This window comes from Henckelia pumila, chromosome 1 (assembly GCF_033568475.1).
Source record: "Henckelia pumila isolate YLH828 chromosome 1, ASM3356847v2, whole genome shotgun sequence".
NCBI classification, from domain to species: Eukaryota; Viridiplantae; Streptophyta; class Magnoliopsida; order Lamiales; family Gesneriaceae; genus Henckelia; species Henckelia pumila.
The window spans coordinates 146632374-146704462 of record NC_133120.1 but is presented as its reverse complement, the minus strand read 5'-3'; the positions used below and the strand labels follow the sequence as shown (position 1 = coordinate 146704462).

The 72089-nt window shown below is 37.0% G+C and overlaps 1 protein-coding gene and 1 non-coding gene across 2 annotated transcripts in view; both read left to right on the top strand.

The window, feature by feature from the left end:
- Positions 1-23718: 23718 nt before the first annotated feature.
- LOC140876831 (small nucleolar RNA R71) lies at positions 23719-23829 on the top strand. Its single transcript, XR_012149063.1, has one exon. It is a non-coding gene; the product is annotated as a small nucleolar RNA R71 (small nucleolar RNA).
- Positions 23830-66234: 42405 nt separating this feature from the next.
- LOC140881346 (uncharacterized) overlaps positions 66235-72089 on the top strand; it is a 6049-nt gene continuing 194 nt past the window's right edge. Inside the window, exons 1-10 of the mRNA XM_073286626.1 lie at positions 66235-66603; positions 67319-67404; positions 67866-67932; positions 68433-68575; positions 68728-68776; positions 70946-71083; positions 71220-71300; positions 71394-71570; positions 71754-71840; positions 71922-72089. The exon at positions 71922-72089 is cut by the window's right edge and continues 194 nt beyond it. Coding sequence (XP_073142727.1) covers positions 66292-66603; positions 67319-67404; positions 67866-67932; positions 68433-68575; positions 68728-68776; positions 70946-71083; positions 71220-71300; positions 71394-71570; positions 71754-71840; positions 71922-71984 — 1203 coding nt within the window. The 5' untranslated portion in view covers positions 66235-66291 and the 3' untranslated portion in view covers positions 71985-72089. The remainder of the gene's footprint in view (positions 66604-67318; positions 67405-67865; positions 67933-68432; positions 68576-68727; positions 68777-70945; positions 71084-71219; positions 71301-71393; positions 71571-71753; positions 71841-71921) is intronic.

Sequence of the window (72089 nt, the reverse complement as noted above, 5' to 3'; positions counted from 1 at the left end):
TGTGACACTTGCAATGAATTTTCATAGGTCGCTAAGCATTCTTAGGATAGATTCTTTTGAAGTTGCACGAAACTGGAATGACATGGCACACACACACGTTTACGTTAAACTGACAGTGTATTGTAGACAATCATAAGTATTTGTGATTTTTAGTTGCTGAAGTTGGAACTTATCTGAGGCTATGTTTGTTTTCATATTGTTTTTGCATGTCTTGCACGAAGGCGAGCAAGAGTTAGGTATGGGGGTGTTGATGAGTGTATTTTGTATGCATTATTTCGTGATATTTTTATGTCTATTTTGCGTGCAATCATATTTTTTTATGTTTTTATGTGTTTTAGTGCATGTGTGTGTATTTCACTCTCCGAGTTAATTTTGTAGGAAAATGGATTTTTTAAGAATAAATTACGAAGCAGCCTTGGTCAAAAATTCATTTTTCATTTTAGAGATATCCAAATCCGATCTCCACTGTTCAAAATGAATATCCAGATGTTTTAAATTGTTTTCCAAATTTCAGCTTGATCCGACGGCTAGAACTTGAGATATGATTTTTTCAAGAAACCTGCGCACTGGAAAGGACCCAGGCACGAAAACAAGCACGGACCCGGCACGGGGGTCCGTGCACATCGCGAAATTTTCAGAATTTTGACAGAAAGCTGCTCGCTCGAGGGCAACTTGAGCCCGCTCGAGTGAGAATTATGGACAGGAAAAAAATAATACAGAAGATCTCTCGCTCGAGCGCACCTTGAGCCCGCTCGAGCAAGACGGCATGCAGACTTTTTATTTTTGGAAACTCTTATTCGAGAAGGATGCAATATTTTGAAGATTTGGGGTGTATAAATAGTATTTTTATCATCAGATTAAGGGTTCCAGAACGCGGACAACAGAGGAGGTGACTACTACAACTTGGGAGAGAAGATTTCTCTTAAAATTCTTCTTTTATTATTTTTATTTTTAGTTCATGATTAAAAACATTGTTTGAATCATGATTTCGTTTATGGAGTAGTTCTTTCTTTTTGATCAAGGCCACGTGATTGGGCCAGACAAATTTATGTAGAAAACTTGGATATTTATTTGGGATTTTACAGACTTGATTTTATTTTATTGATTATCAGATTTATATTTGTCTTGTGAATAGCCTGAACTGTTTGCTTTCATGTTAATCGATTCCAAGTCGACAGAGGAGGTATTGATTTTGATAACTTTGATAATCGACACATGGTAAAATCGACTAGAAATAGAATTCGGTTTCAGTGTGCGGTTTAGGTGAAAACTGAATTTTCACAAATATTTAATGCATTCAAATTTGATTGAAATTACGAAAGATTAATCCGTCAATATTTGAATAGGTTTGATTGTTCTAGAAATAGACCTTTGAACAAGTTAGGAGAATTCCCGTAATTTAAGATTAAAATCTGAGTCTTGAATCGACTACTTGTTACATAATTTTTCTGGTACCTACGTGTGTCCTTGATCGAGCTTTTCCCATATTTGAAGTTAATCCAAAATTTCTGCTGCGTTTTTAATTAAATTTTATTTGCAATTTAATTTCTTAGTTGAAATATGAAAATTCATCACTTTTACTGATTAGTCTAGATTAAGTAGGAATAATAATCTTCTGGTACTCATACTTATACAGTCTATGTGGGTTCGACATCTGGACCTTTGTCCACTTTACTATTACTTGACCTGATGCGCTTGTCAGTAGATTTTTAATCAAAGCGATTTTAGCGGTCACATTCCTAGAGATTTCAATTATACCCAAATCGTCAACTGCTTTGAGACTGTACCAAGTTCCAATCTCCTAAGCACAATGCGTCAAAATACCATCCCAAGTACCTCTCGATTCAATACACCCAAACCATCACTTGGTTGGACTTACTCGTCGACCACGTCGATCTACTGCTGCTCACACTTGGCATGTTAGTGATAATCAAGTCAGACAACCACTGATTATTGAAACCTACATGGCTCTATCAGCAACCTTGACCCAGTTGCCACAAGTTTACTATTCCCAAACACTTGGAATAATGATAATCGCGCTGGATTCAACATACCAATCCTTTATAGCATCAATCAATAGCTAAGAGTAGTTACTGACACTCATTTTGTGCCATTAAAGAACTACTAACCGCTATCTCGTTCACTCAAAGCGAACATCAAGGCGAACTAAACCCAAGAAACTTTCTACGATCTATCAACCTATATCATTTCCATCCCATGGAAAATCCTGCGCTTAATCTATGAAAACATCAGACGACACTCCGCGCCAACAGTGGTAGAAATCCGGGTACCTACTAGATCCACTAGTCTGGAAATATTTCATAGGTCAAACCTATCTGCTCAAAGCACTCACTCATCCAGGAAATCCCTCCAAGACTGGTTCTAACAAAAGAAAAAACCAAACCAATATATCTGACAAAATCCAGACGATAACTAAAGTACTAATACCAAACTGGGTATCTATCCACACCAAGGTCATACCCTGTCGTGACTGTTACCAAATCCCTAGACTGAGTAGCCTTCCCACTGTCACCTCCTGAAGCACAATGTAGCACCTAGGATTTCATAATTTAAATTTCATGCCTAAAATTCTTTTTTTAATAATTATGATGTTTAATTGCTTGGAATTAATTGCTTAAGTTTTCTTTAAAGTTTAAGTGCTCAAATATTTTAAGTTATTTATTATTGAAATTTTTGAGACAGTGACTTCCGGTTCCGGCGTTTGGCAATGGTGGATTTCGGCGGTAAATTCCAAGATTTGTTATTTTAAAAGTTTAGTAGGGAGGTAGGAGGAAATTATATGAGAGTTTGAAAGTTAGAAGTTTCCGGGTATCAAAAATCATTTTTCTTATTATTGCAATATTAGGCTTATTCTCTAACTTTTTCAAAAGTTAGAATTTTCATAAACCCGGATTAGTAAAACCTAATTTAATATTTTTAATTTGGGAATTTTAAACTTAGGAATTTTATTAGTATAAGTTAGTAGGCAAAAGTTGTACTTTAAAGTTGTACTTTTAAAGCAACACTCACACCTACTTTTAATTACTTACACCTATGCTTACACACACATGTACACACTACACACTCAACTTTTAAAACACTTAAATCATTTTATTTCAAACCCTATCCACCCAAAACCCTTAGTAGCCGCCCCACTCTCCTCTTTTCTCCCCTCCCCTTCGGTCGTCCCCTTCTCCAAGCTCTAGCCGCCGCCTCCCGCCGCTGCCGTTGCCGGAAGGTCACCTAGAGAAGTTCTTCTAGGTGTTATTCCAAGATTTCCAGCCCCTTTCCTCTCTTTCATTTCGATTTTTTTGGGTAAAGCTAGATAAGGCAAGTATATGCATTTCCTTGGGCATTCAAGCAAGCTACCTATGAATATTTCCATGTTTCTTGATATATTTCGTATGGCTCATGATTTTGCAAGCTAGGGTTTCGAATTTATGATATTTTGCAGCTATGGTTATGTTTAAATTTCGAAAATTGCATGTGAGTTGATGTTTATAGATTGAATGATGTGTGGAGGTATGAAATATGAGGACTTTTGATGCATATTGATGTCTTTGAAAATTTCAGAAGTTAAGCATGCCTAATTTTCGAATTTTATATGGTGATTGGTCTGTTTTTAAAGCATGTGAAGTGTATTTTAATGTTTGAAAATTGGTTACATTGATTGCTCAAGAATTCAAGGCATTTTGGTGCATAAAAATTGATGTTTTTGAGTTGTGGAGTGGAGGCGTAGTTGAGGGCTGCCAAGGTACTTGTGATAAGTCTTAAGAGATGGTATGGAGTGTGTTTATTGGTTTGGAAGTAGGTGGGGGTAAGGATATACGGCTTGGTGGTGATTCCTCATAGTAGAAGTGTTGTAGGATGGCATTTGCAATGAGCAGGGCTTACTGATTTTGGGGCAGGGGAGTTGTCAAATGAGGTGTGGACGTGGTTAGGGCTTGTCCTAGGTCTAGGTTATGATGTTTTGGTCGCGTCGGTATAAAATGGGCTCGTTAAGTATTCAATGATTTATGGGTCTTTGAAGTTGAGGTGTCGGTGCAGAATTTTTGGAAGAAGTAAGGGGCTGTCCAAAGTTGGGTTGTGTATGCATTGCTTGGGCTGTCATATGAGGATACAATCTGGTCCTAGGGGTTGTTTGTAGTGTCTGGAGAGTGTTGGTTTGAGCGGGGTCGAATTTGGTTAAGGTAAGATCGAGTTAAAGGCATTTTGGTTTGATTACTCGGGTTATGCCTTGGTTGCGAAAAATAGAGTTAAGGTTGGGAATTAGCACCTAGGGGCAGCCACTCTCACACTTAACACCCACAATTTTTGAGTTGAGTTTCATTCCCTAAAGTTGCATATTCTTGTGCGTGAGTCTCGTCTTCGATCCGAGTAAAGGTTTACAAAGGAAGTCTTTTCCATACATGCATATCTAGTATTTTTGAGTCGAGTCAAAGAAGGAAAAGAAAAATATTTTTTTCGAAGGAAGTGAATTGATTGTGACGAGAGGGGAAATGTTAGGTCGGGGGATGCCTCGGCTTACTTGCCAAATCAGAGGTTTTGGGAGGGGCCAGGAGACATCTTGTTTTCTCCTACCCATAGAAGGGCAATGTAGGGCCGGGAGAAATTTCGGTGTCCTTGCCAAGAAGGGCAATGTGGGGCCGGGAGAAATTTTGGTGTCCTTTCCATAAAGGGGCAACGTCAGTCGGGAGAAATCTCGGCATCTTGCCGGCATAGTGCACTGCAGCCATTGATCGATCAAAATAGAGGGCCACAATTCAAGGATCTAAGTTCTCAGTTTCAGTTTAAATATCAGTTGACTCGTCTTATTTCATTCAGTTTTCAGTCATGCATGAGTTTCAGTTAAGTTAAGAAAGTTCAAGAGTTTCATAGCGTGAGTTGGCGTGTGTTCATCATTTACATGTTGTCTCATTCTCTTGTAGCATGCGCATTTTTACAGCTTAAGTATCAAGTATATTATGTACAGTATTTTGAGTATTACTGCAGTTATTTTAAACCCTTGTTATTACACTGTTTATACTTGCTGAGTCATTAGACTCACTATGCTTGTTTGATTGTCAGGTGAGGAGGAGTATCTAGAGACTAAGGGGCAGGATCCTCGGGGTTGAGGCCGCTGGCGGTGCAAGGTCCTATGACCGTCGCTACTTTTTAAGTTCCGTATAAGACTATGATTGTAATATAGAATTTTAGTTTGAGTACTTTTAGTTTAGACAGGATTGTTCTCCCTGTGCTTAAATTTTAGTCTTTCAAATTGTTATTGCTATTATTGCAACCGTGTGAGGTTGCCTTTTTCCTTTCATGATTTATGATTATCGCAGTTAGGATTTTTACCAGTCGTTTATTTTATTTTGTTAGAATTTTTGTGTGTGACAGGGTGGCTTTGTTTACTTTCAAATAAGTAATGGAAAATTTTTTTATAAATCCATATTTTCTTTATTATTTAAATTTAAGTTTAGAGGTTAGGGTTGTTTCACACAAAGGCTCCCAGGTAATACCGGCATAGGGTCGCGCCTCCTCATGTCTAATCCTGGTCACAATCCACAACCCTTGATATTACTAGACCTGGTTACTAGACCTGGCACTTTGATGAAACCCATCATCACAAGGTCACAACCTAAAAAGGTCAACATCTCACTGCTCTAAGGAAAACAACCTAGAACAATACATGTCCCTGATGAATCACCTCATCATTGGCACTATCCCTAGTCAAACGACTAACTAGGTCATCCTAAGAAAACACCTAGACTAACCACATGGCAAGCAGTTACAATAGGATTACTCAAAACTTATGAGTTACAACAGTTGAACATTAATCAACTATACACTGGATCCAACCCAAGAAATTTCCAAAATTAATATGCATATCATTGTTTCATGTTATGTACAATTCTTATTACAATCCCAAGTAATAATCAACTAATCCCAAAGATTACATGGAAAATGTACAATTTGAAACAATAACGGATACATCAATATCTAGAATCATTAATACAGATGATTCAATACTTACAACTAAAATACTGTTTTCAAAACGCAGTATTCAAATACAATTAAATCATCGTATACATCTTGATTTTGATCATGAAGTTTCTCATCTGTCCAAACATCGATACAAGTATACTCCAACAGACGTATTTTATTCACGCTTCAAACCTAGAGATTCTCATTACTCGATCGGGTGGTGCGTCACTGCTATATGTGTAACCCCCGATGGATGAGATAAAATCTCTATGATAATCTCTCCAACTACGAGTGGAGAATCTTCAGAGGTGTGTCATAATGGCCAAACGGTATAGATGTTGTAGCGACCCTTACCGGATCCACTACCTAATCAGAGTTAAGAACATAATTAAGAATGCATTAATAAATTGTTGCGGAAAACTTAAATAAAAAAAGATCGGTAGAATACAACTGGTTAAATAAACTAATATACAATCCAATCGAATTACAAATAATCCTAAGGGTAGAAACCTACAGCTAATCTTGTTGTCTTCAAGGTCACTGGCTACTCCAAGCTCCTGGTGCTCAACCCCGAACCTACACCTGTCCCGTCGAATGGGGTGTCCAGATACACAGAAAACACTGGACGTGAGCTCCAATCTCAATACAAAATCACGGGTAAAAACATACAAATATGATGCAAGAAAATGACAGGGTGTCCATATCTAGGATAACTGTATACAAACTGCTCAGACTGGCGCCTGGGACATGAGCTCGTCACATCGGGGTCGCTAACCACTGTGCACGACCACTCACTCCCGAATCTCGGACGCGGACCATGGAGTCCTCTAGATGCTAGTACCTGGATAAGCCCGTCGGCCGCAAGGGTACTCGACATCAAAACGTCCAAACAAGGCTGAGCAACCCTAACTGGCTCATCTCAAAAGAGGTACATGCACAATATGATATGTACATGCCGTATAACAATATCCATACAATAACATGCAAACACATAAATGCAACATATAAGCATCCATACTCGTTAGAAATCTCAGTCAGTACTTACGTACCTTATTACAGGCGGTCCTAGCAGTCCCACTCTAGGTTCCAAGCCTAACATCAACTCTACAATGCAAATACCCATGCATCATTCATTATGATCTAAAAGCCTTAACTAAGCTATTGCATACTCCTAAATAATTTAAAGATACCATAGTTATACCTGCGTCCGTCTTTAGCCCACTGATGGCGACTTCCTCAAAACATAGGCACAGCTCCGCTACGACGCCGGGATCGCTCCGCTACTTCCGGATTCCCAATAGGACGCCTAGAACTCCCTAGATCTGACTAGAAAGGCTAAGAAACGAGAGAGAAGAGAGGAGAGGGGCGAGTTGCAAATGAGCCTTGGCACCCCTATTTATAGAAGGCAAATGGAACGTCCGTTCGGGGTTCGTTGTGTTTGTTAGCGAACATTGCGTCTGTTCCACCATCATTGCATCTGATTGTCACGTCATGGTCGTAAGCAATGATGTCACTTTGCTGATGTCATGGATGACATCAGCTGACCAGAACGTTGCGTCCGATCCACGAACAATGCTTCCGTTCCTGTTCACCCTTCGGGCCATTTCCGATCATTCTGAGTCCATTTCTGAAGTCTGTTAATCTATCTAAAATTTCTTTAATCATGTTTTACTTAATCTAAACATGCTCATACGATTAATTACATATTAATCGCTAAATACGGATACGGGTCACTACAGATGCAAACATCAAGTGTGTCCCAACCAATCCTCTGCCACTTCCTCTGACATCTGGTACTCGATCCAAAGCTAGGATCCACATGAGTCAAAATCTCGAAAACTCGGACATGTTCCTTCGCTTCTGCTATGCTTCTGCATCAACGCAGAAAAGTATTTGCAGTTCGACACTTCCAGCTAAAACTTGTTGGAATCCTCATAAGGAAAGTTCCTGAAGATTCTCTCGTCAATGACAATCTTTAAACATTCTACTGATGATGATAATCTTCAGGCATCCTACTTGCCACATCATCATTACTTTAAGGTCTCACCATTCCTACAAGGATAACCCAAATTCTCATTATTATATCCCAATTCTCTTTGCATGCGCTCTGATACCAATAAATGTAGCGACCCAACCCGGATCCGCCACATAATCAGAGTTTAGAACATAATTAAGCATGCAATTAAATAGATTAAATAATTCGCTGCGAAAGACATAAATAAATGCTGATCGGCAGAATACAACCAGTTAAACAAATTCGGTATACAACCCAATCGAATTGAATCTTAATAAAACCTACAGCTAAATTCGTTGTCTTCATTGGCCGCTAGCTCCTCCAAGATACTGGGCACACTACCTGCACCTGCACCTGCCCCGTAGAATGGGGTCTCCAGACGTACAAAAAATACTGTACGTAAGCGAATATGCTCAATACGGAAGCAATGATATATAAAATATATGCAGAACATAGATGACTTTAAAATAAGGGTAAATCAGTTTACTCAGGGCGACATGAATATACAGCACCGTGCCAGATAGCTAGTCCGCGGGGGTACTCGTATATTCACCTATCAACTTTAGCGTCTAATCCACCGTCGTGGTCGCTCCTAGTCAGACATGAATCCATAAGGAGTAACTCATCATCGATGGAAACTGTTATGACTCGCATCTCACGGGATGCAGTCCAGTATAAAAACATGCATGTGCTAAAGCAGTAAAACATGGTAAACACATAGCACATACACATGCAACACATATATCATATATCATGTTGGCCATCTTAGTCAGTACTTACATACCTCACTAAAGCAGTTCTAGCAGTCCCACTCTAGGTTCCAAGCCTACCATCAACAATAAAATGCAAAATACCCATGCATTATTATTTAAGCTCTAAAAGTCTTAACTAAGCTATTCTATACTCCTAAACATTTTTAGGAAACCAAAGCTATACCTTCGTTCGTCGTTATCACGATGATGGCGATTTCTTCCAAAACTTAGGCACAGCTCCGCTACTAACCCCGTAGTGCCTAGCCACTTCCGGATCTCCAATAGGACGCCTAGAAAGTCCCTAAAAGGCTAAAATACTACAATAAGAAAAAGAGAGAAGAGGAAAGGTGCACTTGAGAAATGATCTCGGCTCCCACTTTTATAGACTGAGATCGGAGCGTCCGATCCCGATCGGAGCGTCCAATCCCTGTGTCCGATCTCTCCTAGCCAACCACGTGTCTAGCTTCCAGAATATGCCTGCCGACACTAGTTTGGAGCCTCCGATCCTACCTTCGGAGCGTCCAAAGTCCCCTCAGTGATGTCATCAATGATGTAATATTTCCGACAGTTGGCCCTGCACGATCGGATCCTCCAATCTGGGTTCGGAGCCTCCAAACTCATCAGAGCTTCCGATCTTGGCTCTTGGCTCCGATGCCAGTTCGGACCTTCCGAACCTATTTCGGAGCATCCGATCCCACCGAACCTTCGGAACCTTCCCGGCCATTTTCGAGTGTTCTGGATCCATTTTTCAATTCCTTAGACCTCTTTGGAAATCCATTAATCATGTTTTATTTAATCTAAACATGATCACATGATTAATTATCAATTAATCATTAATTCCAAATACGGGTTACTAAAGTACTTATCCTGCTCGGTGATGTATAACATTCCCGAAAAAAAGACCAACTTATGGAAATGGATGGCAAACTCTTTGCCGACCCCAAAACATATTGCGACAATGTCGTTGTCCACCACCCTCTAACTTACGAAATTCGTAGGTAGTTATCTTGGAAATTACACTACGATTATACCGAACGCTTAGATGGGTTAACACCATCCTCGGAATTAGTAGTATGTATCAAATGATGTCGTATGTCTCATTACTTGAGATAACGTTTAGAATGATACTGGTTATCCTGTCATGGATAAAAAATCCTTGCCAACTTGACTTATTAACTTCAATCTAGCTAAATTCCAGATCGATCCTGATCGATTTTAACACCTCAATGGCACATCGCATCAGACACACACTTGGGAGATCAATGAAAACAATCCTGCCAGACCTTGAAAATCATAGGTCTTAGTTGTTCTCTCATCCCACAATTACAACAATTGGTGCTAACCTGCTAAGGTCCACCGAAATCCAAAATCACTTGTCGGCTCTCTTCTCAACATCCAACTTGCAGAAATACCTCTGGGAATGTTTAAGCAAGGTACTTGGCTAACAATCCCCGAAGACTGTCGTCCACTAATAATCAGGAACAACAACTTAATCATATTTACACAAATTGGGTCAACCCTTGCTAATTAGTACCAAGCAATTGCTCATATCAAAATCTGTATTTTTATAATAAGAAAGTACTATCCTGAAATGTTACTAAATTCCCATGTCTGCATTCATCACTGATAACTTCAGAAATGCTATCGGACTAAGCCTATGACCACAAGAGTCAAACTGTAACCACTTTCGTGATTACCATAAACCTAATAGTTCCATCTCTTGAATTCTTAGGGATTCTTACACGGCTTATAGAATCCTAAATGCACTTGAATCGTACCAAGGATCAACTCTTAAGCATACAAGATTATAATACCGTCCCAAGTGCCTCCTGATTCACTATATCCCAAAACGTTACAGATCATGATTAACAATCTTCTCTTCTAACATTGATCCACTGCGGCTCCAATTTAGCCAAAATGAACAATAGAGTTAGATAACCACAAACTGATTATCTGTGACGCCTAAAATCTCATCAACTAAATCGCATGCATTAATTTAATAAATATTAGGATTTTTAAGTTTAATTGATTTAAATTCTTTATCTGAATTATGTGCTATTAAAATATTTTATTATTTATTCAAATTATTTTATTGTGTCATTTAATTGTTTTAATATTTTAAAGGTTTAAGCTTGCATAATTAAATTATTTTAATTAATTTTTTAGTTTATTCTTTTAAATGATTTTAACTGTTTAGCTTATTTGTTTAAATATTTTCGAGTGTCCAACTTATTTATTTTAAATAGCCTTAGTTTAGCGGTTAGTTATTTTAAATTATTTTGAATTATTTTAAATGTTTAGATTATTTATTTAAATCCTTTTTAATTGTCCAAATCATTTTAAAGATTTTTATTTTCGCTTGTGTATTTATTTAAATTGCTTTTAAACGTTTGTCTAGTTTGTTTAAATTATTTTAAATCGCTCTACTTGATATTTAAATATTTTACTCGTTGTCGTGACATCGAAATATTTAAAGTGTTTAAATTCTTGGATTTTCAAACTTGTGTTTTATTTAGTGCAATTTAATTTATAGTCCTAGTTGCCTATTGGTGTAGCATTTTTTTCTCCAATCACTTACACACTCACAATTATATACATACACCTATACTTACACACTCAACATTATCCTTAAACTAAAATTAAACCCTAGCCCCAAATTACACTCTCATTCTCACGCCTCTCACGCACACACACATACACGATTCCCATTTTCCATTTCTTCTCCACCAAGGATCGGCTTTCATCTTCCCACCTCCTTCAAGCTCCGAGCGCTCCTCCTATCTCTTTCCCCTCCGGCGTAGCACCTTCATAGCACGAGGAGCGAGCAGTCTTTCCTTCTTTTGAGCTCGGTCCAGCTCACTTCAACTCATGGAATCGGTCAGCTCACTCGAGCAGCTCTTCTTCAATTTGTTTGTAATTAAGGCAAGGATATGGATTTCTTGCTACCCCTTTTGTAGATTAGCTCAACTTGTGTGTGTATTACATATCATTTTTGAATTATATACATATATGCCCTGTTTTTCCTTTCAAAAATTTTCAGAATCTTGCATAGCTGGGTCGGTTATTGTTGTTATGGCCTATAGAATGAGATGATGCATTTGATTGGTGTTGTCATGAAATCCTTCTGATGTTCAAAAATCTCAGATTTATTTTCTACGGGTTGGTGTTCGAATTCTTGGTTAAGAATTTACATGGATTGGTTTGAATTTTTCCAGTTTTTCCCCTTGGCTTGTGGCGTTCGAAATTTTCAGAGTTTATATATATAGCATCGTGTTCGAATTATTTCCAGATTTTTGCCTTCGTGATATGTGATTGAGTTTTCAGATTTTTGTTGGCTTTTGGTTCGATTCAAATTTCCAGATTTAGAGCTACCATGAATGATATAGAGCTCACATGGTAGCACTTAGGTGTGTTGGATATAGCTAGAAAATTGGAGGTGAAGGGCCATCGAATATTGGGTCAGTGGTTCAAGTGAGTCTAAAAGGTGGTCTTGGTCTGGTTTATAGGCTGGGATAAAGGGAGTCCAATGGTTAAGTCTTAGGAGGGAGAATGGGCTAGATTATGTGAGCAGATTTTGTAAGGGTTGGGGCTGACCAGAAATGAGTGTTAAAATAGAGATAAAAATAAGAATTTCGATAAGGGCTCGGGTAGGGAATTAGGCCAAGATGTTAAGAGTATGTCGGTGAAAGAGAAAATTAATTCGGTTAAGTTTTGGTCGAGTTCTAGATTTTTAATTGATAAGGTGCAGAAATTGTTTTTTAGCCAAAGGGGTTGCTGCCCGGAAATGGGAATTTTATAAAATGATCAATTAGGAAATAAATTCTGAGGATGATTTCTTGGCTTATTTCTAAGTGTCATAGAGTCGTGGTTTCAAGCATAATCCTTTTTGATTAATAATTGAGCAAGTTACATATTTTACGGGCAAACCGCTCCACTTTTCCTTAAGCGCTACATTATGGTTTAGTTTTTCACATCCTTTGGTTTGTTTCCTAAATCACCATCCCGACCATCCATGTGTGAGTCATATGCATGATTATTGATTAACTTTTACATGTACGTCATATCTACATATGCATGCTAAGTCCCACATTCAAGAAGGAAAGAAAATATTTTGAACGAAGTGAGATGATTGTGACTACATTTATCTATGTGTAATGTGTGGGGCTGGAGACGTTTGGCTTACCTTAACAAATATTAATGTGTAATGTGTGGGGCTGGAGACGTTTGGCTTCCCTTACCAAATATTCATGTGTAATGTGTGGGGCAAGGAGAAATCTTGGCCTCCCTTACCACCCATAGGGCAAGACGGGTTGGGAGATATCCTGACTTCCTTGCGGCATAGTGCACTGCAGCCATGATCATGATCGAAATCACAGAGTCACAATTCAAGGATCTAAGTTCACCAAAAACTTATATGTTTATGTTTCAGTATATCTATTCATTTACATTGATTATATTCGACTTAGCCATGCATACGTTATGTCATGATCTCAATATTTTCAGAAATCTTTCATTTAAATTTAAAGGCACAAAAGTACTTTTAGTATCCGATATTTTTAAGTCTGCATTGCTTGTATTTATGTAGTACTCGTTATCCTCCCATATTCTAGCTGAGTCTTTTAGACTCACTACACTTATTGTTTTCAGGTGAGGAGTATTTCATAGAGATTGAGGGGCAAGACTATCGAGCGGACTGCGATTCGGGCACGGGACATCCCTCCGACCTATGCTAGTCTTCCGCAAAAGTTTATTTTAACATTTCATAGTCTTTTATTCCGTTACTTGGATTAATGTAAACGTAAAGATTCATCGATCGTCTTTGGGCATGTAAATATCAAAGTGTTAATTATTTTGTTGGTTGAATTGTCAAATCTTCTTCTCAGGTCTTCGTTCTTTTGTCGGTCTGAATTATTTAGTATTGTCGATCGTTTTATTTTTGACTTTTGTCTGTGACAGGTGGGTTGTATTATAAACAGAGAGGTTATGCCAAAATTTTTAAGAATTTTTTTGAAAATTCATATTTTATTTAGTTTAATTTAAAATCAGAGTTAGGGTCGTTTCAGTTGGTATCAGAGCATGGTTCTGGTTTGGGTTGTGCCTATTGCCGGTTGCAAGAAACTCGAGAAGTCTCGCCCCAAAGTCTGTAAGTTTTAAAGAATTTTATATGTTAGTCATACTTGAATTAATACTTTAAATGTTTTGATGTCATCTTTTCTTTTAAATATTTTCAAAACTAGATGTTTAATTTATTTAAATGCGTAGCTCAGTGTTTATTTTGTGTAAAAATTTATTTAGTAGTTTAAAGTGTACTATTTGACTGTCTATTTTTATACCAAGTTAAACGGAGTCGGTGTACCAATATTCCTTCCAGTTTTGGACAGTACTTGGTTGTTGTTTGAGTTATTAGGTAGTGTTAGTAATTTTGATGAGATTGTAGGAGTTTGTTGGGAAACATTAAACTTGTGTATTAGGAGATATTAATTGTGTACTATTATTGTAAGTTGTTTTCTTATAACTGGATTTTAATCGGGTACAACTAAGTGAATAGTTTATTTAAGAATTTCTAGACATGTGTTTAGTCATTTAAGTTTATGAATATAACTCATGTGAAGACTTGGGATACGAACTTGGTTTTATATTATTATGGATAGTTTGAGTTTTCTTTTGTTATTTGGGCAAATGTGATTTTGGAAAATAGTGAGTCGGCTACTATGAGCCTTTCAATTATGTGAACTATTATTTTGATAATTATTTTCTTATTCTTCATTTGTGCTTGTATCTATTGCAACAAATAATTTTGAGTATCCGAAATTTCTTTGCACATCCGTTGTTCATTTATGGATTCGTATGACATCAGTCAACGTTGTATTCTGCTACTTTGACCTTGCTTAAACTTCTTAATAAAATATTGTTTATATTTCGCACTTTTTGAAATTTTTCTTTGGTTTTAGAGCCGCATGTTGATGTGAGTAAGATCCACTTTGTCTTTCTTTTTGGTGATCGACTCATGTTGTGGTTGACATCTGAATATGTCTTAGGACCGTTGTTTCCCTTAATTATTGACTTGTGTGGACTTATCTCGACCGAAGTCGCACTGATTGCTCTTAATTGTGCTTGGATTGTTTGAGCATGATTTCATTACCCATGGATGAATGATCACGATATTTGCATTTTGTTACTCATATTCATTATTCATGGAGCCTCCATTATTATTCATTCATTTCTAGAATTGAATTATGAGTGAGTTGTTTTAACTAATCTAGATTTTTATTTTCAGCTCATTTGTTTGTAATGCTTGCATTATTTCATTTCATATTCAGCAGCATTACTTGTATGTATATTTCCTTTCATGATCCATCATGATGAGGATTTGGGTGGATCATAATTTCAATTATTATTTCAAATTCTTGTGTAGAGAATTGGCTCGTAGCCGCATAGTGCTACAACTTAAATTGTAATTCACCCAAGTGTAGGTTGTCTGCAAGTAATATACTCGTGAGTACGAGATCGATCCACGGAGAGGATGTTGTAAGTTTAATTTTAGAAATAATATATTATAGATGAAAATATTATTATAAAACTTCAAATACACAAATTATAAAATTGTCAAGGTTTCAAAGGTTCATTGTTGGTTTATTTAAGATTGTTTAATAAAAATAAATAAAAGAAACTAAAATAAGAATAAACATAAAAGAACAATGAAATATTTAAACAAGTATATCATATAATATAGTTCCCACTATATTAATATCAGTCGATATTTAATACATGGTACCCATAATATATATATAAATGCATAAATATAAATTGACATAAAAGTAAATGTTAGATCAAATCACAATATTTCATTTAGAACAACCGGCAGAGCCACGCTATCGTCAAAATAAAATATATGATTTTATGTTAGATGCGATAAAGTAAATGTTAGTTGCGGAAAAGTAAATGTTATATGCGAGAAAGTAAATGTTAGTTGCGGAAAAGTAAATGTTAGTTGCGATAAAGTAAAAGTTAGATGCGAGAAAGTAAATGTTAGTTCAAATCACAATATATTATTTAGAACAACCGACAGTGTCACGCTATCGTCTAAATAATATATATGACTTTATTATAAATAGATACATATATTTATAGTATATAATTATTGTAGTATTTATTGTATCATATTTGACAACAAATCAAGGTAACCACATTCAAGGTACCAAGCATTTGATGTAAATAGATAACAACAAATCATCCAAAATTATACCTACAAATAAAGATCAATTAGTAAAAATAAAAATAGAAAAGAAAAGAATATACAAAATATAAACAATCTTACTTGACCAACAATGAAACCTTTTCACCTTGACATAAATAGATTTAGCTTTCCATTAACATGAAACTCAAGAATAAAGATAAAAGAAATTTCATACTTGAACTTGAGAAACTTGCACACTCAAACTTTTATTCTCACACACACAATATTTATTTTACAAATGAAGAATTCTCTACACTCTTGCATACTACAAAGCTTATACAACACATCTATTTATAGGCCAAATGAGAGCAAGAGTCCAAGGCTCATTAAATGTGAAATAGTAAAGTTGGTGGGTGCTTGTCTCCTTGAATGTCAATACCATGACCCAACTTTAATTGGCATGTTTGATGCCTTAGACCACCGATTCAGCCTTTCTTTTCAACATAGAACACGTAGGATATTTTGTGTAGATGTGTTTGGACAACTCATTCACCCCTTTTGGATAAAATATGAAATACTTATGATATTTTTACTCCAAGCTGGTCATAGTAAAAGTAAATCTATCTCCATTTTGATGTTTGATTATTTTGATCATCTTAATGAAGTTTTTGGAATTTCTTGTCTTCTACAAAGTTGAAGATGCCTCTTTTGTGATTCTACATGTTTTGAGGTTACTCCATTATGACCTCTGTAGCTTGAGTAATTTTATTTTTACCAAACCTGCGCAAACCGTAAAATACAACATTTTAGTAAAACATTTAAATATAAACACATAACACTAAAATAATACAACTTCATAATTTTAATTAAACTTAAATTTTAAAACACACTTTTTAACATATAAATAATTACAAATTTTAAGTTTCATCACACCCCCAAACCGGCTAATTACTAGTCCCTTAGTAATAAAATATCATAAAATATCATAAAATCACAAGTTAGATTTTTATTTCTTAATATATATATTCAAATTTGCAAACTTTGAAATTTTAAAAACACACTTGTGAGGAGATCATATGTTTATTTATAAATCTCATTATCAACCAATACATCAATATGTAATTGGATGGGCTATACATATATATTTCACACAATATCAAAATATTAAATATATATAATTTTTTTTTTTTTTTTTACATAAATATTTTCTAAAAACTTTGAGAATAATATAATTAAAAGGATAATAGAAATCATTTTCATAACATGTATATCATCAAGAATATTAATGTAAAAGTCTCAACTCCATATTCTCTCGGGTTAAAGTATTTCATATATAGCTGTTTTTCACTCATGGAGTTGGAAGAAATTATACACTCTTTGAAAATGGCTAGTAAAGCAGACAATCAAATAACCTAATATTGAAAATAAGATAGGATGATTTACAAAGAATAAACCCATTTTTTTTTTTGTTTTTTTTTTTTGTTTTTTTTGTTTTTTTTGCTTGGCTGCAAAATTGTTTTTACATAATCAAATACCTCCAATAAACTTTGAAAATGTAACATTTTTTTTTCAAAGTTTATTTATTTTTTTATTTTTTATGAGGTAAATCTATTACATTAATAATTATAGTAGAGATATTAATACTCTACATCTTTACAATCAAACTTCAAACAACTTTGCAGCCAATTTTCATTTTTTTTTTCTTTTTTTTTTTTTCAAAATGGGTTTAATCTAGTAATCAACCATTTCTTAATAATCAATAAAAGCTTATAAGTTGTTTTCTCAATTCTTACCCCTCACTCACAAAATTTATGTGAGTAACTATTGCACTTTTACAAATTAATTCCCTCAATTATACATGTTATTATTTATTCAATCAATATCACTTTAATTATATACTCATAAAAGTTTTAGAAAATATGTATTTGAAAACACACAATTATATATTATTTATAACTTATATCCCATCAATTATATATTTTTTATTAAATTGATAAAAAGAATAATAAATAAACATCTATACAAAAAGACTTCATTTTCTTAGTAGTTTGCAATTTAAATATATACGGAATATTAAAATCTAATCTATTGTGATAAAATGATAAATAAAAACTAATGCGTGTCAGGAGTTTTTGACTCCTTACTCTGCCATTGAAAAAGAAAAATAAATATTATTATAGAAATATATATATATATTTTTAAATTTTAAATTTTTTTTTTTTTTTTTTTTTAGAGATAAACCCTCGCCCAAACCTGAATATGACATTGTTTTTAATTTTTTTTTTTTTTTTACAAGAAAAATAAAGAGTACATGATGAAAGAGATATCACCTGGAATTTATTGAAGATGAGGAACAAACACAAACCATTTCGTAACATGTTGAATCAATGATGACTTCAACGTCTTCTTATGAGTTGAGGGTTGGCTTCCCATCCAATTTTCTTATAAATTGGCAAATAAGGTCTTTTTTAGTCAGATTCCCAAGACCATTACCATGACGCTGCGCTTGGAATAGTTTCCATAAACGGAGAAGTTGACCTTGTACATATCCACTAGAATGCGTCTCAAGAGTCAATGAGATATCATCCAATGACTCTTTACTCAGCCCATTCTTAATGAAATCAATTTTATCTTCTCTATTTGTGGAAACACATCCCAAAGATCTGCATCGTTTGTTACAAGTCCATCTGGCACATTTATGACAAACATCTAACCCTTTTGCCCTCCTTTTCTTCGCATAGGTGCTTTTTCCTAGTCCGGACATATTTCGAACATATAAGAATTTTGGAACTTCGCCACCTATTCGAACCTTGGCTTCAATTATAAGACGAATATCCTCCGGAATTCCTTTTTGCATAAGCATTCTCAATCTTTCACGTCTGCATTCATAAATCATTCTTCGAACTTTTTTAGAAACAGAAGAACAAATATATTTTCCATGTTCTTTGATAGCTTCTTCCATTTTGAAAATAAAGAAATATATATATTTTTTTTGATCAGTTATTGTGGGAAACCAATTTAACCGACTGTAAGAGCCACGGAGTACCGTTATCCGCCACTTAACCGGGAAGTGTCCTAATTTCTGCAAAAATAAAATAAAAATATAAGTAACAATTAAGTTGGATCATATAAAGGCATAAACTCTTCATTAAGAACTTCATTTTCTATAAACGGTTTAAGTCTTTGCCCATTAACTTTAAATACATTATTATTTTTAGGATTTTCAACATCAACAGCACCATTAGGATAGACAAATTTAACAATAAATGGTCCAGACCATCGCGATCTAAGTTTTCCTGGAAACAAATGCAAGCGAGAATTATAAAGTAAAACTTTTTGTCCGATTTCAAAAGATTTTCTCATAATATTTTTATCATGAAATGCTTTTGTTTTATCTTTATAAATCTTTGCATTTTCATATGCATCATTTCTTAATTCTTCTAGTTCATTTAATTGCAATTTTATTGATTTAGATGCATCATCTAAATTAGTATTAAACGCTTTAATTGCCCAATAAGCTTTATGTTCAATTTCAACAGGTAAATGACAATGCTTTCCAAAAACTAATCTGTATGGTGACATCCCCATTGATGTTTTAAATGCAGTTCTATATGCCCATAATGCATCACTTAATCTTAAAGACCAATCTTTTCGATTTGGATTGACTGTTTTTTCCAAAATTTGTTTTATTTTTTTATTTGCAAGTTCAACCTGACCATTCGTTTGAGGGTGATATGGAGTAGAGACTTTATGTGTAATACCATATTTTCTTAACAACGAAGAAAATGATTTATTTATAAAATGACTTCCCCCAACACTTATTATAGCTCTAGGTATTCCAAATCGACTAAAAATATTTTCTTTCAAAAATTTTATCACAACTTTATGATCATTAGTTCTACATGCAATTGCTTCAATCCATTTTGAAACATAATCGACAGCTACTAAATATAAGTGAATCCAAAAGATAATGGAAATGGACCCATAAAATCTATTCCCCAACTGTCAAATATTTCAATAATCATGATTGGATTTAAAGGCATCATGTTTCGTTTTGAAATTGAACCCATTTTCTGACAATTTTCACAAGATTTGCAAAATGAATGTGTATCTTTGAATAAAGAAGGCCAATAAAATCCACATTGAAAGATTTTTGCAGCTGTTTTCTTTGACGAAAAATGACCTCCACATGCCTCAGAATGACAAAATTTAATGACACTACTTACCTCATTGTCGGGTATGCATCGTCGAAAAATTTGATCAGGACAATACTTAAACAAATAAGGATCATCCCAATAAAATTTTTTGACCTCTTTCAAAAATTTATTTTTATCTTGTGAACTCCAATGAGAAGGATTTTATTTGTCACAAGAAAATTTACAATATTAGCAAACCAAGGCATAGTAGTAGCATAAAATAGTTGATCATCCGGAAAATTTTCATTTATTGGTATTTCATTTTGAGATGATTCAGAAATTATTCTTGATAAATGATCGGCTACTACATTTTCTTTTTCTTTTTTATCTTTTATTACAAGATCAAATTCTTGTAACAACAAAATCCATCTTATTAATCTTGGCTTAGCATCTTGTTTATTTGATAAATATTTTATGGCAGAATGATCAGTGTAAACAATAGTAGTAGAACCAATTAAATAGGATCGAAATTTATCTAATGCAAACACTACTGAAAGTAATTCTTTTTCAGTTGTTGAATAATTGATTTGAGCACTATTTAATGTTCTACTTGCATAATAGATCACATAAGGTTTACCTTCTTTTCTTTGTCCTAACACGGCTCCTACAGCATAATCACTTGCATCACACATTAATTCAAATGGTAAAGACCAATCAGGAGGTTGTAAAATAGGTGATGTAGTTAAAAGATTAATTATTTTTTTAAAAGCAGTTTCACACTCTTGAGTCCATTCAAATTGTGCATCTTTTGTTAAAAGATTTGAAATTGGTTTCGATATTATGCTAAAATTTTTTATAAATCTTCTATAAAATCCCGCATGACCCAAAAATGATCGAATTTCTTTGATCGTGTTTGGTGATGGTAGATTAGCAATAACATCAACCTTAGCTTTATCAACTTCAATTCCTTTTTCAGATATGACATGCCCTAACACAATTCCGGATTTAACCATGTAGTGACATTTTTCCCAATTTAAAACAAGATTTTTTTCTTCACATCTTTTTAAAACTTCTTCCAAATTTTTAAGACAGTTTTCAAATGAGTTTCCAAAAACAGTTATATCATCCATAAAAACTTCCACAAATTCTTCAATCATGTCACTAAAAATACTTAGCATGCATCTTTGAAAAGTAGCCGGGGCATTACATAAACCAAATGGCATTCTTTTAAAAGCAAAAGTTCCGAACGGACAAGTGAAAGTAGTTTTTTCTTGATCTTCTAATGATATTGGTATTTGATAATACCCCGAATACCCATCAAGAAAACAATAATAAGGATTACCTGCCACTTTCTCTAAAATTTGATCTAAAAATGGTAACGGAAAGTGATCTTTTCTAGTTGCATCATTTAATTTTCTATAATCAATGCACATACGCCAACTAGATGGAATCCTAGCTTGTAATAATTCTCCCTTTTCATTTTTTATAACAGTGATGCCTGATTTTTTTGGTACTACTTGTGTTGGACTTACCCATTTACTATCCGAGATTGGATAAATAATTCCGGCATCTAATAGTTTTAAAACTTCATTTTTAACAACTTCTTTCATGTGTGGATTTAATCTTCTTTGTGGTTGTTGATATGTTTTAGCATTTTCTTCCAAATGAATTCTATGTGTGCAGATTAAAGGATTTATACCTTTTATATCTTGCAAAGTCCATCCAATTGCATTTTTGTGTTTTTTAAGTAGTGTTATTAAATCTTCTTCTTGTTTTGGTAAGAGGGTAGAAGATATTACAATAGGATATGTTTGATTTTCACCAAGAAAAGCATATTTTAGTTCTATTGGCAAGGGTTTTAATTCAAGTTTTGGATGATCATTTTCTTTTACTTCTTCAAGTTCATTAATTTCTTCAAATAACTTTGATTTAAAAACATTTTTTGAATCAAAACTTTCCACTAAACAAACTTCAGATTGTTGATTTAAGTTTTTTTGGTGTATATTTTCTTCCACAATTGTTTCTATTGCATTATCATCTTCATCTTCATTAATACTTGGTTGTTTACATAAATTGAACACATTAAGTTCTAAAGTCATATTTCCAAAAGACAATTTCATTATTCCATTTCGACAATTAATTAAAGCATTTGAAGTTGCTAGAAATGGACGTCCCAATATTACTGGAATTTCGTTATGTACTTCTATTGGTTGTGTATCCAAGACAATAAAATCCACAGGATATATGAATTTATCGACTTGAACTAACACATCTTCTACGATACCTCTAGGTATTTTGATTGACCTATCGGCTAGTAAAAGAGTAACAGATGTAGGTTTTAAATCTCCCAACTTAAGCTTTTCATAAACTGAATAAGGAATTAAATTCACACTTGCTCCCAAATCTAACAAAGCTTTTTTAATTTTATTTTTTCCAATAATACATGAAATTGTTGGACAACCGGGATCTTTATATTTCAAGGTAGAATTATTTTGAATAATAGAACTTACTTGCTCCGTTAAGAATGCTTTCTTCTTTACATGCAATTGTCTTTTTACAGTACATAAATCTTTTAAAAACTTTGCATAAGAAGGCACTTGTTTAATAGCATCTAATAATGGAATATTTATTTTTACTTGTTTAAAAACTTCATAAATATCAGAATCATTTTTTTGTTTTTTATTATTTACTAATGCATGAGGAAAAGGAACATGTTTATTTATTTTATCATCAATTTTCTTATTTTTAGGACTCAAAGCATCATCTTTCTCAAAAGTATCAGGATTTGAATCCTTACTCTTTGAGTTTAATTGATCTTTGTTTTCATCACTATATGGATCATTAACTATTTTACCACTTCTAAGAGTAATAACAGATTTTACTTGATCAAATTTTTCTTGATTTTGATTTTTAGGATTAGGTTGTGGTTGAGATGGAAATTTTCCTTTTTCATGAATATTAAGTGCAGATGCAAATTTTGCAAGAGTTTCTTTCAAATCATTCATAGATTGAATGTTTTGAATATTGATAGACTCTTGCTTTTGAATGTATGCATGAATTTCATCTTCAAAATTTTTTCTTGGAGGTGGGATATAAGGAGCATAACCTTGATGATTTTGGTTATTTTGAAAAGGTTGTTGTGAAGGTTGTGCATTATTATCGTTCCTCCAACTAAAATTGGGATGATTTCTCCAACCAGGATTGTATGTTTGTGAAAAAGGATCTAATGTTGGTTTTTTAAAATTGTTAACATAATTGGCTTGTTCATGGAGACATTCTTTAAATGAAGGCAAAGTAGGACAATTTTTTGTAAGATGATCATGTGTGTCACATATATGACAAACAATTTCTTGAACACTTTTTAATTGATCACTCTTTTTCATTTCTAATGACTCGATTTTTCTTGCTAAAGATGCAAGTTTAGCTTGAATATCTACATCATCTTTAAGATGATAAATACCACCCCCATTTGTTGAATTATTGGTTTTACTTGGTGGTTCAATTGAGCCTATATTATCCCAATTTTGAGCATTTTCTGCTAATGACTCCAAATATTCCATAGCTTCATTTGGGTTTTTATCTTCAAAAGTTCCATTACACATGAATTCTATCATTTGCCTATCTTTAGGTATTAAACCTTCATAAAAGTGAGAAATTATTCTCCATATTTCAAAACCATGATGTGGGCATGTATTAAGTAACTCTTTATATCTATCCCAACATTGATAAAATGTTTCCCCTTGTTTTTGAGAAAAAATTGTAATTTGTCTTTTAAAAGAGTTTGTTCTATGGGAAGGAAAAAACTTTTTTAGAAATTGTTGTTGCATTTCTTCCCATGATCTTATTGAACTTGATCTCAAATTTTGCAACCATGTTTTAGCTTTATCTTTTAAGGAAAAAGGGAAAAGCTTTAATCGAACAGTATCCATGCTACAATTTTGATCATTATAAGTGTTGCAAACCTCCTCAAATTCTCTTAAATGCAAATATGGATTTTCAGAATCTAAGCCATGAAAATTTGGTAAAAGTTGAATGACTTGTGGCTTAAAATTGAAATTAGATGCATCAGGAGGAAAAACTAAACAAGATGGTGTACTAGTTCTTATTGGATTCATATGGTGCCTAAGTGTTCTTGGTTGTTCATGTTCTTGATGATGATTATTATTATTATTATCATCTTGATTATTAGAATTATCGTCCATGTTTAAAATATTTTCAGTTACTCGAACAAGTCTACCACTTTGTTTACGACTCCAAACAATCATACAATAAAAAACAACATACTATTTACATAATAACAAAATTAAACTTAATTTATACCTCCCCGGCAACGGCGCCAAAAACTTGCTACAACTTAAATTGTAATTCACCCAAGTGTAGGTTGTCTGCAAGTAATATACTCGTGAGTACGAGATCGATCCACGGAGAGGATGTTGTAAGTTTAATTTTAGAAATAATATATTATAGATGAAAATATTATTATAAAACTTCAAATACACAAATTATAAAATTGTCAAGGTTTCAAAGGTTCATTGTTGGTTTATTTAAGATTGTTTAATAAAAATAAATAAAAGAAACTAAAATAAGAATAAACATAAAAGAACAATGAAATATTTAAACAAGTATATCATATAATATAGTTCCCACTATATTAATATCAGTCGATATTTAATACATGGTACCCATAATATATATATAAATGCATAAATATAAATTGACATAAAAGTAAATGTTAGATCAAATCACAATATTTCATTTAGAACAACCGGCAGAGCCACGCTATCGTCAAAATAAAATATATGATTTTATGTTAGATGCGATAAAGTAAATGTTAGTTGCGGAAAAGTAAATGTTATATGCGAGAAAGTAAATGTTAGTTGCGGAAAAGTAAATGTTAGTTGCGATAAAGTAAAAGTTAGATGCGAGAAAGTAAATGTTAGTTCAAATCACAATATATTATTTAGAACAACCGACAGTGTCACGCTATCGTCTAAATAATATATATGACTTTATTATAAATAGATACATATATTTATAGTATATAATTATTGTAGTATTTATTGTATCATATTTGACAACAAATCAAGGTAACCACATTCAAGGTACCAAGCATTTGATGTAAATAGATAACAACAAATCATCCAAAATTATACCTACAAATAAAGATCAATTAGTAAAAATAAAAATAGAAAAGAAAAGAATATACAAAATATAAACAATCTTACTTGACCAACAATGAAACCTTTTCACCTTGACATAAATAGATTTAGCTTTCCATTAACATGAAACTCAAGAATAAAGATAAAAGAAATTTCATACTTGAACTTGAGAAACTTGCACACTCAAACTTTTATTCTCACACACACAATATTTATTTTACAAATGAAGAATTCTCTACACTCTTGCATACTACAAAGCTTATACAACACATCTATTTATAGGCCAAATGAGAGCAAGAGTCCAAGGCTCATTAAATGTGAAATAGTAAAGTTGGTGGGTGCTTGTCTCCTTGAATGTCAATACCATGACCCAACTTTAATTGTCATGTTTGATGCCTTAGACCACCGATTCAGCCTTTCTTTTCAACATAGAACACGTAGGATATTTTGTGTAGATGTGTTTGGACAACTCATTCACCCCTTTTGGATAAAATATGAAATACTTATGATATTTTTACTCCAAGCTGGTCATAGTAAAAGTAAATCTATCTCCATTTTGATGTTTGATTATTTTGATCATCTTAATGAAGTTTTTGGAATTTCTTGTCTTCTACAAAGTTGAAGATGCCTCTTTTGTGATTCTACAGGTTTTGAGGTTACTCCATTATGACCTCTGTAGCTTGAGTAATTTTATTTTTACCAAACCTGCGCAAACCGTAAAATACAACATTTTAGTAAAACATTTAAATATAAACACATAACACTAAAATAATACAACTTCATAATTTTAATTAAACTTAAATTTTAAAACACACTTTTTAACATATAAATAATTACAAATTTTAAGTTTCATCACATAGTAAGTGTTTAGGCCGTTTGAATTTAGTATTAGTACTAAGATAAAATCCTAAGTTATCGTTGTGTTCTGAGGAATGGCGACTGTTAATTTTATTTAGTTCTAGCGAGTAGACTGCTAGTTAGTGAATTATTTGAATGGGTTGTTTCAATTTTAAATGGGATCATTAAAAGTAAGTAAGTTGAATGGGTTAACAGTTACGAGATAGGAAATAGAGTTGTCCCTAGGCACTTTTGGGTACATTATATTAGCATTCTAAGATTTTGTGAATATCAACCGGTAAGACTAATGCATCAAATATGGGTACAGAATGACGAATAGAATATTCAGACAGTTTTCAGGATAAGCTGTAGATTTATTTACCGGTGAAATGCTAAGGTACTTGAGGAACAATGAGAAAGCATTTTCAATCGAATTACAAACTCGTCAAGGTGCCTAGTTGGGTACTAAGTTCTTGAAATATGAGTTCAGGCTGTATTATATAATAATTTGGGAATTTTTGGATTTTCCAAACTTGCTATCAAGTTGAGCTAGAGATTTGAGATATGTTTTCAGGTGATATGTTAAAATTATTTGGTACTTACAGACCGCCTAATCCAATAAGTGGATAATAACTCGTGGTATATTTTTACTTGAGGTGTAAATTATGGATTTCTTAGTCGTTGCGTAAGGGATTGAACATAAGCCCAGGACCATTAAGTGTAGCACTACTAATAAGTGGCATAGACCTTTAAAATTTCATAATGGATATTAAGTTGTTCTTGAAGGTATCATTGTTCCGTAATATTACCGATTTGGGAATATAATGAAATTTACTCGTTTTGTCGGTTCTTATACGATTGTCGAGGAGATAGGTAATTTGTTTTATATTTTGAGCAAGCGCAGAGTTGTTAGGGATGCATGATGGGTTTCATGTGTCGTTGTTGTGGAAGTACGAGTTAGAATCATCTCGTATCTAGAGGTCTAACGAGGTAGAATTGTATAGTCCCTTAGCAATCCTATTTAGAAAAGATCAGTGTTAGGTGCTAAGTATTTTGTGAACTTGTGAATTTCTTTAGAGCTTGAGATGTATATTATATGAGTTAAGTTTAGCTGGAGATTAGACATTAAGCATAGTTCGTTGTTAGGAAGCTTTTAAGTTAGAAGTAAGGGCGACATAAATTATTTATTGGTTTTACGGATATTTATTGATTTAAGTTGCGATCCAGGATTTAAGGTTATCTAACTAAGGCAGACATCAGATATTTTAGGAGTTTAGGGGGCGAATTAAAAATCTTACAGTCAAATGGGAACAGTGATTAGAAATTTCTCTTGGGCTACAATCATTTGGGGATAAATAGGAATTTGCAAATTTATTTTGCACTAAGAGTTAGTCAGATCTTTGATGATATAGATATCAATAAGCATCAGAGTGCGCAGCGAAAGCTGATTTGGGTCAACTTATGTAGGTGCAAAGTTAGAAAATTTAGTGTTGATCTGATCTAAGGTATTCGAACCTAGTTAGTAAGTCTTGAATTTCGAGGACGAAATTCCATTTAAGGGGGGAAGGTATTGTGACGCCTAAAATCCCATCTACTAAATCGCATGCATTAATTTAATAAATATTAAGATTTTTATTTTTAAGTTTAATTGATTTAAATTCTTTATCTGAATTATGTGCTATCAAAATATTTTATTATTTATTCAAATGATTTTATTGTGTCATTTAATTGTTTTAATATTTTAAAGGTTTAAGCTTGCATAATTAAATGATTTTAATTAATTGTTTAGTTTATTTTTTTAAATGATTTTAACTGTTTAGCTTATTTGTTTAAATATTTTTGAGTGTCCAACTTATTTATTTTAAATAGCCTTTGTGACGCCTAAAATCCAATCTACTAAATCACGTGCATTAAATTAAATAAATATTAGGATTATTATTTTTAAGTTTATTTGATTTAAATTCTTTATGTGAGTTATGTGTTAATAAATATTTTTATTATTTATTCAGTGATTTTATTTTACTAACTATTTGACTAATGTTTTTATTTGTTTAAAGTTTATTTGTCTAAATGATTTTTATTGTGCAACTTAATTGTGTTAGTATTTTAAAGGTTTAGGCTTGCATATTTAAATGATTTTAATTGTTTAATTTATTCTTTTAAATTATTTTAACTGTTTAGTTTATTTGTTTAAATATTTTCGAGTGTCCAACTTATTTATTTTAAATAACCTAAGTTTAGCGAATAATTATTTTAAATTATTTTAAATATCCAGCTTAGTTATTTTAAATCATTTTTAATTGTCCAAATCATTTTAAAGATTTTATTCCGTTTGTCAGTTTATTTAATTTGATTTTTAAACTATTAGTCTAGCCTGCTTAAATTATTTTAATCGCCCGGTTTATTGTTTAAAATTTTATTTATCGCTGCGACATCAAAATACTTAAAGTGTTGATTTTTAATCCCTCAGTTGCTAAGTTTGGTCTAGCATTTCTTAAAAGTGTGTGACATTTTTTCCCTATAACTCACACATTCAAACTTCTATACATACACCTATGCTTACACTTAGACATAAAATAAACCCTAGCCCAATTGTCACACACATTTCACCAAAATCAAGTCATCTTCACGCTTAAACCCACTCACTCATTCAAGACATTTCCCCTGTTCTCCCAAGCTCACCATCGACGTTTTCCATCTTTTTCTTCTTCAAGTGTCGTCGCCTCCAGCAGCCGTCTTCTTCTCTTCTCTGGCGAGACACCACGTTGGCTAGCTGATCAAGCTTTTACCTTTCTTGTGAGCCCAATTTTTAGCTCTTTCCAGCTCATGGATCGGCTTCACCTTCTTCTCCTTCAAGCTTCAACCGCCGCCAGCAGCTTTTCCTATCTTATTATTTTCTAGCGAAGTACCTTCACAGCAGGCTGAGCTAGCCGTTCCCCCACGTTCGAGCCCTGTTCCAGCTCGTACAAGCTTTGAACGGCCATGACTCTTTGAGCTGTTGATTCCTTCGTTTCCTTTCAAATTTTTTTAGGCAAGAATGTGGTTCATTTTATTACCCTGTAGATCTATTATGTTGTGTATTTGGTTTTTAGTTGCATTTCATTAATTTCAAAATTTATAGTTAGTGCCCTGCCCTTTTCGAAGCTTTTCTGTGCAGATTTTCAATATATACGTGCTTGAGGATTTGTGATATTTTGATTCTTGGTTGAGGAATGATATGGTTTATGCATTTGATTGTTGTGGCATTGATGCCCTGTTTTTTTTTTAGTATGTGGTTCGCATTTTTTTCAGAAAAATGCATACATGTGATTCAAAAATTGTTATGCTATTGTATTGATTTGGATGGTGAGTTAGGGAGATACCATGGGTGGAAATTGTAGTCCACATGGTAGTGTTTAAGATGATTTGGTGTTAGCTTGTAGATAGAGCTGAGGATCATTGGAGTCGAGTTTGGTTGGGGCTCGGTTTAGGTGATGATAGGGGCTGCCATTTTCGGGTTTTGTTAAGAGGTTTTTGTTGGAAAACCGTGTTCAGATCAATTAGAATTGATACCCGGTGCAGCGGAAGTTTAAAAATTTATTTTATTAATATTGAACGATTCCATATCTGGGTATCAAAACTTTTACGATTAAATTCACACAAGTAAAACAAATAATCAAAATTAATGTTTTACCTTAAATCTCGAAACGAGATTATGGACTCCAACAGAATTTAATCTGCTCTTCTTGTAAATCCCGGGAACTGATGGCGTCACGATCAATCACCGGAATAAGGTCCACGAACAGAAAACAGAAACCCTCTGATTGACTGCACAAGAAATCAATCAGAAGTTTGCGTAGAAAATAAACAGATATGATCTGTCAATTCAGAATTGTAATTTTTCACAAAAACACAATCCGAATTTTCTCAAAAAGGAGCAAGGAATTTTTGAAAAATCCCTTATAAAATAATATGCAGTGTTCGAAAATTTGAAGACTGAATCACACGTAATTTTTGAACCCACTATATGTATTTATAGATAATTTCTAGACTAGGTTAAGTTATAATTGTGTTAGGACTCTAACTCCTTAAAGCCCACAATCCATAACTTAAGCCCAACAAGCCAAGCCCGTTGTTCTAAAAATTAATATAAAATTCATCGTGACTCCGATTGATAAACTGATTTTACCAATGTGCACAGAAACCATTTCTGCATCTTTTAAAGTCAAGATAATTTTTCTGAATCCGAATTCAGTGATTTCCAAAAATGCCCATCTCTATGTCATTTTAGGAAATCCCACTTCCTTTAGTTAAGAAGTCCAACTTCTCTTTCATTAAATTTAACTCTTTAAATTTAACTATCTCTACGGGGTTTTAGTAATCCATTACTTGTGTAACCCTCAATGGTTCAGGAATACAGCTAGCCGTGGGCTCACAACTCCTTGTGACTCGGAACAACAATTTCCGACTTACCCATCGAATCATGGTAAGAGCGCCTAGCAACATCGCCCCATGATTCCCTAGGTATTACTGATAGTGCCTGCAAGAACTAGTAGATTTTGGTTAGCGTACAGTACGGTCCCTTCAACCAAATATCCCGATCGAATCAACAACCCTTGGTGCATCGAGAGTCGTTCGAGATTCGATAACTATGCATAACATCTTGGAGATCTATTAGTGACATCGCATGTGTTACTAGGATAACCCATTAACCTAAAACACATCATGTACTCTGGCCAGAGATTCGTCACACTAATATCTCCTCAGATCGCATAGGATATCCACACTCGCAAGTATGTGGTGAATCCTTGACAACAAAGCATCGATTCCTATATGTGTCGTAACTGTACCCAATCCCGACACCTGATGACCCCAATAGAGTCGGTAAACGAGTCAAAGTACAGTACTAGCATATAGAGTCTCAATGATGTTTCAAGTAATAAGGACTAATGGTGTACAACCAAAACCGCGGACTTTATCCACTCGATAAGTGATAACCACTTGGAAAGTCCGAATAGGGTAGTTCGATCATTCATCATATGAATATCCATTTGCATGCTTTTAACATCTCTATGTTCCATACCAATGAAACGTGGTACTCGGCATCGCAAATGCTAGTCTCAATCTCGAGCGATCCTTATCCTTATTTGCGGACGGCTCAATTGACTAGGAACTGTTTAGAATATACAGTGACTATAAGATGTGTTTCATGATAGCCATCCCCATGTGCTACCACATCTTACATACACTATAGTATATTCAAGGTCTTTATCAAAACAACAATAGTATATCATAATATAACAATATGAAGAAAGATAAAGTCAATGCCATTATAAAAGTGTAAATTATATTAAACAAAAGATTGTTTTACATAGAGTCATAAAAGCCCTTAGCCACAAGTTGGCTAATCGGGCACCCACTCTTTCAATCTCCCACTTGCCCTAAAGCCAACTAGTCATACTACGTAATCCCGATGTTTGTCAAACAATGGTCCTGGCAAGGGCTTGGTAAGCGGATCAGCGATATTGTCTGTAGAGGCCACTCTTTCGAAACTGATGTCTCCTCTTTCCACGATCTCCCGGATGATGTGGTATTTCCTCAGTACGTGTTTGGACTTCTGATGAGACCTTGGTTCCTTTGCCTGAGCAACGGCACCCGTGTTGTCACAGTACACCGGGACTGGACCAACAGCTTCAGAAATTACACCCAACTCTTGGATGAATTTCCTTATCCAAACCGCCTCTTTAGCAGCAGCTGATGCTGCAATGTATTCTGCCTCAGTGGTGGAATCCGCTGTGGTGTCCTGCTTGGAACTCTTCCAAGAGACAGCACCGCCATTGAGCACGAATACAAATCCAGAGGTTGATTTCGAGTCATCCACGTCACATTGGAAGCTAGAGTCGGTATAGCCTTCCAACTTCAATTCTCTCCCTCCATAAACCATGAACAAATTCTTAGTCCTTCGCAAGTACTTAAGAATATCCTTCACGGCTTTTCAATGCATTTGACCGGGATTGGCTTGATATCTGCTCGTGACGCTCAGAGCATAGGCCACATCCGGTCTGGTAGATATCATCCCATACATGATACTACCAATGGCTGACGCATATGGTATGTGTGTCATCTTCTCTATCTCTTCGTCAGTCTTGGGACACATAGACTTGGATAAAGAAACTCCATGACACATAGGCAGATGTCCTCTCTTGGACCCATCCATTGAAAACTTTTTCAATATGGTTTCGATGTAGGTTGATTGAGTAAGTCCTATCATTCTCTTGGATCTATCTCTATAGATCTGTATCCCAAGAATATAGGAGGCCTCACCCAAATCCTTCATCGAGAATCTACTTGATAACCATATCTTTGTTGACTGCAACATCCCTACGTCATTCCCCATGAGTAGGATGTCATCAACATAAAGTACTAAGAATGTTACCGCATTCTTAACTACTTTCTTGTACACGCATGGTTCCTCCGGGTTTTTGATGAAACCAAAATCCTTTATTGTTTCATCAAATTTCTGGTTCCAACTTCTTGATGCTTGTTTGAGACCATAGATTGATCTCTGAAGCTTGCATACCTTATGCTCGCTTCCCATGGATGTGTATCCCTCAGGCTGCGTCATATAGATCTCTTCCTTAATGTTTCCATTAAGAAATGCAGTCTTTACATCCATTTGCCATATCTCATAGTCATACCATGCTGCTATGGCAATAAGGATTCTTATGGACTTGAACATTGCGACTGGTGAAAAGGTTTCATCATAGTCAACTTCTTGTCTTTGAGTATAACCTTTTGCCACCAATCGTGCCTTGTAGGTCAATACCTTTCCATCAGGCCCAAGCTTTCTCTTGTAGATCCATTTGCACCCAATTGGAACAATTCCATCGGGAGGATCTACTAAAGACCAAACTTGGTTAGAATGCATCGAATCTATTTCCGATTGCTTAGCTTCAAGCCATAAATTTGAATCCGCATCAGAAATTGCTTCCTTGAAGTTTCTTGGATCACATCCAATGTCGGGTTCACTTTGATCCCCTTCAAGAAGAAGACCATATCTAATAGGAGGCCTAGAAGTCCTCTCGGATCTCCTAGTAGTAGGCGTGTCTTGTGATGATTCTTGAGGTGTAGGATCGCTATTTTGTATCTCGGGTTCTTCTCGAATTTCTTCGAGTTCCATCATCTTGCCTTTCTTATCCAATAAGAACTCCTTCTCCAAGAAGGTGGCATTCCTTGAAACAAACACTTTTGTTTCAGCAGGATGATAGAAATAATATCCGATTGAATTCTTCGGATACCCTACAAAATAACATAAGGTGGATCGACTATCCAACTTATCTCCCACTGTCTGCTTCACGTAAGCAGGACATCCCCAAATCCTCAAGTACGAATACTTAGGAGCTTTGCCATTCCATAACTCGTATGGTGTTTTATTTACTGCTTTAGTGTGGACGTTGTTTAACAACAATACCGCCGTTTCAAGCGCGTAGCCCCAAAACGAAGGTGGGAGCTCAGTGAAGCACATCATGGATCGAACCATGTCCAACAAAGTTCGATTACGATGCTACGAAACACCATTAAGCTGAGGTGTCATAGGAGGAGTCCACTGAGAGAGAATCCCATTCTCTTTTAGATAGTCCAAAAACTCGGTACTTAAGTATTCTCCACCTCGATCCGATCGAAGTGCCTTAATACTTTTACCTAGTTTGTTTTCTACTTCAGCCTTGAATTCTTTGAACCTTTCAAATGCTTTAGACTTATATTTCATTAAATATAAATACCCATACCTAGAATGATCATCAGTAAAGGTAATGAAGTAGGTGTTGCCACATTTAGTACCAATCCTAAATGGACCGCAAACATCTGTATGGATCAAATCCAACAGATTTTGACTACGCTCAGGTTTCCCTTTGAAAGGAGATTTAGTCATTTTTCCCTTTAGGCAGGACTCACAAGTAGGTAGAGAGTTAATATCAGACATATCAAACATGCCCTCTCCCACTAGCTTGTTCATCCTCCTTGAGGAAATATGACCTAGCCTAGCATGCCAAAGGTTTGCCGGGTTTTGACTATCGTTTTTCCTTTTAATTGTTGTCACCGGTTTATCAACATAATTAATTGGAACGTCTTTTAATTTTAAGCTATATAGATCGTTTTCAAGTTGTCCATTTCCAATCAAACATTCATTCTTGTAAATATTGCAAATCCCATTTACAAAATTGCAAGAAAAACCATCTCTATCAAGTATAGAAATAGATATAATGTTTTTGACCAAATCCGGAACATATAAAAAATCTCTCAAAAATAATTCAAAATTGTTCTGCAAAACTAAATAAATGTCTCCTATAGCTTTGGCTTCGACTCTAGAACCATTCCCGAGCCTTAGCTGGGTCTCACCCATCCTTAGCTTATTACTTCTTGTCATCATTTGCAACTCATTGTAAATGTGAGATCTATATCTGGTATCCAATACCCAAGAATTAGTATAAAGTAAAACATTTATTTCAATGTAAAACATACCCTTTGCAGTTCTCAACTGCTCGAGGTATTCCTTGCAGTTACGTTTCCAATGACCGGGTTTCTTGCAGTAATGGCAAACTTGTTTAGACTTGTCGAATTTTGCATGTAACATTTGGCCTTGAGATCATGGTCCAACCATTTCTCTAGTTCGGCCAACCTTTCGGCAGTTACATCAGCCGAGACTGTTTTCGGAGAAGCCTTTTCTAACACTTAGAAAATCTTTTCCGAACTCAGGACAATCTTAACTTATGGAACCATCCTGTATAGATTGCGCCAGAAAATTTGTTTTGTTCGAGAATTGAAACATGTGGATTACGAATTCATTGTAATGAAATACTGAGATGAAACAGACAATAATCGATGATTTGTTTAATAATTTACTAAGACATAAATATGGCGAATTTTATTTTATGAATCACACTCCCACTATTTTGATGATTTCACCACCCTCTAGTGAAAACAAAAAACATTTTCTTTAGTGGGAACATGGAGTCCAATTGACAAACTATGGTCCCGAATAATATCAGCCAACCATAATTTTCAAAAGGTAGAGCCCAATTGCTTCCAAAGCAACCTCCATGTTTTTTACCTCATGTCCAATAAGGGCCCAATAATATGACGCCGTTTATTGTGACATGTCAAGATGACCCATCAATATTAAGTTGTGATGGACGGTCGCCATGTGGATCCCCAATAATATGAGCCAATCCCATGGGAGTTCCACCCAACTTACAACATGTGTCGATCCAATGTACAGCTTTCCGACGAACGGGCCCCCCCCAATAATATGAGCCGGACCGTATCCGCGGGTAGCATCACATACATTGATCGTTGATGGAAGGTAGGAATATTTAAACAATATTTAAAATTCCCTTTTGTTTATCTTGATATCAATTTTAAATCATATTTATAATGAGGGATTTTATTTTGAAAATTTGTCTCATCACGCAATTTATGTATGCTTGCGGGATTCATACAATTTATGTCTATACATGCATACATCAATAATATCATATATTATTAAAGGATGATCGATCTCATTAACTATTCGACCCGTGGTTGCCAATCACGAGTCTAAGTCCAATCCTAGGTGATATGCAAGTATGCAATGCAATCCTATTACATTGTGCTTCCAATTTACATTTTTTCGGTCTTCATTGTCTGTTGGGCCCACCATTTCTTCAAATCTTTGTCTCCCACTAAGTCTAATAAATTTACAATAAATTTCGATGACAAATATGGGATACATTTTTAGGGGTGGAAACGGGTCATAAACCAGGCCCACTTTTATTACATATGACAATCATATTGGGCTATAAACCAAGCCCATTAATAAACACCAACAACAATAAGACAAATGTAAATAACCTAACATACACCTAAAACATTGGTCATGGCAATCGATCATCCTTTATCCATTAATTAATTCAATAATTAAATAATTGGATAAACATGCAATGGCATCATAATTTAAAAGATAAAATCATATTTTATCTTATCCATCCATAAGATCATATCTTATCATCAATTGTACCAAAATAATTAATTTTATAAAATTTAATTTAACGGATAAAATTTATAAATTTTCCAAAAATTCAAATTTATCCAAAAATCAATTTTAAAAATTTCGGACTCGAACAATTCGATCCGATGCCTCGTGATCTAATCAAAAACAATTTTCGATCGGATCAAACACAAGAATTTCAAAAATTCAAAATTTTTAAAAAATTAAAATTTTAATTTTCCGGGCTACCCGGGACAATCCCGGGCAGCCCGTGCCCCGACCGGGGCTCGGGCTGGGCAGCGATCAGGGCAGCGCCGTGCGCTGCCTTGGGCAGCGACAATCGCTTCCCATGTTTTGCCCGTCAAAATTTTGATTTTTTTTTTAAAAAAATTTGTTTTGTTTCAAAAACGAGGCTTAAAAATTTTGTACAATCGATTAATTTAATCGTTTGATCTGAGCAACCTGGCTCTGATACCACTGTTGGAAAACCATGTTCAGATCAATTAGAATTGATACCCGGTGCAGCGAAAGTTTAAAAATTTATTTTATTAATATGGAACGATTCCATATCTGGGTATCAAAACTTTTACGATTAAATTCACACAAGTAAAACAAATAATCACAATTAATGTTTTACCTTAAATCTCTAAACGAGATTATGGACTCCAACAGAATTTAATCTGCTCTTCTTGTAAATCCCGGGAACTGATGGCGTCACGATCAATCACCGGAATAAGGTCCACGAACAGAAAACAGAAACCCTCTGATTGACTGCACTAGAAATCAATCAGAAGTTTGCGTAGAGAATAAACAGATATGATCTGTCAATTCAGAATTGTAATTTTTCACAAAAACACAATCCGAATTTTCTCAAAAAGGAGCAAGGAATTTTCGAAAAATCCCTTATAAAATAATATGCACTGTTCGAAAATTTGAAGACTGAATCACACGTAATTTTCGAACCCACTACATGTATTTATAGATAATTTCTAGACTAGGTTAAGTTATAATTGTGTTAGGACTCTAACTCCTTAAAGCCCACAATCCATAACTTAAGCCCAACAAGCCAAGCCCGTTGTTCTAAAAATTAATATAAAATTCATCATGACTCCGATTGATAAACTGATTTTACCAATGTGCACAAAAACCATTTCTGCATCTTTTAAAGTCAAGATAATTTTTCTGAATCCGAATTCAGTGATTTCCAAAAATGTCCATCCCTATGTCATTTTAGGAAATCCCACTCCCTTTAGTTAAGAAGTCCAACTTCTCTTTCATTAAATTTAACTCTTTAAATTTAACTATCTCTACGGGGTTTTAGTAATCCATTACTTGTGTAACCCTCAATGGTTCAGGAATACAGCTAGCCGTGGGCTCACAACTCCTTGTGACTCGGAACAACAATTTCCGACTTACCCATCGAATCATGGTAAGAGCGCCTAGAAACATCGCCCCATGATTCCCTAGGTATTACTGATAGTGCCTGCAAGAACCAGTATATTTGGGTTAGCGTACAGTACGGTCCCTTCAACCAAATATCCCGATCGAATCAACAACCATTGGTGCATCGAGAGTCGTTCGAGATTCAATAACTATGCATAACATCTTGGAGATCTATTAGTGGCATCGCATGTGTTACTAGGATAACCTATTAACCTAAAACACATCATGTACTCTGGCCAGAGATTCGTCACACTAATATCTCCTCAGATCGCATAGGATATCCACACTCGCAAGTATGTGGTGAATCTTTGACAACAAAGCATCGACTCCTATATGTGTCGTAACTGTACCCAATCCCGACACCTTATGACCCCAATAGAGTCGGTAAACGAGTCAAAGTACAGTACTAGCATATAGAGTCTCAATGATGTTTCAAGTAATAAGGACTAATGGTGTACAACCAAAACCGCGGACTTTATCCACTCGATAAGTGATAACCACTTGGAAAGTCCGAATAGGGTAGTTCGATCATTCATCATATGAATATCCATTTGCATGCTTTGAACATCTCTATGTTCCATACCAATGAAACGTGGTACTCGGCATCGCAAATGCTAGTCTCAATCTCGAGCGATCCTTATCCTTATTTGCGGACGGCTCAATTGACTAGGAACTGTTTAGAATATACAGTGACTATAAGATGTGTTTCATGATAGTCATCCCCATGTGCTACCACATCTTACATACACTATAGTATATTCAAGGTCTTTATCAAAACAATAATAGTATATCATAATATAACAATATGAAGAAAGATAAAGTCAATGCCATTATAAAAGTGTAAATTATATTAAACAAAATATTGTTTTACATAGAGTCATAAAAGCCCTTAGCCACAAGTTGGCTAACCGGGCACCCACTTTTTCAGTTTTGAGGGAGTTTCTAAGGGGTTAAGATGAGTTTAAATGTTAGTCTTGAACCTAGACTAGTGACTTGGAAGATTGGAAGATTTATGGCTATGCATTTGGTTGAGTTTGAAAGGGGAACATGTGCAGAATTTTTAAGGGTGTTTGGGGCTGTCCGGAATTGTATATCTAAGGCAAGATTAAAATTAGAATTTTGATAAGGGCTTGGGACTGGGAATTAATCTAGGATGTTGGGAATAGGTCGGTTCAAGCGAGAATTAGTTCGGTTAAGATTCGATCTAGTTTTAGACATATATAGGAAGGTGTGCAGAATTTTGAAGTTATAAGAGGGGGCTGTCCGGAAACGTAATTTTTGTAAGATGGTTGTCTAGGAGATAAATTACGAGGATAATTTCTCTACTTAGTTCTAAGGGTCATGGAGTCATGGGTTCGAGCGAAATCCTTTTTTGAGTAAGAAACGAGCAAGTTATTAAATTTATGGGCAAATTGCTCGAATTTGTCGTAAGTGCAATTCATGTGTTAAATTTTCCATCTTTTGGTTTAGTTCCTAAATCACAATCCCGGTCATCCATGTGTGAGTCATTTGCATGATTATCGATCAAGCATTTACATGTACGTCATATTTACATATGCATGCTAAGTCTTAAATTCAATAAAGGAAAGAAATATTTTTTGAACGAAGTGAGATGGTTGCGACTACATATTCATGTGTTCGTGTGGGGCTGAAAGACATTTTGGCCTCCCTTACCAAATCATTATGGGTTTCCTTACCTTAGCATGTGTTTGTGTGGGGCTGGAGCTATTCTGGTCTCCCATACCAATATAGGGCAAGATCGGGTTGGGTTTCATCTCGACCTCCTTGCGGCATTGTGCACTATAGCCATGATCATGATTGAAATCACAGAGTCACAATCAAGGATCTAAGTTCACAGTTACAGTTACAGATTTAGATACAGTTTATGCAGTTTCATTGATTATACATGACTTAGCCATGCATATGTTTCATTCATGATTCTCTCATTCATTTTGAAGTTTATTTACTTGTTTAAAGTAAGGGGACAAAACAAAGGTATTTTTAGTATCAGTTATTTTTAATCTTTGGGTGCTTGTATTAACGTAGTACTCGTTATCCCCCCCCCCCTTATTCTTCTAAGTCTTTTAGACTCACTACACTTACTTGCTTTCAGGCAGGTTTACGTTATCATCGGGATTGAGGGGCAATACTATCGAGTGGACGGCGACGCGGGCACGGCACATCCCTCCGACCTATGCTAGCCTTCCGCAAAAGTTTTTTCTATCATTTTATAGTCTATCATTGTGTTGTTTGGATAAATGTCATCGCAAGGATTTATTTATTGTCTTTGGGCATGTAAACATCAAAGTGTTATTTATTTTGGATGGTTGAATTGCCGAATCTTTTTCTCTAGTTCTTGTTACTTTCTCGGTTTAGTTTTATTTAGTATTGTTTGTCGTATTTTAAATTGTTGTCTGTGACAGGCGGGTTTGAATATTTATAGAGGGGTCATGGCAAAAATTTTCGAAAACCCGCATTTTATTTTGTTATTATTTAATAGAGGTCAGGGTCGTTTCAGCCTTAGTTTAGCGGTTAGTTATTTTAAATTATTTTGAATAATTTTAAATGTCTAGCTTATTTATTTAAATCCTTTTTAATTGTCCAAATCATTTTAAAGATTTTTATTTTCGCTTGTGTATTTATTTAAATTGCATTTAAATGTTTGTCTAGTTTGTTTAAATTATTTTAAATTGCTCTGCTTGATATTTAAATATTTTACTCGTCGTTGTGACATCGAAATATTTAAAGTGTTTAAATTCTTGGATTTTCAAGCTTGTGTTTTAATTAGTGCAATTTAATTTATAGTCCTAGTTGCCTATTGGTGTAGCACTTTTTTCTCCAATCACTCACACACTCACAATTATATACATACACCTATACTTACACACTCAACCTTATCCTTAAATTTAAATTAAACCCTAGCCCCAAATTACACTCTCATTCTCACGCCTCTTACACACACACACATACACGATTCCCATTTTCCATTTCTTCTCCAACAAGGATCGACTTTCATCTTCTCCACCTCCTTCAAGCTCCGAGCGCCGCTGCAGCTCCTCCTATCTATTTCCCCTCCGGCGTAGCACCTTCATAGCAAGAGGAGCAAGCAGTCTTTCCTTCTTTTGAGCTCGGTCCAGCTCACTTAAACTCATGGAATCGGTCAGCTCACTCGAGCAGCTCTTCTTCAATTTGTTTGTAATTAAGGCAAGGATATGGATTTCTTGCTACCCCTTATGTAGATTAGCTCAACTTGTGTGTGTATTACATGTCATTTTTGAATTATATACATATATGCCCTATTTTTCCTTTCGAAAATTTTCAGAAACTTGCATAGCTGGGTCGGTTATTGTTGTTATGGCCTATAGAATGAGATGATGCATTTGATTGGTGTTGTCATGAAATCCTTCTGATGTTCGCAAATATCAGATTTCTATTCTACGGGTTGATGTTCGAATTCTTGGTTCAGAATTTACATGGCTTGGTTTGAATTTTTCCAATTTTTCCCCTTGGCTTGTGGTGTTCGAAATTTTCAGAGTTTATATATATAGCATCGTGTTCGAACTATTTCCAGATTTTTGCCTTCATGATATGTGATTTAGTTTTCAGATTTTTGTTGGCTTCTGGTTCGATTCAAATTTCCAGATTTTATATACAAGTTTTGGTTCGAACACTTGGTGTTTGTTGTGTTGATTTGGATGGTGATTTAGAGCTACCATGGATGATATGGAGTTCACATGGTAGCACTTAGGTTTGTTGGATATAGCTAGCAAATTGGAGGTGAAGGGCCATCGAAGATTGGGTCATGTTGGCTTCGGTTTTGGGGGCATGGTAGGTGCTGTTGTACGAGCTGTGACAGGCTGAAGAGGGGGCTGGTTTCAGTGATTCAAGTGATTCTAAAAGGTGGTATTGGTCTGGTTTATAGGATGGGATAAAGGGAGTCCAATGGTTAAGTCTTAGGAGGGAGAATGGGCTAGATTATGTGAGCAGAATTTTGTAAGGGTTGGGGCTGCCCGGAAACGAGTGTTAAAACAGAGTTAAAATCAGAATTTGGATAAGGGCTCGAGTAGGGAATTAGTTCAAGATGTTAAGAGTATGTCGGTAAAAGCGGAAATTAATTCGGTTAAGTTTTGGTCGAGTTCTAGATTTTTAATTGATAAGGTGCAGAAATTGTTTTTTAGCCAAAGGGGCTACTGCCCTGAAATGGGAATTTTATAAAATGATCACTTAGAAAATAAATTCCGATGATGATTTATTGGCTTAGTTCTAAGTTTCATTAAGTCATAGTTTCAAGCGAAATCCTTTTTGATTAAGAATCGAGCAAGTTACATATTTTACGGGCGAACCGCTCCACTTTGCCTTAAGCTCTACATTATGGTTTAGTTTTTCCCATCCTTTGGTTTGTTTCCTAAATCACAATCCCGATCATTCATGTTTGAGTCATATGCATGATTATTGATTAACTTTTACTTGTACGTCATATCTACATATGCATGCTAAGTCCCACATTCAAGAAGGAAAGAAAATATTTTGAACGAAGTGAGATGATTGTGACTACATTTATTCATGTGTAATGTGTGGGGCTGGAGAAGTTTGGCTTTCCTTACCAAATATTCTTGTGTAATGTGTGGAGTTGGGAGAAATATTGGCCTCCCTTACCACCCATAAGGTAAGACAGGTTTGGAGATATCCTGACTTCCTTGCGGCATAGTGCACTGCAGCCATGATCATGATCGAAATCACAGAGTAACAATTCAAAGATCTAAGTTCACCAAAAACTTATATGTTTATGTTTCTGTACAGCTGTAGTGACCCTGCATGGAATCACCTACTAACTGGCAACTAATAGCATGCAATAACTTAATAAAGCAAAATGCTTAACAGAGTAAAAACGTGCGGAAACATATCCATAATTTACATATCAGCTTAGTAAAATAAGTCTAGACTTAATACTGTAGTGATACAACCATATCGAAAATCTTAAAAGTAAACATTATACAGCTAAACAAATCTTGCTGTATAAAAACTCATCAAGGCTCCAGCTCCCTAGTTCTGCCTTGAACCACCAGCTCCGTCCGTCCTGCGACCTGCCCCGTGAAATAGGGTGTCCAAGATAACAACTAGGACGTGAGCGCTAACGCCCAGTACATAGACATGAGTAAACATATGTATATAATGCATGCAACATGATGGCAGACGAAGGGTCATCTGAAAAGTCATGCTCAGTACCGGCGCCACATGAGTGCTGCTACCGCACGGATCAACCTCTGGGTGCAACCACACTCGTCTAGTACACCAGAGTAGACAGACATAAATGTTCCCGCCGTCGCGGTACTCTCAGTGACAGACTATCGAGTATAGAGCTGAGCGGCTCTATAATCAGGTATAGCAAGGTATAGGCTCAACGTGTATGTGCACATGATATATGAGTATAGAAAGCGGTAAAACATACATCATGTCACATAATAATGCCAAATAAATACAACATATAAACATGTATACTCGCTGGCAATCTCAGTCAATGTGTATGTACCTAACACCGAAGTCTGAATTAAGCTGGAAAAAGACAACCCCTAGCTGTCCTAGGTCAACTCCCGACCCGACCTGGTCTTAAGCCCGACCCGACCTGGTTTATTGGTCCGACCCCGAACTATTTCTTCCCGAGCTCCCGAGCTACTCTTTCCCGAACTCCCGAGCTACTCCTTCCCGAGCTACTCTTTTCCGGGCAGAGATATGAAGTGAGATGGAAGTGTGTGAAAATACCTGAACCATCAGCCCCTATTTATAGACAAAATAAACTAGGGTGTTCGGTATTCTCGAGTCGATGTCGAGACGTCCAAGCTCATGTATGCACGCCATGTATCAAAGGCTTGAGCTGAGTCACTATCATTTTTGACAGCTCATGCTTAGGCGCCAGCAGTCACACATGCAAGCGTCCACACACCTGCCTGCCTGTCCTTGAGGGTTCAGGCTTGTTTTTGTTGACAAGTGTTCATTCCCGACCTGAACACAATGTGCTCTTCCCATGACCGAACACTACCTTGGCCTTGCACAACACTTTATTGAACTCCTAGACCCGACCCGAGCTACAAATTCTCTTGGCCGAGATCTTAAGTCCAAACCCTCCATTTTCTTGAGCACCCAAGTCCCGACCCGAGCCATGTCCTTCCTTGGCTGAACCCCTCATGGCCGAACCCTCCTTTGATTCCCATCATGACCGACTTGAGCCCCCAAAGGAAGACCCGAGCTCAATCCAAGCTCCATGCCCGAGCTCTAGCTCAATGCCCGAGCCCTAGTCAAAGTCACACACACGGCCAAGCTCTTGATGCCAACCATGTCCGACCCGAGCCACTCATGACCGACCCGAGCCCATGGTCAAATCCATCAACCCTAGCTCATTCTTATACCATGTGTTTTTTATCTTGACTTGTGCTCTGGTTTGTTTAATTAATAACCCTTAATCATGTTTAACATATTATTATCATAAAATGGAATCTGGGTTACTACATTCTCCCCACCTTTAGATATTTCGTCCGCGAAATAAAATCTAAAGACAAATTAAGATAACCACATGAAACATCAAACCATGTTTTATTACAACAACTGTAATTACATCTTTACATGGTAATCAAAAGTACAAAGCAAACAACTCAGGATATTCTGCTCGCATACGACTCTCTGTTTCCCAAGTTGCTCCTTCAACGCCTCGACGCTGCCACTGTACCATCACAAGTGGTATAGTCTTGTTCCGAAGAACTTTCTCCTTCCTGTCTAGGATACGGATTGGTCGTTCAACAAAAGACAGATCTGGCTCTAGCTGAATATCAGTAGACTGAATCACATGAGATTCATCAGCTATATACTGTCGAAGCAACGACACATGAAAAACATTATGTATACTGGAAAGAGATGGCGGTAAAGCCAAACGATAAGCAACATCTCCGATCTTCTCCAGTATCTCGAAAGGCCCAATATAACGAGGAGACAACTTGCCTTTCACACCAAATCTCATCACCTTTCTGAAAGGTGATACTCGTAAAAACACATATTCACCAGGCTCGAACTGAAGTGGCCTGCGGTGAATATTAGCATAACTGGTTTGTCTATCTTGAGCAACTTTGATCCTATGCTTGATCAAATCTACCTTGTCTACAATCTGCTGCACCAATTCAGTACCCTCGACTTGTCGTTCCCCGACTTCATCCCAAAATAACGGAGTACGACATCGTCGACCGTACAATGCCTCAAAAGGTGTCATATCAATACTACGATGATAACTGTTATTGTAGGCAAATTCGATCAAAGGTAATTGATCTTGCCAAGATAAGCCAAAGTCCAAGACAGAAGAACGTAGCATATCCTCCAATGTACGAATCGTCCGCTCTGACTGCCCGTCAGTCTCCGGATGATATGCAGTGCTCAAACTCAGAGTGGTACCCATCGCCTGCTGAAAACTACCCTAGAAACGTGAGGTAAATCGCGGGTCTCTATCACTGACTATGCTCACTGGAATCCCATGCAATCGCACTATCTCCTGTACATATAAGCGTGCCATGCGATCATAAGAATACTCCCGGTTGTAAGGAATAAAGTGTGCTGATTTCGTCAAACGGTCAACAACGACCCAGATAGCATCACACTGACGCGTAGTCATAGGCAAGTGGGTAACAAAGTCCATAGTCACGTGTTCCCACTTCCATTCAGGAATCTCAAGATTCTGCAGAAATCCACCTGGTCGTCGATGTTCAGCCTTGACCTGTTGACAAACCAAACATCTCGAAACAAATTGATATACACTTCGCTTCATCCCTTTCCACCAGAATCTAGTTCGCAAGTCCTTATACATTTTCATACTTCCAGGATGAACTGATAATCGACTCCTGTGAGCTTGAGAAAGAATATCATTCCTGAGCTCCGCAATATTAGGTACAACCACTCGATTAGATAAGCACAATAAACCATCTGCCTGAAAATGGAATCCAGCTGTATTAACCCCATTGGCTAGACGTGCCAAATGCTGAGTCTTAACATCAGATATCTGAGCATCTCTGATCCGAGAATATAATGCTGGCTCAGATAGAATAGTATACAATCGAATCCCATTTCTCCCTTTCCTGTGCTTGAGCGTAAAACTCAATGAACAACACTCTTGAATCATATGAGATATTTCATTAGTCTGAAGTGCAGAAAGTCTCACCTGCCGACTCAAAGCATCAGCAGTAAGATTAGCAGAACCTGGATGATATTTGATTTCACAATCATAATCCTTCAGAAGATCCATCCAGCGTCTCTGTCTCATATTCAACTCTGCCTGAGTGAATAAATACTTCAAACTCTTGTGATCCGTAAATATCTCAAATTTCTCGCCATAAAGATAATGCCTCCAGATCTTGAGCGCAAATACAATGGCGGCTAACTCGAGATCATGCACTGGATAATTATTCTCATGCGTCTTCAATTGTCGAGAAGCATAGGCAATAACATGTCCATGCTGTGTCAGAACACATCCTAACCCCTGACCAGAGGCATCAGTATAAACAACATAACCTCCTGATCCAGAAGGTAGAGCTAGCACAGGTGCAGTAGTAACACATCTACGCAGCTCGTGAAATGACTCCTCACAATCCGAGGACCATATAAAGGTAACATCTTTCCGAGTAAGCTGAGTCAAAGGCCTGGCCAACTGTGAAAAATTCTCGATGAACCGACGGTAATATCCAGCTAGACCCAAGAAACTACCAATCTCAGCAACCGTCGTCGGTCGAGACCAGTTCAGCACTGCTTCTATCTTACTGGGATCAACAGATATTCCTTCACAAGAAATCACATGACCGAGAAACACTACCCGATCAAGCCAGAATTCACACTTGCTCAATTTCGCATACAGCTGCTTTTCTCGTAACGTTTGCAAAACAATCCTCAAATGCTGTGCATGCTCATCCTTGTCATGAGAATAGACAAGAATATCATCAATGAAGACGATGACAAATCTATCCAGATATTCTCGAAATACTTGATTCATCAGATTCATAAAGACTGCCGGTGCATTCGTCAAACCGAATGGCATTACCAGAAATTCATAATGCCCGTATCTGGTCCTAAATGCAGTTGTAGAAATATCTGAGTCTCGTACCCTCATCTGGTGATATCCCGATCTTAGATCTATCTTAGAATAGACAGAAGTACCCTGTAGTTGATCGAACAGATCATCAATCCGCGGCAAAGGATACTTATTCTTGATGGTGACACGATTCAACTGCCTGTAATCAATACATAATCGCATCGATCCATCCTTCTTCTTGACAAACAAAACAGGTGCTCCCCACGGAGAAACACTCGGACGAATATATCCCTTATCAAGCAGATCCTGCAACTGCTGTTTCAATTCCTTCATCTCTGACGGTGCCAGACGATAAGGTGTTCGGGATATAGGCGTAGTTCCTGGTACTAGATCAATACCAAATTCAACCTCTCGAACCGGAGGAAAACCAGGAATCTCATCAGGGAATACATCAGGAAACTCACTGACTATCGGTAGCTGATCAATACCCGGACTACTCATGGACATATCAACTGCATAGATGAGGTAGCCCTCCCCACCTGACTCCAAGACATGACATGCCTTCAGAGCCGAAACAAGTGGCATCGGAGGTCGTGCACCCTCACCATAAAAATACCAGCTATCACCCTCATCCGGATGAAACTGAACCAGACGCTGATAACAATCCACAGTAGCGTGATACAAAGTCAGCATATCTATTCCCAAAATACAATCAAAGTCCGCCATCGCTAATATCATCAAATTAGCCGATAACACGTTACCCTCAAACTCTAGAAGGCAACCCATCACTAGACGCTTAGTCACTACCTCCTGCTCTAACGGAGTAGTTACAACTAAATCCATATCTAATGATACATAAGGTAATCTATGTCTCTTGACAAAACGGCTAGAAATAAAAGAATGCGATGCTCCAGTATCAATTAAAACAAGTGCAGGAATACCACACAACAAAAAGGTACCTGCCAACATGCGATCGCTTCCCTCAGTAGCCTGGTCCTGAGACAGAGCAAACACCTGCCCTTGAGTCTGTGGATGGTAACCAGAAGAAATTTGTGGTGCTGGCTGCTGACGTGGAAAGGTAGAAGCCTGAGATCCAACCTGTGATCCCGATCCACTAGCAGAACCCATGCGCTGAGGACAATCTCTCCGCAGATGTCCCTGCTGACCACAAATATAACAAGCACCAGTAGCTCTCCGACATGAAGCTGCAGGATGCTTCCCTCCACAGTGGCTACAAAATTCCTCCTTATTCTTCTTCTTCCCAAAACGGAATGTACCTCGTGAACCACGAGAACCAGACGAAGTAGTAGGAGTAGAAGAAGACGTAGGTCCAGATGGCACAACAGATTGAGCTCTAGGCTCAAAAGATCCACTAGGCTGTGCTGACATCATCAACTGTCCCCGCCTATTGCTGGTCTCCACAAGACGGCAACGGTTCACCAAAGTCTCATAAGATACCGGATCATCACAAATGACAACTTGTGAGTAGATATCTTGGTTCAAGCCTTGCAGAAAGAGATCATACTTCGATGCATCACTTTCATTGATATGAGGACTGAAAGGTAGCAGATCAAGAAATCGTTGCTGATATTGATCAATAGTCATTGATCCTTGCCTCAGAATAAGCAACTCCATAGATCGTGCTTGGCGAACAGCCGGAGGAAAATACAGTTTCTGGAACTGCTGACAGAAATCCCCCAAAGTCACCTGTCCTCTCTCAGTACGTGCCTGAGCAGCCTTGGCATCCCACCAAAAACGTGCTCGATCCTCTAGAACTAATTCCAGAACTTCCAGTTTCTGCTCCTCAGTGCACTCGAAAGCTCGAAACGTACTCTCGAGTTTAGACATCCAACTCCGTGCCTGTTCAGGATTCTCGCCTCCCACTAAGGGTTTTGGTCCTACCTACATGAACTTATTAATAGTATAGCGACGTCTACCCTCATGAGGACAATGCTGATCATGACGATGATGACGATGATGATGACCACCTCCCTGGCCAACACTACCGTGACTCTCGTCAGCCATATCCTGAAAAGAATTGCACATTAAAAATCCCAAATGCGCAAAAATTATTCAAGACTAATTCTAAATCCCAAGTACTAATCCCAAAATTTAAGCATGCTCTGATACCAAAAATGTAGTGACCCTGCATGGAATCACCTACTAAATGGCAACTAATAGCATGCAATAACTTAATAAAGCAAAATGCTTAACAGAGTAAAAACGTGCGGAAACATATCCATAATTTACATATCAGCTTAGTAAAATAAGTCTAGACTTAATACTGTAGTGATACAACCATATCGAAAATCTTAAAAGTAAACATTATACAGCTAAACAAATCTTGCTGTATAAAAACTCATCAAGGCTCCAGCTCCCTAGTTCTGCCTTGAACCACCAGCTCCGTCCGTCCTGCGACCTGCCCCGTGAAATAGGGTGTCCAAGATAACAACTAAGACGTGAGCGCTAACGCCCAGTACATAGACATGAGTAAACATATGTATATAATGCATGCAACATGATGACAGACGAAGGGTCATCTGAAAAGTCATGCTCAGTACCGGCGCCACATGAGTGCTGCTACCGCACGGATCAACCTCTGGGTGCAACCACACTCGTCTAGTACACCAGAGTAGACAGACATAAATGCCCCCGCCGTCGCGGTACTCTCAGTGACAGACTATCGAGTATAGAGCTGAGCGGCTCTATAATCAGGTATAGCAAGGTATAGGCTCAACGTGTATGTGCACATGATATATGAGTATAAAAAGCGGTAAAACATACATCATGTCACATAATAATGCCAAATAAATACAACATATAAACATGTATACTCGCTGGCAATCTCAGTCAATGTGTATGTACCTAACACCGAAGTCTGAATTAAGCTGGAAAAAGACAACCCCTAGCTGTCCTAGGTCAACTCCCGACCCGACCTGGTCTTAAGCCCGACCCGACCTGGTTTATTGGTCCGACCTAGAACTATTTCTTCCCGAGCTCCCGAGCTACTCTTTCCCGAACTCCCGAGCTACTCCTTCCCGAGCTACTCTTTTCCGGGCAGAGATATGAAGTGAGATGGAAGTGTGTGAAAATACCTGAACCATCAGCCCCTATTTATAGACAAAATAAACTAGGGTGTTCGGTATTCTCGAGTCGATGTCGAGACGTCCAAGCTCATGTATGCACGCCACGTATCAAAGGCTTGAGCTGAGTCACTATCATTTTTGACAGCTCATGCTTAGGCGCCAGCAGTCACACATGCAAGCGTCCACACACCTGCCTGCCTGTCCTTGAGGGTTCAGGCTTGTTTTTGTTGACAAGTGTTCATTCCCGACCTGAACACAATGTGCTCTTCCCATGACCGAACACTACCTTGGCCTTGCACAACACTTTATTGAACTCCTAGACCCGACCCGAGCTACAAATTCTCTTGGCCGAGATCTTAAGTCCAAACCCTCCATTTTCTTGAGCACCCAAGTCCCGACCCGAGCCATGTCCTTCCTTGGCTGAACCCCTCATGGCCGAACCCTCCTTTGATTCCCATCATGACCGACTTGAGCCCCCAAAGGAAGACCCGAGCTCAATCCAAGCTCCATGCCCGAGCTCTAGCTCAATGCCCGAGCCCTAGTCAAAGTCACACACACGGCCAAGCTCTTGATGCCAACCATGTCCGACCCGAGCCACTCATGACCGACCCGAGCCCATGGTCAAATCCATCAACCCTAGCTCATTCTTATACCATGTGTTTTTTATCTTGACTTGTGCTCTGGTTTGTTTAATTAATAACCCTTAATCATGTTTAACATATTATTATCATAAAATGGAATCTGGGTTACTACAACAGCTATTCATTTACATTTATTATATTCGACTTAGTCATGCATACGTTATGTCATGATCTCAATATTTTCAAAAATCTTTCATTTAAAGTTAAGGGCACAAAAGTACTTTTAGTATCCGATATTTTTAAGTCTGCATGTGCTTGTATTTATGTAGTACTCGTTATCCTTCATATTCTTCTAAGTCTTTTAGACTCACTACACTTATTGTTTTCAGGTGAGGAGTATTTCATTGAGATTAAGGGGCAAGACTATCGAGCGGACTGCGATGCGGGCACGACACATCCCTCCGACCTATGCTAGTCTTCCGCAAAAGTTTATTTTAACATTTCATAGTCTTTTATTCAGTTACTTGGATTAATGTAAACGTAAAGATTCATTATTTGTCTTTTGGCATGTAAATATCAAAGTGTTAATTATTTTGTTGGTTGAATTGTTAGATCTTCTTCTCTAGCCTTCGTTCTTTTCTCGGTCTGAATTATTTAGTGTTGTCGATCATTTTATTTTTTACTGTTGTATGTGACAGGTGAGTTGTATTATAAACAGAGAGGTCATGCCGAAATTTTTAAGAATTTTTTTGAAAATCCGTATTTTATTTAGTTTAATTTAAAATTAGAGTTAGAGCCGTTTCATTTTCAATCACTAGAATCTTACACTTCATATCAACAACCCTTGATCTTAGTGTTTCAACCACTAGAGAAATCAAAACACTTAGAATCCCGGGATTCCTTAACTAAGTTCATTATCCTACCTCTGACAGAGTCAGACAATACTCAAGAGTAATAACTGGCTCTGATACTGTACCATCCTCGTTCTACTACTAAAAAATGTTTCTTTGTCAAGTAGGGAATGAATACCAAATTTACGAACTCTCCCGTTGAAAAATTCCTAATCCTAGGAATCATCCGCTATCTTGGACAATCACTTTCACAATGAAATATCAAATTATATTTCTGACATAATCAGAGGATAATCTCAATGAAGAGTGGTACTAGTCAATCTACATACTAAATTCATCAATCAAGTGATTTCCCCAAATCAATCAAACCCTCTGCTCAACACGATCACTAGTCTAGGAATATCCCTTCCGAGACTATTCTGACTCCAAGAGTATCATAGGATCTAACACCAAATATTCATCTTTCTTTCTCCTGACCAAGTTAGATGATACCCACAAGTATCTATTGCCACAACCCTTGTGTCAATCTGAATCTATTCACCAGAACTATCTCAGTCTAATCCAAGATAGACACTCTATCTAAGACTTAGTTCTTTCCTTATTCAATATCAAAGAATAACTTCTGCGTATGACAATCTCGTCGAGAGGAAATCTTATACTTTAGTACAAACCTAGTACCAAAGCCATTCCAAACTACTTTGTTATAATCGAAATTTCCTTGGCACTACTCCAGTACCGAAATTAATTTCAATGAATTCAGCTATCGCTGAAAACCATCCCAATAGTAAACCCCTGGCTACAACTGCGTAAAATATCAAGACTGAGGTAGCCTCCCCTGAAATCCCATCTGGAATAAAGCTTCCAAAAAACACCGGCATAGGGTCGTGCTTCCTTACCCGTCCCGATCAACCAACACAGTCCATAGCCCCTAGCCCCTGATGAAAACCCATCATCACTTGACAGTAACCCAACAAGGTAAACTCCTATCAGCTGGTTTAGGAAATCACCTAGATAAATCATACAATAATTTAGTATGAATCATTCTCCCGATGAAACACATTATCCCTGACATCAATCCCAAAATCACTTAATTACCCAACCATTCTAGGAAAACACCTAGAACTGATCACATGGCAAGTACTTACAATCAGGTTATTCAAAAACTTATGAGTCACGATAGTTGAACACTAATCAACTAAAAACAATTACTGGAATTACTTGTATAACTCAGTATTGAAAATTATTTAACCACTGAACCGGGTTTAATACAATTATTTTTACAAATCCTTAGTTTGATCTACTAAGAAATTCCACAACCTGGAATCAATAATACAATGATTCAATTGCTTAAAACTTGAAATAATGCTTACAAAATTCTTAATACAGTATTTAAACCCAATTACATGCGGAAATATTTCATTCCGTCTACTGATCTTGAACGTGAAGTTTCCCATATATCACCTCGAAAGCATCAATACAAGCATGTTTGACAGACCTATTTTCCCACGATCGATCTGCAAAAGATCCTTACTAGTCTACCGGATACTTCACTGTTATATGGTATATTCTCCGGTAGATGAGATAATACCTTTATGATAATATCTCCAACTTCTTGTGGAGTATTCAGAGGAGTGTTATCCTGGTTGAACGAGATGGATGCAAACATCACTCTCATGTCCGATCTTGTTGGAATCCCATAAGCCGAGCCTTTGAAAATTTTCCCGATGATGATAGTCTTCGGGCACCCAATTGCCTCGTCATCTTCACATCTGATGTCTCAATCTTTACTTTACAAGGATAACCCAAATATATAACACTATGTCCCAAATACTCATATTGCATGCTCTGATACCAATAAATGTAGTGACCCAACCCGGATCCACTACTAATTAGAGATTAGTGTTTAATTAAGCATGCAATAAACAATCATTAGAGAAAATTGCAGAAACATAAATACTAGACCGGCAGAATATAATCGGTAAAATAAAATCCAATAATACAACCCAATTGAAAATAATTCAATAACCTAACTACTACTCCTGCAGCTCTTGCTTGGTCACCACCAAATCCCAAATCCTGGTGAATCACCTGTAACTGCCCCGTCAAATTGGGTGTCCAAAAAACGCAAAAAACATAGGGCGTGAGCGCTTAAGCTCAATACGCTAGTACGGGTAAACATACAAACATGATGCATGCAAATGAATGTCTGGGTATCATACTGGAAAATCAAATCTCGTTTAGTCTATTCGTCATGATATGTAGAATGTTGGACCGTCTCATCAGGAGGTAGCTCTCATACCATAAACCGTGGACTTAATCAGATCCAAAACTATGGTTCCCATCCACACATACAATGGGGTTGAGCAACCCGTATACTTGATAAGCCAATAATACTGGCTAAATCAAGATGTATGCATGTGTAGCATAACATATCAAAGTAGTAACATGCAATCATGACAAGTAAATACAACACATAAGCAATCATACACGCTGGAAATCTCAGTCAGTGCTTACATACCTCCATATACACTCCTAGAAGCCCCGCATCTATAGTCCAACACTACAATGCAAAATATCCATGCATCACTATTCATTCTCTAAAAACCTTAACTAATCTATTAAAGACTCCCTAATGTTTTTAGGGAATTCGGACCATACCTGCGTCTGTCGTCAGTCCACTGATGGCGATAGCCCCAAAACTTGTGCACAACTCCGCTACAATTTTGACAGCGCTTCGTCGCCTCCTGGCCTTTATTTAGAATTCCCAAAAGGCCCTAAAACTAGCTAGAAACGAGAGAGAAAAATGGAAATGGGCGATTTGAAATGAGGCTCTCGGCCTTCTATTTATAGACGAAGTTCGGATCGTCAGATCCCTGAGATCGGATCGTCCGATCTCCCTAGTCAACCCCCTCCGAACACGTGTCCTTGCTGTAATGTCACTTCTTATTTAATATGATAGGATCGTCCGATCTCAACCTTCGGATCGTCCGATCTCCATGGGTTTTCAAATCAAATTCATATCCACTTATCCAGACACGATCGGAGCATCCGATCCCTCTTCGGATCGTCCGATCTCCACGGAGCCTCCGAACTCAAACCATGCTGCCGAACTCCATGCACTTCGGATGGTCCGATCCTGGGGTTCGGATCATCCGATCTTTCCAACAGCTTGGACCCCTTCAGGCCATTTTCGAGTGTTCAGAATCAATTTTTGAACTCCTTAAACTCATATGAGAATCCCTTAATCATGTTTTATTCAATCTAAACATAATTATGCCACTAATCAATTATTAGTCATTAATTTAAGATCCGGGTTACTACAGTAAGTGCTTGTTTTAATTGTGGCGATATTGGCAACTTGAAGAGAGATTTTCCTCAGTTATTTGAAGGATCAACATCTGGTTTTGGTTCTCAGGCTTTAGTACCATAGAAGCCACATGGACAATCAATGGGGAGCACTAATATGAGACCTCGTGTTTGGAGGAAGGTGTTTGCACTGAGTCAGGATCAGGCTCAGGAGGAGAAAGAGAGAGTCATTGCAGGTACATTTATTTTATGTGGTATCCCTGCATTCTTTATCATTGATACAGGTGCATCGCATTTTTTTATTTCTGCCCGGTTTGTTAAGCGTCATAGATTGTCGTATGTGTCTTTAGACGTAGTACTTTCTGTATCTAACCCAACCGGCCATTCAACTTTGGACAAGCATTTAATGATGGATTTCTCTCTAGAAATTGAGGTTTTTGAGTTCGTACCGAACCTGATGCATTTAACAATGGAGGGTTTGAATTGTATCTTGGGTATTGATCTTTTGACATAGTACTGAGCAAATGTGGATTGTTACCAAAAGATTGTTCGTTTTTGTATTATTGAGGGTGATAGTTGGTTTTTCTATGGTGAGGGAGTGTGATCCCCTATGTCTTTGGTATCATATCTGAGAGCTTGTTGAGCTTTGGAGGCGAGCATGTAAGGCTACCTTATCTATTTGATTGACACTTCCACAAGGAGTAGAGCTCTTGAGGAGTTACCGGTTGTCTGCAAGTACCCAGATGTTTTCTTTGATGAGATCCCAGGTTTTCATCCAGCCCGAGAGGTTGAGTTCGAGTTTGAGATTGTTCCAGGGGCAACTCGGATTTCTCGTGCACCTCATCGTCTGGAACCGTCAGATATGAGGGAGTTGCAGCAGCAGTTGAAAAACTTGTAAAAGAAGGGATACATTCTGTAACACCCAGTATTTTTAGCACGTAAATTCGCATGCATAATTAGGGATTTTATTTATTTAGAATTTTAGATTATGGGCTAAATAATTATGTGAAATTATTTGTGCATGTTTTAAGTTATTTTTAAGCATTTAACCCATAATTATTGATTTTTCATGATTTATGGAAATTTAAGTATTTTATCGCGTAGACGGGACCGTGGACGGACGAGATGACAACTTTCCACCCAAATTATTTTAGGAGTCTTTTAGGAGCCCAAAAATATTATTTTGAGTTTTATTTCCTCAAAATTATCAGTATTTAATTTTATATAATTTTAGGAGTCCATTTTTATCCAAATTTAGCCAAAATATTGACTTTTAATTACCTTTAAAATTCCCTAAAATAATTATTTCGGGATTTTAATTTTGGTATCAGATTTTACTTGTTATTTAGAGTTTTTAAGTTATATATATTGTATATTTAAAACCTTTATTAATATCTTAATTACCCTATATTCTAATTAATCAAAAATCACCCAAAAATAAACCCCAACCCTACGTTCAAGTTTCTAGCCGCCTCCATCATCTTTCTCACCCCATTCCATCGTTCCAACAGCAGCAAGCCATCTCCATAGTCGTGCATCAGTTTTCCTTGAGTTTTTTTTATCGTTCGTCGTCCCGAAAACGTTCTACGCACTTTGCCATATTAATTCTACGGTGCAAGGCATGTTTAATTCTTTCTCAACACCATATAAGCTATTTAATGCACTGATGTTAGATTTTTTTTGAGGCAATTCACATTTTATGTTAAGTTCTTGGCTAGAACATGGTAAACTCATGATTTTTGCTTTGTTTCATGCAAAACCCCACGTTTTCTGTTATGGGATGGGATCGGTTTGCTGGTTCATGAGTCAAGGGGTGTGTTGGGGTCATAGGGGTCGAGCCATGGCCAGGGTTAAGGCTGGAACAGGTCTGGAGTCGAGTTGCATCAGATTTGGGTCCATGGGTTCGCAGGTTAGGGTTTTTTTTTTATTTTTTTTTAAAAAAAACACCGCCGGAGGCGGGGGGTTAGGCAGACCCCTACCTGTATATAAACATAAAAAAGCGATACAAATAAAACCTAACCGAGGAGGGGGACTAGGCCAAGACCTCCCCAAAAGGCTATACAAAGGTAATAAGAACATCAGAACAACTAGGGTATCGAAAAATATACAACCAAAGCATCCCTAGGAAATAAGTATAAACAAATAACATCAAAGATAGCTAACTAAGTCAACGTCAGCAGTCATCCTGAGCAGCAAAAGCTAGAAGAGAACCACAGCTCGGCCTAGCAAAATCAAAAACGGACACTGAGGCACGAAGAGTGGCTGGTATCAACCTGTGCAGTAAAACCTAGAGGATATCCACAACTCCAGGCCAGCAAAATCAAATCCGACACTAAAGCGCGAAAAGAGGCTGGCACCATCCAGAGCTGAACAACAGATCAAAGCTATGCAAATAATATATTCAAAAGTCATGATTAGCTGGGAAGTCACTATACATAAGCCGCGAGGAAAAAGAGGAGCGACCGCAAACCAGCAGACCCAGAGCAAAAAAGCAGGAGAATGGCGAAGGAAACTCAAGCCATAACCTAACTCCCAAGAAGACTGGAAATCCAAAAAGCGAGGGGCACGAGAGACCGCCCACAAAACATCCAAACAACAGCAAGAACCAGACAAGGAGAAGCACAGAGAACGCCTGGTGATCCATCACCCTGAAGAATCAAAGCAAGCGACAGGGGAACAGACTAACTCCAAAAACTCCAGAAAAGGGCCGGAGAGCTGTACCTGCAAAGAAAAATAAATAGCTACATATATCTAAATCTAGGATGACCTAGACCAAAAAGGAGAGCAAACAAAGAAAAAGAAAGCCCAAGAGAAACGGCTATAAGCGAGAGTGAGGCTCTAAGAAAACCTAGATCTAAGGTAAGGAAGCCCGGAAGAGTCAGAACGGGCCAACGCAGCGATGGGAGTGGTTAAAGGAACACCAATCTCCAACAAACACTGCCTATGATCATGAGCCTACCGCGCCAACGCATCCGCAACCGAATTCCTTTCCCGATAGATATGCGAGAAATGAACCAGCATATTCCGCACCAAAACACGCGTCCTCGAAACAATATGGTCCAAATCCCAACGGCACCTCCGAGATCTAAGAATCTGAATAGCAATCTGGGAATCAGTCTCAATCCAAAGGGGAAAAAGGCTAAGGTCAAACAAAGAAGAATACCCCTCCAAATCGCCCAGAGTTCTGCACGGACATTGGATCCCAAACCAATGAACTCACTAAAAAATGCCAAGACCCTACCAGAAGAATCCCGGACAACCCCCCCCCCCCCACCCCCCACAGACGACTCACCCGGGTTACCTCTCGAGCTCCCATCCACATTGAGCTTGAAGGACCCAGGCGGAGGCCTCAACCAACGGACGATCGCAGTCTTGTGAATCCGTTGGAGGCCGACCGAAATGCCCATCTTCCTCGCAGCCTGCAAAGCCCCCAGCCAAAGACGGGGCTTGATAACAGTTGCGCAATGAGCAAGTCTCAAATAAGACAAAATTTGGAACTTAACCTTCTCCGCAGAGTAGGGTAAGTGACAGTGCTTAGTATCATTGCGTGCAGTCCAGAGGAACCAAAGCACGACAAAAGGAATGAATTCCCTCACATTACCCCCCGGAGACCACTCGCGACCCTTTTTCCAAGCACTGAGAAACAGACTAAAGTTCTCAGTGGCAGGGATGCGAACTCTAAAGATAGCCCCAAAGAAATGCCACACAGAGCGGGCGATGGGACCGTCGATGAAAATATGAGTGAATGTCTCCGACATCTCACAGCACTGGCACTTGGACACAAGGGAGAAACCCCGCTGCTGGAGCACCTCATCCACAGGCAACCACCGATGCCAAAACCTCCACAGAAAGAAGGACATGGTGGGCCTCATCCAGCGTCCCCAACAGGGAGTAAAGATATCCGAGACCGAGCCTCTCGGTCTGACCTGCTCCCAAGCAGATCTCACAAAAAAGGCACCATCGGTGCTGTGGATCAAGATAGTCGCATCCGGCTCATCCACCAAAACAGGAATCTGAACGATCTCCTCCGCCACCGAGGGAGCGACGACAGCGCAAAGGAGATCAAAATCCCAGTCTCCCTCCAAAAGGAAGCTTAAAACACGCACACACCGATCCCCTCTGACATTACACCTGCTCGACAAAGGGGCATCACCCAACCAAGTATCATCGCAGGTTAGGGTTTATTGGAAGAGAGCTCGGCTGGACCATGCAGGGCTGTTATGGGTCAGAGGGCTGCATGGGTTAGAGTGTGGTAAGGTTATTGCTTATGCGTCAAGGCAGTTGAAGATTCACGAGCAGAACTACCCGACACATGATTTGGAGTTAGCAGCAGTGGTCTTCGCTTTAAAAATTTTGAGGCACTATCTGTATGGCGAGAAGTGCAAGATTTTCACGGATCATAAGAGCCTCAAGTACTTCTTCACTCAGAAGGAGTTAAACATGAGGCAACGGAGATGGTTGGAGTTGGTGAAGGATTACGACTGCGACATTAGCTACCATCCAGGTAAGGCTAATGTAGTGGCCGATGCTTTGAGTCGGAAGTCGATAGTGGTATCGTGTTTGATAGTGCAGTTACCACTGCAGAGCGAGATTCAGGGGTTTGGTTTGGAGTTTTACTCGAGTGGTCATGCACCGAGCTTGTCAGTGTTGACGGTGCAGCCAGTTCTACGAGATCGGATCAGAGATGGACAGCCTACTGATGAGGAGTTATAGCGTAGGAGGCAGAGAGATGAGGCCAAGGGTGGTCTTCTTTATACAGTTGTGGATGGCATTGTTCAGTACCGTGGTAGGATGTGGGTACCGAACGTCGATCAGTTGAGAGCTGAGATTTTAGCAGAGGCTCACACATCTCCGTACTCCATTCACCCCATAAGTACGAAGATGTACCGAGATTTACAGCTATTGTATTGGTGGCCCGGGATGAAGATAGACATCGGGAGAGTTGTGTCAGAGTGCTTGACTTGTCAGCAGGTCAAGGCTGAGCATCAGCATCCAGCAGGACTTCTTAGACCTCTTCCTATTCCAGAATGGAAATGGGAGAACATTACAATAGACTTTGTAGTTGGTTTACCGAGGAGTTCCAGAGGTTGCACGGCTATTTGGGTGATCGTGGATAGACTCACCAAGTCAGCACATTTCTTGCCAGTGAGGACTACTTACTCATTGACACAGTATGCGGAGCTTTGCATCAAGGAGATTGTTAGACTGCATGGCATACCAGTGTCGATTGTGTCAGACAGAGATACGAGATTTACGTCTGTGTTCTGGAAGAGTCTACATACAGCATTGGGGACTCGACTACTGTTCAGCACAGCTTTTCATCCCCAGACAGATGGTCAGTCTGAGAGGGTGATACAGATTCTTGAGGACTTACTGAGAGCCCATGTCATCGATTTTCAGGGCTCATGGGAGACGAGATTGTCATTAGTGGAGTTTACCTATAACAACAGCTTTCAGGCGTCTATAGGTATGGCTCCTTATGCAGCTTTGTATGGAAGGAGATGCAGATCTCCTATTCATTGGGATGAGGTTGGAGAGAGGATTCTACTGGGTCCTGAGATCGTGCAGCAGACAGCTGACATTGTGACTCAGATTCGGGATCGTATGAGGACTGCTCAGAGTCGTCAGAAGAGTTATGCAGATACTCGACGACGAGATTTGGAGTTCGCAGTAGGTGATCACGTGTTTCTAAAAGTGTCACCTATGAAGGGAGTGGTACGATTTGGCCGAAGAGGTAAGCTTAATCCGAGATATATCGGACCTTTTGAGATCTTGGAGAGAGTTGGCACATTGGCCTACCGTTTGGCCTTACCACCAGGACTTGCGGCAGTGCACGATGTCTTCCATGTATCCATGCTTCGGAGATATGTCTCTAACCCGTCGCATGTGTTGGATTTCGAGCCCTTGCAATTGCCACCTGATCTAGTTTATGAGGAGAGGCCAGTGCGGATCTTGGCTCGGGAGGAGCGGAGACTTAGGACGCGGGTCATACCGATGGTCAGAGTCCAGTGGCTGAATCACTCGGAGGAGGAAGCTACTTGGGAGACCGAGGCAGACATGAGGACTCGCTACCCGGAGTTGTTCGGGTAAGTACTTTAATTTCAAAGACGAAATTCAAATTAAGGGGGGGAGAATTGTAACACCTAGTATTTTTAGCACGTAAATTCGCATGCATAATTAGGGATTTTATTTATTTAGAATTTTAGATTATGGGTTAAATAATTATGTGAAATTATTTGTGCATGTTTTAAGTTATTTTTAAGCATTTAACCCATAATTATTGATTTTTCATGATTTATGGAAATTTAATTATTTTATCGCGTAGACGGGACCGTGGACGGACAAGATGACAACTTTCCACCCAAATTATTTTAGGAGTCTTTTAGGAGCCCAAAAATATTATTTTGAGTTTTATTTCCTCAAAATTATAAGTATTTAATTTTATATAATTTTAGGAGACCATTTTTATCCAAATTTAGCCAAAATATTGACTTTTAATTACCTTTAAAATTCCCTAAAATAATTATTTCGGGATTTTAATTTTGGTATCAGATTTTACTTGTTATTTAGAGTTTTTAAGTTATATATATTGTATATTTAAAACCCTTATTAATATCTTAATTACCCTATATTCTAATTAATCAAAAATCACCCAAAAATAAACCACAACCCTACGTTCAAGTTTCTAGCCTCCTCCATCATCTTTCTCACCCCATTCCATCGTTCCAACAGCAGCAAGCCATCTCCATAGCCGTGCATCAGTTTTCCTTGAGTTTTTTTTATCGTTCGTCGTCTCGGAAACGTTCTACGCACTTTGTCATATTAATTCTACGGTGCAAGGCATGTTTAATTCTTTCTCAACACCATATAAGCTATTTAATGCACTGATGTCAGATTTTTTTTGAGGCAATTCACGTTTTATGTTAAGTTCTTGGCTAGAACATGGTAAACTCATTATTTTTGCTTTGTTTCATGCAAAACCCCACGTTTTCTGTTATGGGATGGGATCGGTCTGCTGGTTCATGAGTCAAGGGGTGTGTTGGGGTCATAGGGGTCGAGCCATGGCCAGGGTTAAGGCTGGAACAGGTCTGGAGTTGAGTTGCATCAGATTTGGGTCCATGGGTTCGCAGGTTAGGGTTTATTGGAAGAGAGCTCAGCTGGACCATGCAGGGCTGTTATGGGTCAGAGGGCTGCATGGGTTAGGACCGGCAGGACCCTGGGAAGGTCCTGCCGACGGCGCTCCGGCCGGTCGTGGCCGGACCCGTGCGGCAGCAGCCCTTGAAGGGCTGCTGCTCGCGCAGCGAAGGGAAGGGGAAAGGGGGGTTCGGGTTTTGGGCTGGGGCTGGGGACTGGGTCGGGTCTTGGGGTCAGGGTTGGGTCTGGTAGGTCTAGGGTCGGGTCAGGTGGTCTGGGTCCAGGTTAGGTGGGCCGGGCTTGGGTATCTTAATTGTTAAGTATTTAATAGTTTTAAGAGAAATTTTGGGCTTTTAAAATTAGTTAGAAAATTATTTGGGCCTCCAAATAATTTTGTTTGGGTTTTTTAAATTATTTTTAAGTTAGCCAAAAAAATTTTATGGGCTCGTGGGCCCAGAGGATTTTTTGGGCTGTCAAGGAATTTTTGGGCCAGTCTAGAATTTTGTTAGGTTTAATTAAGTTAATGGGCTTAAATATTTTTATTTAGGCCCAATTAAGTTTAATTAAGTTATTTGGGCTAAGATATGATTATTGGGCTTTTATTTAAGTTTAATGGGCTTAGAGTGAGTGACCAGCAGTCTGGACCAACCCATGAAAAAAAATAAATAAGTCCGGGATATATATTTAATTATTTTTATGCATAAAGTCTATTTTAAGTATAAGTATATTATATTATGAAAAATTAATTAAATATATATTACGGACATATTTTCAGTGCATGCATTCATGAAATAATTTTATGGCATGATTTAATGTTTAAGGTTGAGCTAAAAAATAATTTTATGTTGGAAGTTGAAGTAGTGTGACAATTTAAGGGGGACCAGTCCCCACATGTTAAGGGCAGTTTACTGTCAACTTAAGGGTAGTGTACTACCAGTAAGAGGTGATTCGTCACCGCCGCATACGTTGGTTCTAAGAGATTGATCAGTCGAACTTTTAAGTTTAAGGTTACACTACGGATATGACCATGCGATGTTAGAAAATGTTATGCTCAACAATGTTTATGTATGTAATATATGATTATATATAAGATCAAGTTTAAGCAAGATTTTCAGTCATTATTCATGATTTTTAAGCATGCTCATTCATGTATATGTTATGTATTAGTATTCCAGTGATTTAAATTATTTTAAACCCTTGTTATGTTAGCATGTTGGGCCTCTAGGCTCACTACACTTATATGGTGCAGGTGAGTACGTAGAGGAAGATGTAGTTCCTACCGGTGGTGAGGACGTATGAGCGGACATGCAGTGATCCCTCGTGACCGCCGGCTGAGTCTTTGAGAATATTTTAAGAATTTTAAAACTCTGTTTCTTATTTATTTCTTTATTGTCTTTCCAGTGGTGAATTTTAGTACTATTTTTATTAAATAATTTTATTGCATGCAAACTTTTAAGTGGATTGTTTGACAGTATTCTATTTAAGTTTGACTCAGTTATTTAAGTAAGAATGTTGCATTTTATTTATGTTATTTTTAAATCTGTTTATTTTGTGCATATATGTATGGGCATGTATGTACATCTATTTTACTTAGTATTATTTTAAAAAAAAAAAAAAATTCCGCATTTATTAGTAGTAGATGTTTCACATTCGTTCGAGTGTTTCGCCTTATGGAGAGCCAGTATTATTCGTCAAGAAGAATGATGGTCCATGAATTTCTATATTGGTTACAGATAATTGAACCAAGTGACGATCAAGAACAAGTATCATTTGTCGCACATTGATGATCTGTTTGATGAGCTCCAGGGTACATCAGTGTATTCCAAGATTGACTTCAGGTCAGGTTATCATCAGTTGTGAGTCCGAGATGAGGACATTCCGAAGACTGCGTTTCGTACGAGGTATGTCACTACAAGTTCTTAATGATGCCTTTTTTTTTATTGACGAACGCACCTAAAGTCTACATATATTTGATGAACTGGGTTTTCAAGAGTATTTGGCTATGTTTTTCGTGGTGTTTATCGACGAAATCCTAGTACATACGTTCAGTGTTAATGAACATGCGCAGCACATGAGGATTGTACTGCAAATTCTCCGAGAGAAGCAGTTGTACGCCAACTTCAACAAGTGCGAGTTTTGGATTGACCGAGTGGTGTTTTTTGGTCATGTCATTTCACGGGATGGTGTTTCAGTGGATCCGAGTAAGTCAAAGGCTATTCTAAATTTGTCACATCCAGCGACAAACTCTGAGCTTCGTAGTTTCTTGGGATTGGCAGGGTACTGTCAACGGTTCATCGAGAATTTCTCACAAATTGATAGATCATTGACACAGTTGACAAAGAAAGATATTCTTTTTTTCTGTTCGGCTGAGTGTGAGCAAAGCTTCATTGAGTTGAGGCGACACCTGACTATCGCGTCTGTGCTTTCTTTGTCATCTGGTTCTGGAGGATATGTGGTCTATACAGATGCATCTCTAATCAATGGACTCCTGCTTTCCTCATTCTTCATCTCTTCATCGCCTAGATTGATAAAATGATGCCAAATATTCTTAGGCATATAACATGTCTCAACAGTCTTGGAAGTGCAGTTGTCTAGAGTATTGTACCAGAAGCTGTTGGCGATCTCACTCATAGTAGCCATTTGAAATACATTTAGAGAAGAGAAGGAACCTCTTTTTGATACCACTTGTTAGGATCGGGTTGATGGGGTGTGGTATTCCTAAACTGAATTCAATTAACAATCGACCACCAAAGATGCTAAAATGAGTTCAGTTGAGGTTGGTCAACTGAACTGCTTCATTTATCGTATGTCGATATTAATTGGCAAACAAATATAACGTGTGGAAAGATGTCAACTAAAATATTAGAACTTATAACAAATTTCCAGACTGGATTTGTGTGTGAGTGGGTGTGCTCGACTGAAATATGTGTAAATTGGGAAATAAGAACACAAGTATTTGTTTATGATGTTCAAAGCTAAGCTCTCCTACGTCGCCTCTTCTTCCACCTCGGAAAGATTCACTCTAGAGGACTTTGACTATTACAACACTTTGCAACAGACCTATCCAAGATTAGGGCTTACCCAAATGCCTATCTTAGAACTCCTAGACTCAATCTCAAGAACTCAGTCCTCGACTGATTCTTGTTACAACTAAACTCATCTATCACAATGTTTACAACTCGATAAGCTTTGGCACCAAGTGATCCTACACTTGATCAAATATATCTATGCGTGTGTGCTTGATCAGTTTTCTTCAATCACTCTTGAGTCATTTTTCTCGACTGTATATTAGCAATGGAGAGCGTTGATTGTTGAGAGCGTGGAGAAGATCATTCTTTTGTCAATAGATCTTGTATTTATAGGCATGGATTGTAACAGCTCTTTAAATTCAAATTGTTTCCGTACTGCGACATCGTACTATTCTGTTACGAAGGTACACTATGGCTTTGTAGCTTTGTGGTGCCAGCTATGTACGAGAAACTCTATCCGCAAGAGGTATACTGATGTTTTGGGTTCAGTCTTGGTCATGGTAAATTAACTGATTCAGTTTAGTTCCCTAAATTAAATGCAGTTTAATTAGTAAACTCGATTTGGTTGTCTTGACCAATTGATGACTTCAGTTTGGCTCTGGTCAAAGTCAACTCAGTTTAGGTAGCACTTCAGTCTGGTTCTGAGCATATCCAATTTACGTCTTTAGTTTGGCTCGTCAACTAATTCAGTTTACTATGATATTTTTCCTATTCTTTTTTTCAACATCGAAACCTTGAAACACTCCAACATTCTTTGTACTGTAATGTAAAGGACGGATCATAAGAAAAAGGATGGGTTGAGTGAGAGTGCAAAAGTGAAAGAGGAAACACTGTAAAATGTGAGAATCATGCCAGAATATCATGAACTACATTTATGAATATGTCTCTCACTACCTTAAAGAAATCATAAATGTGTGAAAATAATGTGAGGGAATGAAGTGGATTCACCTGGCCGAGGGAGTCAGCGTCAGAGTCAAAAAATGACCCGATAGATTGTGAATCAACAGCGGGTCACCGAAAGGGCCGGTGGAGTGGATCTTGACCTTGATGAGAAATGACCCGAAGAGAAATAGTTTGACAGAGAGATTTCAATTATCGATGTTTAGATCTGAAGCGGAAAAAGTTGGATTCAGATTCACCTGTGGAGTCACTGATGGAGTCTGGGGCGGAAGGAGTCGGAGACGGACTCAGAATCGGACTCGTTGGCGGAGATCTGGGCGGCAACGGCGGATCACCGGTGGAGTAGATCATGACCGAGAAAATGACCCCAAGAGAAATGGTTTGACGACAGAGATTTTAGCTATGTTTAGATTTGAATCACCCCTCAACCATGGTTGGGTTTGAGAGAGAGAAGAGTTAAGGACACGAGAACATCATGTATCAGCTTTTTAAAAAAATATAAATTAAATTCCACGTGACGATTGATGGATAGTTCAGACTGTCAGTAAAGGCAGCATAGACCGAGCTCACATGGAGACTTGCAACATGCACAGTCCCACGTGCAAACCGTTGCAACTTTCGCAGCAAAATTTTGAAATTTTATATTTTTTGAAATTATTTTTAAAAAAACCCCAATTACCGGTTTTGACTGCACTACCATAGCCTTGCCAAACTAAGCTGACGAGAAAAATATTAGACCAAAAGATATATTTTTTTTTTATCAATGGCCAAAAGATATATTTAAGCTGACGAGAAATTTGAAGCTATTTCTTTGTAAAATCCGCCCTACACTAAAATAAATGCAAACTCCGCTGGCTAATGCATGCATTTCTCCACCACAGCCATCGATTCCCACTTGATCTCGTTCGCTTCAGTCACTCATCTCTATACCGGATGACTTCCTCCATTGTTCTCCCTTCTATTTCTCTCAAGAAATGCGCTTTTGGAGCTCCCGAATCCTGCAGAAGCTACAGTCATCTGGGTTTCAAGAATGAGATTCGGAGGATTTCTCGGTTGAATTCGGGAAAATCAAGGGTTTTCATGAGCGTGGCCGTCGGATCTCAGGCTCCCGTTGATGATGCGCTCTTCAGAGACTACAAGCCTTCTTCTGCTTTCCTCTTTCCTGGTCAGGTATGATTTCGATTACATTTTTGGACTATTTATATTTTCTGTGGATCGAGGATGCCAGTGGCATTACGCATTATTACGTTTTGTTTGGTTAATTTTTATTTTGAAAGCTGGGAAAAATTTATCTTGATAATTGAATTGTATTTATTACATTTTCTTTGTATTGATGTTTGCTTGAGTGCTAATCAGTACTCAAGGATTGATGTTGAAGCTTTATATTTTTTCAATGTTTCTTGTTGAATCGCCAATTTTATAGTGGATAAGGCAGAACAAGATATCATTTTTGATTTACTTATCGTATATTTTCCAAGTTCGGATTTTGTTTCCTTGTAGAATGACGGGCTATTTCTGTTTAGCCCAAAAATCTCTTTTTTTAATCTGTGTTTTGAATATAATGCTTTTATTCATGCCGACATAGGAAATGAAGGTCCAGCTTAGGTGCTGACAATAAATAAATTGCTGCACTTTGTGATTTTTTATCATTTACTTATAATTTTTGCAATGATTTGATTCAAAAGGCAAAATATTAAGAATGTTTCATCTCTCAGAAGAGTAGAGTTTAAGATTGTCTATTTTTAAATCTGGAAATGTGCTGAGTATGAGTATTATTTCCTTGTAGATTGAACTCGAAGTCAACACCTAGTCAGATGTAATAATTGATTGCATTGGCTGTAACACTGTATGACATGATTAGTTGTATCTATCTTCATATTTGAAGGGTGCGCAAGCCGTTGGAATGGGCATGGAGGCTCAAAAAGTGCCTGCTGCTGCTGAACTGTACAAAAGAGCCAATGATATTTTGGGGTATATCCAACTTCATGTCGTGCACGTTTTTCAAAATTCAAATTTTGACGCTTTGAGAAATTTTTGAAATGTGGAGTGTAGGACCTCATAACTTCTGATAGTCCTGCATATCTTAGGAAATCTAAGAATAAGACATCTATTTAATCTTTCATTGTTTGACATCTTGAGCTCAATCTATTGTCTCTTTCCACAGATCTGCACTCACCGTGAATTTCCATTTGTAAGAGAAGTATATGTGGTAATAAAAGTGTGCCTTAAGTCACAGCATTGATAAAATTCCTTAATCAGCTCGTGGAGTAAATCTATGCTCCCAGGCTGTTTGACTGTGGATTAATTCTTTCATTTATGTACATATAGGCTATAGCATCTCTTTTTAAAGCAAAATTTCAATTGAATTGTAGGGAGGTGTTTCATATGTAGTTTTAGTATGCATTTGTAATGAACTGTTTACATTCGTCAAGGTTCGACATTTTGGATATTTGCATTAATGGACCAAAGGAAAAGCTTGACAGCACTGTCCTAAGCCAGGTATCCCTCCACTATAGGAGTTGTCATGTTTTTTGTGCGACCCTATCATGCATTTTCAGAAAATGCAACAAACAATAGAAAAGCTCGTTTAGTATGCAGTAACTGGGAAATAAACTCTACAATTTCCTACATATAAGATTCTAATTTCTAAATTTTAATCCAATCAAGTTGAGTCAATTATTCATCAGAAAGTTACTGGAAAATGATGCTGTGAAACATTGGGTTTTATTATAAAAGTAAAATGGCATTTAAATTAACACTTTTTTAAAGAAATATTCTTATGCGGTATCATTTTTTTCGAAAATTAGATGCATTATATAGTCCTATCTGAAGTGATTCTTGAACCCTCTTCATTTAAACACAAACTCAGGTGCACTCTTGGGTGATCAGACATTTTTCTTTGGAAATGCATCCTCATAATTATACCTGTTAACCTGCGGACATAATTCTGGTTATATAAAAGTTCAGTTATAACTGATTTTTTTAATCCATTTGCTCAGCCAGCTATCTATGTGACAAGTTTAGCTGCAGTTGAGGTACTCCGAGCTCGTGATGGTGGGAAGGAAATAATTGACTCTGTGGATGTGACATGTGGATTGAGTTTGGGAGAATACACTGCTCTTGCATTTGCTGGAGCTTTCAGGTTAAATTTCTGAGGGAATGTTATGCTATAGCTCGAATTTGTGATGATTGCATTGTGGATACCATCCTTGGATTGGTTTTCATATACTGTGTGGCAACATGTGCAATAACTTATGTTGAAAGTGTTTCTGATGGTTTGTTTTCATGATGCAGCTTCGAGGATGGGCTGAAACTTGTTAAATTAAGGGGTGAAGCCATGCAGGTACTTCTAAAACTATCCTATTCATGTATATATATTCTATCTATAATCTATAAATAAATAAATAAATAAATAATAATAATAATAATAATAATAATAAATCTATAGAAGTGCGAATAGAAGGACAAAATTTTTCCATTGTGAATTTTATATTCCGCCCTTAAATTGTGTGTTGTTTGGATTTATTGCATGGGCTTTGGGTGGAAATGAACACCAAAAGTTAGGATCAAAGATGAAATATAAAATTATTGTGTACTTGGAGAATCATCTCAATTATATAAACGCACAATTGGTGATTTTGAATGTATATTATGCTTATTTATTGAATGTCGGCAAATGCATCGACTGACACTTATTTCATTTAAATTAATCTTACTACTTTATCACTAGAGATTGGTTGATAGATATGGTGTAGAACTTTTTTTTTCCAAATGATATTCATCTATGAATTTGTTCCTGTCCTAACATAATTAAATATTTAGGAGTCGTGCTTAATATATAAAATTTATAAATGAATTAGTTGTTTCGGACATAAAAATAAATCATACAACCTATACAATGGTTAAACAAAGGCTGAGACAGAAAGCGTTTGACACTATGTTACATGGACAATATATTTTATAATAATTGGTGAAATCTAAAAAATATAGAGACTTGATTATAAAAATACATGTATCACTGAAATGTAAAAATAATTTATATTTCATTTATGCAAAATTTTGCATATGATGAAAATAATGAATTAAAATATACATTTAGTTCATTGATAATTTTAGTTTCAAATTTTGACAAGAATATGTAAAGCAGCACAATAAAATATTATCTTTGCCCTAATTTTATTAAAAGATAAATCAAGGAAAAAGTCATGATCAAGAGCGTGTATAATAATTATACGTTTTTTTGTTTTAACTTTTATTCATTGCTTTATTCAAGAGCATGATGTAAATTATATAGTCAATCTTTGTCTTATTAAAGCAATTAAGATAAATAATGAACACATGAATATTCAAAGAGATTAAATATATAATATATGATATATGATTAAAGTCATATATTGGAAAATACGAGGAACAAATTAATATTCTATAAGAGTGTAGGTCTCTTGTGAGAGATGGGTCAACAATTCCCATATTTACAATAAAAACTATTATGAGTGACCTAACTAAGAGATCCGTTTCATAAAATTGACTCGTTAGACCGTCCCACAAGAGTTTTTGTGTCTATAAAAATAGCTATGTTCTATGTTTTTAACGATGTGGTGGAAATATAACAAATGGAATACTAAAAAGAATGTGGTATCTAACGTTATATTAGATGTATATCATATTTTAGAGTCATAATTGTACTTGATTTTAATTGATGTATTAGATGATTTGAGAATCCAACACATAAACGAGACAAATTAGATATAGGTTATGATTAAATAAAATTTTAGATAAGTTGTTCAAAAATAATTAACTATACACTCACTAAAATAATATACATACTGAATTGGTAACAATATGAAAGAGGAGTGATTAAGAAAAAAATATATGGCCCGTTAAATTTTAAGATGAATGTTTGAAATTCTTTTAGTGTCAATGGAATGGATGCTTATTTATAAACAACATACAATAGATTCATACCTAATTATCACATTAAATTTTACTAATGTACTTATGAACATAAATTTTTTTCTTGAAAATAGAGTAAGTCTCTTGTGAGACGGTCTTATGGATTTATACCAGTGAGATGAGTCGATACATTCCATATCTGTAAATTAGTGAAAAGTAATATTTTTACAATAAAAAATAATATTTTTTTCATGAGCAGATTGGGTTGGAATTCTGTCACACAAACTTGATCGTGAAATCGTCTTATAAGAGTTTTTATGTTAAAAATGTATGGTTGTATAATTGTTTTCTATGGCAAAATATGACTTGACCATATTAAATTACGTAGAACCCAATGCTAGCCAATATAAATTCCTATTCGAATTTGACGTATAAGTAAATTTCATTGCATCAACTATATTTACCAAATTAACAATGAAATAAAAATATTTAGGTATCAACGTGATGCTCAATTAGTTGGATAATCATAAAAACAATCTTTTTTCACATGCGTAGCAATGCTTTTTCCTATTGTGAACAAATTTATTAGTGTGAAATGCCACTTCTTTTGCTTCATCAGGATGCTTCTGATGCTGTTAAAAGTTCAATGGTTAGTATTGTTGGTCTAGACTCTGCAAAGGTTCAAGAGCTTTGTGATGCTGCCAATGAGGAAGTAGATGAAGCAAACAAAGTTCAAATCGCAAATTTCTTGTGCACTGTAAGTTGGTATCCTCCTTTGGATCTCCAATCAGAATGTGCATATATTTGGCTATGCAATAATTTTAGACTGTTACTTTTCTTAATTTTGATCCTGTGGAAGTATACATTTTATTTAAGATGCATTGTCCTCATAGGGAAATTATGCTGTCTCTGGAGGACTTAAAGGAATTGAAGCTGTGGAAGCTAAAGCAAAATCATTCAAGGCTAGAATGGCGGTAAATTCTTTGTTTATTACCTCTGGACATATTTTATCTTCAGATAATAATAGTCTTTTAATGTCTAGCCACATAAATTTTCCTTTTTAACAGGTCCGATTAGCTGTAGCTGGTGCTTTCCACACTAGATTTATGGAACCAGCTGTATCAAGACTAGAGGCTGCTTTGGCGTCGACAGAAATTCGTGTTCCCAGAATACCAGTTATATCTAATGTTGATGCAGAACCACATGCAGATCCCGAAACAATTAAAAAAATACTTGCTCGTCAGGTAAACTGGCAACTTCAGAGACGGATGGACCCATCCCTACAGTAAAAACAAATTTGTTTAATTTATTTAGAAGTAGCGCAGCTCGTCCCTCGCCTTCCCCACCCCTCGCAGGCCTATGAATATGGTTCTTTGAGCCTAAAAGCTGGATTCTTCCGAATCATTCCTATTATTCTGCAACTTCAGGTAACTTCTCCAGTTCAATGGGAGACGACAGTGAAGAGTCTATTAAGCAGAGGATTGTCAAAGAGCTATGAATTAGGACCTGGGAAGGTACGAGTCACTACCATGAAGAATTTTGTAAGTGCTAAAAAGCTCTTGATTTCTTCTGAGACATTTGTTGATAATGATCAGGTCATAGCTGGTATCGTGAAAAGGATGGATAAAGGTGCTTCCATCGAGAATATCAATGCCTAATCGCGTACTGATGCCGTACATCTTCGGCCTCTAAGAACGATTTCTTCTTGGCTGAAAAGCTATAGTCGAGCAGAAATGTTTGGCCTCTACGAACGATTTCTTCTT